Source organism: Drosophila kikkawai, chromosome X (assembly GCF_030179895.1).
Source record: "Drosophila kikkawai strain 14028-0561.14 chromosome X, DkikHiC1v2, whole genome shotgun sequence".
Classification (NCBI taxonomy): Eukaryota; Metazoa; Arthropoda; class Insecta; order Diptera; family Drosophilidae; genus Drosophila; species Drosophila kikkawai.
Window position 1 is genome coordinate 7,617,654 of NC_091733.1, and position 72,089 is coordinate 7,689,742.

The window sequence follows — 72,089 nt, forward strand, 5'->3', positions numbered from 1 at the left end:
AGGGGCTGGTAACCCCAAGGAACGCTTCGCCACTCGAATTAGCTAATAGACAGAAGACTGTCTAGCACCCGAAAGATACCACGAGGAGGTTTCGAGTCGACTTGATCTGATTGCATGGCTAACGAAATACGGAATTTCACCGCTTCTGCACACAATCAGACCCAGGAAGCTCCCAAGGGTATACACCTTGATATTAAGAGCTTCCATCTTCCATACTACTATTCGCAAACGTACATACAGCTATATGTATGTGTGTATATGTGTAAGTAACACAGAATTCTATAATTTCACAAGAATTTCACAACGTGGCGCAAACCAAAGTAATTTCATAAATCAAATAAAAATTTCACGGATCTAATTATAATAGGCGTAGCCTAGGCCCATAACCTGTTCATAACTTGAATAAAAACTCACGAAATGAAAAGGATTAATAGGATATATTTAGATTTATTGTTTTATTATTTTCAAGCGCAACACCACAACCACTCACTAGTAATACCGCAGCAAAAGATATGGAGGATATTCAAAAGAGACCAGACTATTACAAAGTCAAAAATGCTGTATAGAGATACCAGATCTTATAATAATATTGCTATAAGCTTTGGCAAAATACTTTTGTCCACAATTGATGGTTCTGATCGAACTTATAACAAAATTTTTAGTTCAACCCTTTTTTTATTTTTTGTACCCATTTTAATATTTTTCCTCGAAACCTCATTTATTTTCAAACACCATACGACAGTCTATAGAGACTAGAGCTGTAGGTTTATTTGGGAACTTACCAGGCCATCAGGTACAACAACTGACTTGCCCCCTGACCAGCTTTCTGACCCAGGAGAAGCGCTTGGAGTGGAAGTATCTGGAAATTAACACAGCTGTCCTGGAGGCAGCTCTAACAGCTCGAAGTGGCCGCAGTGGTGCACCACCAGCCCACACTGCACTGGCTATGACTGCTCCAGGGGCTCTGCTTGATGATGTTGGGGTTGGGGCTGCGGACGAAGCGCCTCCATTACAGAGCGGCGGACTGTGCGTTGTTGGTCCACCCTCTCCCGCCTATTGGGACCCTGTCTGCGTCCTCCTTCTTGGCCGCCACGACCTTCAAAATAATTATTAATCATTTTCATCTGAAAGAAATTAAATTAAATTATTTATAAGAAACTGTTTTTTTACAATATCTCTTACCTTCGCTATGAAATTATTTCATATATTGCATCTGATGATTTTCACGCGAATAAGAATAGCTCGGTGTTGCCAGACAATTACACTTGTCGATCAGCCAGGGCTGCAGAACAACTTAACAACTACTGGGCTAAACGTTTTGATATTTTTACCAAAATTTCTTTAGAATGTTGCTGTGGCTTAGTGTACAGTGTGTGTTGGTACAAGCCCAAAAAGAAGCGCTACTTGTACCTAAATAATAATCGAAAAAAAGCAAGAAAAATGGACGTTCTGCTAAACGACTGAACGGATTTTGATGACATATGGATTAAGATGTTTAGAAAAACGATGTCGTTCATAAAACAATCTTCCTTTTGCATAAGTCGTACCATAAAGATAAAATAAAATTTAATTATATATAGGCCGCCAGGGCTGCCGTATACATAAATTATTCGCTTGGTACATATATGTAAATAAATGGAAAATGGGAGTTTTCTCCTGACCTACAGAACGGAATTTGATAAAACACCAACCAAATTTCTTAGAATGGCGATGTCGTTTATTGGGCAATTAATTAATATAATATAAAGTTCCATAAATTGCTAATGTTTTTAAATCAAGTATTTCTTTAACATGGTTCCGCTGTCTGGTTCTCTGCAGGCTCACAGCTGGTTCCATTTTCAAAGTTAGCGCCTCTGTTATAAGCCCACCTACACCACCCACTGCTATTCGATTTTCTCGAAATCTGTGGATTGATATCCACTAAAATTTTTACAAAAATTTCTTTAAACTTCTGCTAACAAGCCCATACACCGTGCATGTTGGCACATCCTCTTAAACTGAAGTTATAAGACTTTAAAATTGTTCTGCCATATTTTGTATGGCGCCGACCCCGAGGTTAGTTAACTGTTATGCGATTTTCTTAAAAACTGACGGTCAAAAGAAAATAAAAATTTGCATATTAAAACTAAAATAAATATCCTTTATCCTGACATATCGGGTATTCCTGCATATCCTCTGTGAGTCGAGATATAAAGAAATCTGCGTAAGCCTTTTTTAAAGGCGTTTTTTTAATACACCCAAAGGTCTAATTCCCTCAAGCCAAGTAAAAACAATAGTAAATTAATTTTTAAGCATTTATAAACTTTATTTTGTGCGGATTAGTGCGTTTTTTAAGAAATAAATTCAATTTATTGTACTTTCACCCTGCAAAGTTTCATTAAAATCTATCCGTAAGTTTTTGAGAAAATTGCGTAACAGTAAACTAACCTCGGGTTTCGGTCCATACAAAATGGGGCAGAAAAAATTGTAACTCCTATAACTCCAGTTAACGAATTTGTGCCAATATGCACGGTATACTGGCTTATTAAGGGAAGTTTAAAGAATATTTGGTAAAAGTTTCATAAGATTCTATCCGTCAGTTTTTGAGAAAATCGCATAGCAGTGGGTGGTGTAGGTGGGCTGATAACAGAGGCGCTAACTTTGAAAATGGAACCAGCTGTGAACCTGCAGAGAACCAGTTGCCGAACCAGACAGCGGAACCATGTTAAAGAAATACTAGATTTAAGAACATTAGCAATTTTTTAAACTTAATATTAAATAAATTAACTGCCCAATAAACGACATCGCCATTTTAAGAAATTTGTTAGGTGTTTCATCAAAATTCGTCCAGTCTTTTGGGAGAAATTAGCTATTACCCGAATTTTTAATTATTGTTGTAAATACCTCGGTATTACTATGCACCCCTGGTAACAAACACCATCTAAGTTCGGCGCTAAATTTAAAAAAAAATTTAGCAATGTTCAACGAATTTGTGCCAACATGCACGGTATATCAAACGAAAGGGGACATTTTACTCTAATTTCGAATTAAGTCTTATTGAATTCTACCCGGCAGTTTTTGAGAAAATCAGGTGTTTATATTTCCGACCCCAATTAATTAACACTGGCTTCATATCGATAGGAGCGCGTCCCACTCCCTATCGATACGCCTCCCCCCAGAAAATATTTATATTGACAATTTGAACAATTTGTTACGACCTGAGTTTTTCCGATGGGGCAAGGCCGGCTAGCCAGTCTCCTCTCAGGGGGGATTTCTCCCCATTCTAGCTGATCTGGAATCCGCAAAATAATAAAAAAACAACAAGGACCGACAAGAAAGGTAAACAAACTACATTACTCTACAACAATTACTGCCGGCTTACTTCACCTCTCTCTTCTCATCTCTCGGAGCGTAGGCTTGGCTGGAATCGCCCTGGACGCCCCTCCCTTCCAGAGATCCGGACTCTCATCTTCTGCGGATCCCCCCTTGGCAGGCGGACTTCGCCGGCCTACTCCTGACTACGGTCTAGTCATCTTTTTCCCCCCCAATCGGAAACGCTTAGCAACTCATCGTTATAAACATTTTTTAATTTCCTAGATAATCATACATATTTAATTTTGATATATAACTAATTAACAAACTTTTATCTTATCTTTTCAGAACATCACATGGGCAAAACAATACCAGGAAATATGGAAATTGAACAAACGGCGATGAAAACCATAGAGCAGCGAACAACGGAGAAGACAACGATTTTTTTTGCATAGGTATAAATGTATATTAATGTATATAATTATTTAAAAGTACCCTCATTCATTTAAGCTGCATCCTACCTACTTGGAGCTCCAAATTAGGGGAAGGGACTGAGACGGGACGTTCGAAATTATTTATCTTCACAAATATACCCCTACACTACAAACCGGCCTTTCTCCCTCTCTCCTCTTGATTTAAACTTTAATTTATGTTAAATTTTCTGCAATTGTTTATGTTCACGGATGTCTATTAGTTCATGTTGGTGGATATCATTGTTAATTGTTATTTAGGTGCCTTCGGTTTAATTTTATGTGCTTTTAATTTTTTAATTTCATGTATTCGGCGTTTGGTGCTTTTTAAATATGGCGTTTTATATTGCCAAATAAGTGAATTAATGTATTCACATACAAATTTCTTACGCACCGACAAACAAATAAACAATATAAATTAGCACGGGCACTTTAGAATAAATAACGTGGATTTACATTTAATAAATAAATAAATAAATAGAAGTGAATAAATTAAATAAATAAATAAATATGGCGAAATAAATAAATAAAGCATTTAGCCTATGTTTCTTGCGTAAATAAATAAATTAACTAATCTTATCCGGACGTGGATTCTTTGGGGCTTCCGTCACCTTTGTCCCGGCTGAGACGGCGGCACCTCGGCCTTTGAGGTCCAGTATTCGGGACCCGTCCGACTTTGGGGTTGGGGCCGAATTTTTTTCCTTAGTTACTCCCGCCCAGAATTTTCCCCTCCAGAAGGCACAGGACCCTGTGAACGTGTCTTGGTTTATTTTAATTCTAGTTCCGTTTGGAACGGACTCACTTTTTTTTCCTTCCTAGCTGTATCCCTTCATCTCTTTTTTGGTTTACCGTGACCGGCTTCTGGTCACCCTCGTGGCTTTCCGGCTCCGTTTATCCTCCTTTATTTAATTCTTAGTTTTTTTATCGCACTCCCGTCCGAAATATATGTATATATATATTAATTTTGTTCACCTTCCCGTCACTACTTTTCGGTTTTCAGGTTTATTTTTCGGTTTTTGCGGTTCGAAAGGTTTGCAAGGGTTTTTGGTTGTATTTCGGCTCCGTTTTTCCTACTGGCCGCCATTAGCGGTCACCTTGCCCTATATAGGCTCGGTTCCCACCAATTCCTTCACCCACTTTTCTCGCCTCTCTCTCCCGGGGTCGAGAACCGCTTTCAAGGCCAGTACTCTTTGGTGCCTTGGTGTGGGTGCAGCTAGCCTCTCTCGCGATCGGCACATACTTCCCACACTTGCCCTTCGGTGTGGATCGCATGAGGCGCTCGAGATACGATCGACTTTCCCTCTTCCTGGCCCTGCCAACCTATCCTCGGTGCGCATCCCAGACGATATTTGTTTCGCCTGCGGCTATCGATTACCGCCCGAATGCAACAAATTGTATTAATTATGCATGCCCAATAAACGACCTTGTCATTCTAAGCAATTTGGTAGGTGTTTTATCAAATTCCCTTCAGGAGAAAACCCCTTTTTTCTATTTATTTACATATATGTACCAAGCGAATAATATATGTATACGGCAGCCCTGGCTGCCTATATATAATTAAATTTGATTTTATCTTTTGGATACGACTTATGCAAAGGGAAGATTGTTTCATAAACGACATCGTTTTTCTAATGCCCATATGATACTGTAATGCAGTTTTCATTAATTAGCTACTTTATTAGAACCTTGAAAGAGTCAATTATATTCTCATTTTGCTTGGATTATTTTGGTAATACGACTACGGTCACACCGACCGTAAAAGGTAAACAAAAAAAAACGGCCGCCATTCGCGGCGTATTATTATGAATTACAAAAAAAAATAATTTTAATTAATTTTACAGCGCAAGAACCTTGCTACCGCAAAACATATTATTTTTGCTAATTTTCTAATATATTTTCAGTTCAAAAACCAGCGAAATGATATAAAAATAAAATTCTCATTGTGAGACCATACTGTCAATGAGCTGGCTAATACATTTTTCAATTACAATTTTCTTCATTAAACCCGTATTTTGTTATCGAGTATCTAGTATATAATATGTAGATCTATCGATTATCGCGGCAATGAAGTAGCTAATGCATTATTCTAATGCATTAGAGCGCCATATAGTCGTCTTGCTCGCACTTGTGTAAAACGCTATAGCGCTGTCAAATCTTTAATGAAGTCTCTAATTAATGCGGCAGTGTCATGCCAGTATAAACATTTTAATCCATATTTCATCAAAATCCGTTCAGTCGTTTAGCAGAAAATCCATTTTTCTTGTTTTTTCGATTATTATTTAGGTACAAGTAGCGTTTTTTTTTTGCTTGTACCAACTAACACTGTACACTAAGTCACAGCGAAAATTCTGAATAAATTTTGGTAAAAATATCCAAACGTTTAGGCCAGTAGTTGTTAAGAAAATTAGTTTTTAAGATCCAATTGTATTCATATGCTTCTGCAGCCCTGGCTGATCGACAAGTGTAATCGTCGACGGTCTGGCAACACCGACCTGTCCTTATTCGCGCTGAAATCTTCAAGAGGACAACGCCACGAACAAAGTTTTTTTCAAATAACATATTAAATAAACGCAATAACACAAGTAAGTACACCACCGTAAACCAGGCGCCATTTGTTTTATTATATTTATTTGATTTATACATATTTATTCACCTATTCTTTCATTTTCAATACTTCAGCGAAATTTAAAAAGTTGTTTTATTGCCAAGAAATAAGCACAATCAAGCCACAAACGATGTGTAAGTACAACACCTGCATATGTACATATGCAATTGTTTCAAAATTCTGTATTTTTCAGCGCAACAATATATTTCAAATTCTTCAGAAACTCCACAAGTTATGTGTAAGTGAAATCGGACATACATACATACACACATATACATAGAGAAAGTGAACTTCCGTGTCGGGTCGACTACCATCGAGTCCTGCCCAGCGGTCAAGTACCTAGGCGTCCAAATCGACCACAGGCTAAACTACAAGAGCCACCTGGAGTACGTAGCGGCCAAGGCTTCCAAGGCCACTGGCGCCATCTCAAGGATGATGGCCAACACACGAGGCCCAAAGCAGCACAGTCGAAGGCTAATAGCAACCGTGGTGACGTCTACCATCCTATATGCCGCGCCGATATGGGCGGAAGCTATGTCGACCGCGAGCTACAGTCGACAATGCAAGATGGTATATAGACGCTGCGCACTGCGCATCTCCAGCTGCTTCTGCACAGTATCGGAAGAGGCTGCACTGGTTGTGGCTGGAACAATCCCAATCGACCTACTGGCAGCGGAGCGCAGGACTGGCAACTCGGGTAGTGGAACCCAGCGGAGCAGAACCATCTCCCTATGGCAAACGAGGTGGGATAGTGCGAGCACTGGACGGTGGACGTACCGACTCATCCCCGAACTGGAACCATGTCTATATAGAAGACACGGGCAGATGGATTTTACACGACGCAACTGATTACAGGCCATGGATGCTTCAAGACATACCTCCATAGATTCAAACACGAGGCTGATCCCTTCTGCGATTACTGCGGCAGCGGAGTCGTTGAGGACGCAGAGCATGCATTCTTCTCATGCTCACTATTCAGCGCGGATAGAGCTGCCCTGGAAGCAGCAACGAGCTGTCGTCTTACACCGGAAAACATAATCGGGTGTATGCTGGAGACGCCGTCCAATTGGGAGGTGGTTACGAACATGGCAGCAACCGTATTGAGAGAGCTGAGGCGCCGGGAGAAGATCCGACGCATGGACGGCGAACGCTGAGCGGCACCTGACCGCCTTTATAGCTTTGCGGCAGTCCCGCGGGAGTGGACCTTTACTTTTCCCTTCTTTCTCCTACTTTTCCTGTTTGTACATATCTATATCAATAAAAAAAAAAAAAAAAAAAAAAAAAAAAATACATATGTGTATGGCCAAGTTTACAGTTAAATGACAATTCTCTTTTTCTTTTAGCGGAACAAAAAGTAATTTTTAACTCGTGGAAGAAGGATGTAAGTAAGTGCGAGCATAGTTTTATTATATAATATCTTAAGAATATTATATCCAAGTTTTACATCGATCATATACAAAATTGATGAAGTTATGTTGCGTTGAACGGAGGTCGTTTTAAAATTTTGACTTTAACTTCTTTAAATAATTCTACAAGTACTCACCTCGAACTTTTTTTATTTAACAAAGTAACATATTTTGGATTAAAAAATCGGGTTTTTAACTTCCAATTTTGATCAAAAATCAAAAATGTACCGCAAACCGACTTTTTGTAAGGGCCTCCGGAGGTTCTCTATTACTTCTAGAGTTCTAAATATTTTTTAATACAAAAATTTTAAAAATATTGTTCAAATGTTGTGTTATTATATAGTATTAAGTTCATTAAACTAACTATAGCATAAACGTACTCAGTACGCCTTTACGTACAGTAAATTGAAAAAATCAATTTAGGAATTAACTCGTGAACATTTTTGTGCCTTAATATCTGACAACTTTAGACGTGAGGGCGACATAGCAGTGTGAAAAATTGGTTTAATGAATTAAACTGTGGCCGACAGTCATTGTGACAGAGAACAGTGATCCTGTGCGATAACTTATAATGCAAGTTTGTAATGTGACATACCGTGAGATAAAGGCATCCTTGGGCATCAGTCTACAGCATACATTCGATATTGCATGAACACCTGGCCGTAAAAAAGGTTTGTTTTCGTTGGATCCCGCACTATTTGACAATCGCTTCAAAAAGGTTGGTGTGCATTAGAGCTAAGGAATTTTGAAAATATATACCCGCGGCGTTTTAAAAGAAGTTTATAGATTCATTGGAGACGCAACATATTTATATGCTTATGGGCCCGAAACAAAACAGCAATTGACCGTATGGGTCTTCAAAGAGGAGCCAAATCCAAAAATAGTTGACGCAGTGAGCAAAAAATAGTGTATAATATTATATATAATATAAATGTGTGTTGGAATATCATTCCAACAACAAAAAATTTGAAATCAGCTTGTATTATATTAAGACTAATAACTGAAATACCTTTACCTAATTTACACCATGAAAACCCTTGTAATTAGTTAAGACAAAAACTGAAGACTTATACCTAGTTCACACCTTAGAAAGAAATGATCGTGAAATGGAAACATAACATAAATTTAACTTTTAGTATTAAGTCTTACAAATACTAGATTGTACATTCACTAACGCATAAGAATATGCGGCCACATGAAAAGCCAGCTTTTTCCGCCGGCCATTAAAACCGGCACTTTTTTGCCTATACTTGGACCGACGTATATGTGTTTCTCCTGATCTCGGCATTTTTGTTAACCTGCAATTCTGCAATCTACAATAAAGGCCAACCGCGCCTTTATACAATGTGTATAAATAAATATTGTTTTAAGAACAATAAAACCATTTTAGAAAAAAAAAAAACAAATTATTCGCAGTTTCATTATTATTACATTACAAACATATATTCATTTATACAATAACTTTTCGAAAATAGCTTTATTTTATTAGAAAATATGACATAGAAAAGAAGCCCCAATCTTGATTATTGAATATCTTTTGAACAGAGAATTGTATTAGGATTATTGAAGTGTTTTTCTGAGGCGTATTTCAAGCTAAATACAAATAACGTTGGGAAATTTTGTTTATTTTCAAAACAGTAATTTTTATACCCCTTGCAGGGTATTATAATTTCAGTCAGAAGTTTGCAACGCAGTGAAGGAGACGTTTCCGACCCTATAAAGTATACATATTCTTGATCAGCATCAACAGCCGAGTCGATCTAGCCATGTCCGTCTGTCCGTCTGTCCGTCTGTCTGTCTGTCTGTCTGTCTGTCTGTCCGTCTGTCTGTTTCTACGCAAACTAGTCCCTCAGTTTTAAAGCTATCTGAATGAAACTTTGCATATAGTCTTCTATATACTCTCACTGCTATATATGTCGGATCGGGCCGGATCGGACGACTATATCATATAGCTGCCATACAAATGTTCGATACATTTTTAGAAAAAAAATTATAACTTGGCAGTTTTTCAACATTTATGCATCATTTTTTAAATATGGCCAATAATTATTATTTCAGATTTTCGGTTTTAATTTTATAAAAATCGGACCACTATATCTTATAGCTGCCATAGGAACGATCGGGAAATTAATTGAAAAAAAATTATAACTTCGTTGTTTTTCAACGTATTTTCATCTACTTTGAAACATGAGCTTTTAGTATTATTTCAGAATTTTGGTAACAATATTATGAAAATCGGACAACTATATCATATAGCTGCCATAGAAGCGATCCGTAGATGTAGAGAAAATGTAAAGCTGGGAAAGTATAACTGTAACTGTTAAAAAGTAAACATAATAAGTATATGTAAAATGTTATGAAACTCTAGTTTAGTGTCTGTTTTCGGCAATATAATTTATAGTATAAATATGAAAACCAATCTGCAAGGGTATATAAACTTCGGCGTGCCGAAGTTAGCTTCCTTTCTTGTTTCTATTAATATATCCAGAATGGCTCAAGTCTTAGTGGCTCGATTCTTAGTGATCCAAATGCAAACTGTAAGGCTGTACAAACTTCGGGGTACCGAAGTTAGATTCCTATCTTAACTTTCACTTAATTTCTTTTGAAATAATGTATTAATTTTATTCACTAATATGAATAGTATGATTAAGTTTATTTTACAAGATACATTTAGTAAAAATATATTTAATAGAAATCGTTGTCGTTCGCTCGGATAAATAAGTCTTTCTTTAATTTTCTCTCGTCTAACTCGATGTTTTCACGCTTTTTAATCGTCTTGAGGAATGTGTATACTGCTATTCCCCAAGGAGCTTAATAATGCCTTGTAATAAAGATATACAGTCGTCTACACAAATATTTTAAATAAATAAAAATTCAAATTTTTTTTGTAATAAACTATTCTACAACTTTTGCGAGTACAGAGGGACCACGCGCTTTAATATTGCTATAAGCATTGTCAAAATACTTTTGTTCACGACTGATGGTTCTGATCGAACTTATAGAGAAATTTTTTTAGTTCAACCTTTTATTTATTTTTCGTACCCATTTTAATATTTTTTCTTTTTATAATTTTCAGGACAAAAACCCATTTATTTTCAAAAGCCATACGACAGTCTATTGAGACTGGAGTTATTGATTTATCAGGGGTCTTATCCGATAAAGACTATAATACTATTTATAGTATCTTTAAGGATATATCTAAAGTCAATAGCGTCGGGTGGTTTGAATGCAACACTGCACCCAATAAATGGCGCAAACTTATATTTCAAAGCTACAAACGCGCCCTTAATAACTGTAATTTCACATTACTATCTCCAGTTTCATCACCAAAGAATGAAATTAAAGTATGTGCTGATCTCTTCTTGCCGAATATAAAAGGCCACCTTCTGGATTCTGAAGATATACAAAATCTTTCTAGTAGTGCAGTTTCAATTTCACCACCCAACCCGATAGGCGAAAGCCTTATTGAAGCGAAATTGAAATGTCTTCGCAAGGCTTGTCGGGATGGTAATACCTCTTTAAATATTGATGTAGAAATGATTGAATGCAGTCCTAATCGGGTTCGAGTAAAAGAGCCATGCCGATTATTATTTGCAAAGCTACAAGTGCAGAACTTTAATGAAATAATTGAAAATTGCTGTTCAAAATTTTCCAAAAAACAAAGCATAGAGCATGTCTTAAGGGAGAATTTGTACTCCTTTAATAATGCATGCTCCATAAATTTTAAGTCGATACGACTTAATCAAAAATCCTTTGTAGCCTATGCCTACAGCACAGATCCATTAAGCTTGACTCACTCCATTAACTCAAAAAAGACTGCACAGTGTAGGGCCATAAATCGGTTTCTTGCCAAGCAAGAAATTAAGGGCAGCACAGCTTTTTAATTTAGAAATAGGATAATAAAGAAAGCCAGTACAAATAGGGCATTAGTTGGCAATGACCAAATGATAAATGATAATTTATCTTATTATAGAAATCTCATTTCTGAGGAAAATGCAAAAGAGGATTTTGAAAAAGATCCCTTTAAGGATGCATTTGAAATGAGGTGCAATAATTTTGCCCATTATATTCAGCATCTTTCAACTAGACTAGAGGTGCAGTTATGGAACAAAGACCACATAGGTCTGTTCCTTAATCAAATTAAAAATGATACGTTGCACATAGATGCAACAGGATGTGTTGTGCAGCCAATGAAGTTTGTAGGGAATAGAATTTATCTGTAGTCATCGGTGGCACACATTCCAGAGCATCAAATGGTGTATTCTGTGGCAGATGCTATTTTGTCAAGCCACACTGCCTATGACATTGGTCTATTTGTATGCGACCTAAATAGGTTTTGTAAACTAAATAAATTCAATATGCCAATATGCAAACGCATCATTACAGATGTCAGTTTTGCAATTATCCAAGCGGTTCTAAAAGAATTTAATGACTTGGATGTTATAGCATACAATAGCATGTGTTTTAACTTTTTGTACCAAAAAAGTGAAATATTTCCTGCAGTATGCGTTCAGTTTTGTACGAGCCATTATGCAAAAATAATGTGCTCCGACATCGACAAAACTGTTGGCTTGGCAAACGTTGCATTAAGAGATTTTCTCAGAAATGCCCAAGGACTGGCTTATAATATAATCACTGTCAGTGACTTAGAGAAGTGGTTCTTTAATGTGGTAAATATTCTTCTTTCTCAAGTCATAAACAGAAAGGTACACGATGCTATTTCATATTTATCAGGTAGTACCTCGACTGTTTTTGATTTGGCAGAGCATGAAACATATGCAAAGCCAATTAAAAAGAATGGTGATTAGTCACTTAATACCATAGCTGGTAAGAGTGAATTTAAGAAACGATTTAATATAATTACCTCTGAAGCATTAAAAATCATTTCAGAGGAATCAGCACATTCAGAAATCGGCAAAGAAAATCTATTTTATCATCCAAAAATGGTGGATGTTATTTTAGGGAAATATATAGTTTTTGCGCCATTTTGGACCAATATAATGGGAATTTATATTGATCCTAGGAATAAAAGACCCAGCAATGGTGCAATAGAGTCAATGTTTAAGACACTAAAACACAGTGTCATAAAAAATAAGCAGGGACTAAAACTTGGTAGATTCATTCGTAAAATGAATGATTTTTCAAACTCTGTGGTGCGGCAACTTGAACTTGCACATCCAGAATTTTCACGTTCCCCATTGACTCATGGTACTGTTATTAAAGCTAAACCAAAAAAGTTTACATTACAAAAAAATGAACGTACAGCCGATATGTTGTCAAATAAAAAATGGTCAACTGTTAAAGAGAGTTGGAAAAAAAAAGCACCAAAAACTAAAAATAGGGTTATTCAAAGGAGATTTTTCACGACTAAATACTGTCTGTGAATCTGAATTAAATAACCCGCAAAATATTGACCTAAATTTAAGTTCTTCAATAAATTTAGACCATTCTTACTCTAAAAAGGGTAATATGTTTAAAATGGAGGAGAACTTCAAAAATGCTCTTACAAAAATAGTTTAATCACGCACCGTTTTACCCGAAAATAAACCTTTTCACGTGCTAAATTGTAAGAGTCTGTTCGGGTCTATACATACATTAAATATGAATAAATTTGTATATCATCTTGAATTGGATGATATACTGACATTGCAGGACAAAAAGTGGCTCTCTAACCTTGTATTAGATGCAGCTTTAACTGCTTTAATTAATGATCAAAATGACCCTATATACATTAACCTTCCGTGCCAGCTTGGTGATTATGGTTTTCAGAATGAGGCTATAATTAAAACAGCTTATGAGGAATCAGCTGGTCATTTAATTATTCCTCACTGTTACCAAAATCATTTTAGTATATGCTTGTAGACATTACTAAACAAGAGTTTATGTTTTTATATCCTTTCGGTCAAACATCAACAGCTGAAATGTTTATGATATACTACAAAGATTTGTTAGACCGCATAAGTAAAATGAACAATACTTGCGTGTCTATAGAACATGACATTCAAAAAGACGAGTACATTTGTGGCATTTTTATATTGCAGTTTGCTAAATGCTACTTGGAAAATGAGCCAATGACAAATTTGCAGCCCGCGCATTTGTTTAGAAAACAAGTTTTTCACCAACTACTTAGCAATGTTGATTCCTTAGCTGATATTTGCTTGCATTGTAGCAAGTGGATACCATTCGATTCTCTAGTATCATGTAACACATGTGGACGAACTATTTGTGGTCAATGTATTTCCCAATATTATAGATCTACATCTAATTTTAATAATTGTCTAATGTGCAAAGCAACTTAGACAATAATGAAATAAAAAATATTTAAATTATTAAAAAAAAAAAAAATAAAAGATATACAAAAAATATTTATAACAAGAAAGGAAGCTAACTTCGGCACGCCGAAGTTTGTATACCCTTGCAGATTGGTTTTGATATTTATATTATAAATTTAAATGCTTAAAACACACACAAAACAGAGTTTCATTACATTTTACCTAGACTTATTACGTTTACAGTTTGACAGTTACAGTTATACATTCCCAGCCTTACATTTTCTCTACATCTACCGATCGCTTCTATGGCAGCTATATGATATAGTTGTCCGATTTTTATGAAATTTATACCATAATTCTAGAATAATAAAAAAAGCTTATATCTCAGAGTAGATAAATATACGTTGGAAAACAACGAAGCTATAATTTTTTTCCTATTTATTTCTCGATCGTTCCTATGGCAGCTATATCATATAGTCGTCCGATTTTCATAAAATTTTTACCAAAATTCTATAATAATATAGAATGGCCATATCTAAAAAAGTGTGCAAGAATATTGAAAAACAGCAAAGTTATAATTTTTTTTCTAAAAATGTATCGAACATTTGTATGGCAGCTATATGATATAGTCGTCCGATCCGGCCCGTTCCGACATATATAGCAGTGAGAGTATATAGAAGACTATATGCAAAGTTTCATTCAGATAGCTTTAAAACTGAGGGACTAGTTTGCGTAGAAACGGACAGACGGACATGGCTAGATCGACTTGGCTGTGATGCTGATCAAGAATATGTATACTTTATAGGGTCGGAAATGTCTCCTTCACTGCGTTGCAAACTCCTGACTGAAATTATAATACCCTGCAAGGGTATAAATATATAAAGAATAAAATAACTGCTTCTTTCAACATAAATTTATAAAACAAAAAAGAACTGCTTCTTTTGTATTATTATTAAAAATATTTATTTAAAAAAAAAACCAATTAAAAAAAATGCAATTAGTGGAATAGGCCTAAAGGGGATACCACTTTAAAAAAAACGCGCCATACACTATACCTCAATGGTGGTGCGGAAAGGAGTGAACACTTTATATTAAATGAATTAAATAATAATTTAATAGGTAACCGAAGACGATGCGGTCATCATTTTGGATCAGGGCAAATGCATACACCCCCACGGCGACGACTATATCGATCCTAAGAATATCAAGACAGAGATCGACATTGAGGAACAGCAGTTGGCAGGTGGGTACAGTTGGCAAAGTCCCTCTTTTACATTTCTAATCTTATGTTTTACAGTTCAACGGAGGCCAGTACGAGTTCCGCTGGTGCAGCTGCCACATCTGTAGCTGGAATGGGTCCGACTACGCTCACTGACGATTCAGCGGCCATTCAAATGCCGGCGGAGATGTCCACAAGTGGCAAGAAAAACGGCTTGGTCATAAACGACGGATCTGGAAATCTCGGAGAGGGACAAGGGTTTAGGTGGCCAACCAACGCAGTCGCAGATATATCTGGTGGATTCGCCCAACGAACCCACATCTCTGGACTACCAGCAGCACGCGCAGCTCGACTTCCAACAGGCGCAGGGGATGGAGGAAATGCAGATCAACCAGCATGACACTATTGCAAGCCAATCAGATTCAGCAGCAGCAGCAAACGCAAAACAGTGACAACGATTATGCTTGGGCTTTCTAGGAACCAAGTTTTACAGAATGTCATTTTAATTTGATTACACAAAAGTGTGAACTCCGTAAAAATGTGTGATTTTGTAATGCCTTAAGCTTAATGTTGTACTTAAAAACATATTTCAATGGGACTGTTTATTTTATTCAACGAGTTTGATTTGTATCTATCATTAGTAATCGTTGTAAGATGTTTGTGTCTTGTAAGCAAATATTTTAATTATTTAATGAAATCCACTGAAATAAAAAGTTAAGGAAGAAAATATCAATACATTGATACTGCATGTGCACTCAGAGTGCCACACACGTGAGGCAAGTCTGTGTCCTGAATATTGGTCCAGACCAGTGAGTGCCTGGTGGAAATCGGAGCTACCTTTATAGTCTCGCTCAAATACTACGTACGTCGATAGCCATAGGTATTTTGGATATACTGTCAAAATTTCAGATCGATCGGTTAAGATTTGTTCGAGTTATGTTTTCGGCCAACTCAAAAAAAGTAGTTTTGAGAAAAACGCGTTTAAAGTTTTAAAATCGTATATGATTACATGTGAGGCATCGCCGCAGACTGAAAAATTTCGACACTTAGAAACTTTTGACGGACTCTATCTTTTGATATGTTATTTTTAAGACCCTAAAGAATTTTTTAAGCAAAAAAATTTTTTTTCGATTTTTAAAAAAAGTTACTCAGATGTCCCCCCTTAAGAAAAGGAATAAAACTTCGTAGTATTTCATTATTATTGAATTTTTTTATTTATTTTATTTATTTAATTTATATTTATTCCTCCGAAGGCCTCCTCCATCTGCTCCGGTCGCTCTGGATGCTCCACAGGCTCTGCTTCCTGCCGTTCATCTTGGGCCTGCCGAGGTCGCAGAGTGTCCATTATTGCGCGGCGGATCAGTCGTTGCTGGTCCGCCGGGTAATTCCTTGCTGCCTGGTGGGCCAACGCCACCCTCTGCCGCCGATTGAGGCCCAGTCGTTCCTCCTGGTCGCCACGACCATCTTGGCCGCCACGACCATCTTGGCCGCCACGACCAGCTTGGCCGCCACGACCACGTTGGCCGCCAGGACCGCGTTGGCCGCCACGACCGCGTTGGCCGCCACGACCACGTTGGCCGCCACCACCGCGTTTGCCGCCACCAGCGCCGCCACAGCCATCAAAATAGTTATTAACTATTTGCATCTGAAATATTGAAAATGAAAGAATAGGTGAATAAATATGTATAAATCAAATAAATATAATAAAACAAATGGCGCCTGGTTTACGGTGGTGTACTTACTTGTGTTATTGCGTTTATTTAATATGTTATTTGAAAAAAACTTTGTTCGTGGCGTTGTCCTCTTGAAGATTTCAGCGCGAATAAGGACAGGTCGGTGTTGCCAGACCGTCGACGATTACACTTGTCGATCAGCCAGGGCTGCAGAAGCATATGAATACAATTGGATCTTAAAAACTAATTTTCTTAACAACTACTGGCCTAAACGTTTGGATATTTTTACCAAAATTTATTCAGAATTTTCGCTGTGACTTAGTGTACAGTGTTTGTTGGTACAAGCAAAAAAAAAACGCTACTTGTACCTAAATAATAATCGAAAAAACAAGAAAAATGGATTTTCTGCTAAACGACTGAACGGATTTTGATGAAATATGGATTAAAATGTTTAGAAAAACGATGTCGTTTATGAAACAATCTTCCCTTTGCATAAGTCGTATCCAAAAGATAAAATCAAATTTAATTATATATAGGCAGCCAGGGCTGCCGTATACATATATTATTCGCTTGGTACATATATGTAAATAAATAGAAAAAAGGGGTTTTCTCCTGAAGGGAATTTGATAAAACACCTACCAAATTGCTTAGAATGACAAGGTCGTTTATTGGGCATGCATAATTAATACAATTGTTCAAATTGTCAATATAAATATTTTCTGGGGGAGGCGTATCGATAGGGAGTGGGACGCGCTCCTATCGATATGAAGCCAGTGTTAATTAATTGGGGTCGGAAATATAAACACCTGATTTTCTCAAAATCTGCCAAGTAGAATTCAATAAGACTTAATTCGAAATTAGAGTAAAATGTCCCCTTTCGTTTGATATACCGTGCATGTTGGCACAAATTCGTTGAGGACTGCAAAATATTTTTAAAAGTTAGCGTCGAAAATATCGTATGGGGCACTCCACGCGGTGTGAGGGACGATATGAGCCAGTGTTAATTAATTGGGGTCGGAAATATAAACACCTGATTTTCTCAAAATCTGCCAAGTAGAATTCAATAAGACTTAATTCGAAATTAGAGTAAAATGTCCCCTTTCGTTTGATATACCGTGCATGTTGGCACAAATTCGTTGAACATTACTAAATTTTTTTTTAAATTTAGCGCCGAACTTAGATGGTGTTTGTTACCAGGGGTGCATAGTAATACCGAGGTATTTACAACAATAATTAAAAATTCGGGTAATAGCTAATTTCTCCCAAAAGACTGGACGAATTTTGATGAAACACCTAACAAATTTCTTAAAATGGCGATGTCGTTTATTGGGCAGTTAATTTATTTAATATTAAGTTTAAAAAATTGCTAATGTTCTTAAATCTAGTATTTCTTTAACATGGTTCCGCTGTCTGGTTCGGCAACTGGTTCTCTGCAGGTTCACAGCTGGTTCCATTTTCAAAGTTAGCGCCTCTGTTATCAGCCCACCTACACCACCCACTGCTATGCGATTTTCTCAAAAACTGACGGATAGAATCTTATGAAACTTTTACCAAATATTCTTTAAACTTCCCTTAATAAGCCAGTATACCGTGCATATTGGCACAAATTCGTTAACTGGAGTTATAGGAGTTACAATTTTTTCTGCCCCATTTTGTATGGAGCGAAACCCGAGGTTAGTTTACTGTTACGCAATTTTCTCAAAAACTTACGGATAGATTTTAATGAAACTTTGCAGGGTGAAAGTACAATAAATGTCCTTTATCCTGGCATACCGGGTATATCTGCACAAATTCGTTGAGCCGAGATATAAACAAAATTGCGAAAACACGATTTTTCGAATGCTTTTTTTAATAGACCGAAGGGTCAAATCCCCTCAAACCCAGTAAAAATCATTAGTAAATTCATTTTTAAGCATTTATAAACTTTATTTTGTTCAAATTAGTGCCTTATTAACGAAATAAATTAAAAATAAAAAATCCCTCAGTGTTTCATTTTCCCACCGTTCCATTTCGATGCTAACTCACCGACGCTAATTTGACGGACATTTTAAAATGAATGTGCGCGCCCGCCACAGATCGCGAGTAGAGGGTCACACTGGACCGAACGGAGGCTGGCCACACTAATTCGAGCAAATCCAGCATAGGTGACGGGCACACTAGACCACGCCAGGCCCTATATAAAGCGGGCCGCAGCTCGTAGAAAATCACTTAGCAGCCGATTGCGATCGGGTACGGAGCTAATCTCGCCAGTAATTAGCAGCGAAGTCAACCTTTTGGGACCAGGTAAATCAGGTTCTTTCAAATAAATTATAGTCACGAAAACTCTCCTAAATTTCCCTGCTGACTTCTAAGTCCAACAGCAACTGGGTCTGTTGACTTTCGAGTCTGAACACATTCTGTGTTAAGTCAATAAACGTTAAGTTAATTTTACGACATAATCCGCTGGCGTACTACTCTTCCTGGGTACACATTATTTCTTTTAAGCATCCTTTTTTAGGTTTAGCTTTTAAAATAGTTTTGTTTAGTCTTCCCAGTTTAAGTCCCTGCTTATTTTTGATAACACTATGTTCTTATATTGGTCCAAAATGGCGCAAAAACCATATATTTTCCTAAAATAACATCCACCATTTTTTGATGATAAAACCGGTTTTTTTCGCCGATTTTTGATTCCTCTGAAATTAGTTTCAATACTTTAGAGGTAATTATCGTAAATCGTTGCTTAAATTCACTCTTAACAGTAATGGTATTAAGTGAATAATCACTATTATTTTTAATGGGCTTGGCATATGCTTCATGCTATGCCAAATCAAAAGCAGTCGAGGTTTTATCTAATAAATATTAGGTAGCCTCGTGTACCTTTCTGTTTATGACTTGAGAAAGAAGTACGGTTACCACAATGAACCTATGGCATTTCTTAGAAAATCTCTTAATGCAACGTTTTCCAATCCAACAGTTTTGTCGATGTCGGAGCACATTATTTTTGCATAATGGCTGGTACAAAACTGAACGCATACTGCAGGAAATATTTCACTTTTTTGGTACAAAAAGTTAAAACACATGCTATTGTATGCTATAACATCCAAGTCATTAAATTCTTTTAGAACCGCTTGGATAATTGCAAAACTGACATCTGTAATGATGCGTTTGCATATTGGCATATTGAATTTATTTAGTTTACAAAACCTATTTAGGTCGCAAAGAAATAGACCAATATCATAGGCAGTGTGGTTCGACAAAATAGCATGTGCCACAGGATACACCATTTGATGCTCTGGAATATGCGCCACCAATGAGTAGAGATAAATTCTTTTGTCTATAAACTTCATTGGCTGCACAACACATCCTGTTGCATCTACATATGTGCAACGTATCATTTTTAATTTGATTGAGGAACAGATCTATGTGGTCTTTGTTCCATAACTGCACCTCTAGTCTAGTTGAAAGATGCTGAATATAATGGGCAACATTTTTGCACCTCATTTCAAATGCATCCTTAAAGGGATCTTTTTCAAAATCCTCTTTTGCATTTTCCTCAGAAATGAGATTTCTATAATAAGATAAATTATCATTTATCATTTGGTCATTGCCAACTAATGCCCTATTTGTACTGGCTTTCTTTATTATCCTATTTCTAAATTAAAAAGCTGTGCTGCCCTTAATTTCTTGCTTGGCAAGAAACCGATTTATGGCCCTACACTGTGTAGTCTTTTTTGAGTTAATGGAGTGAGTCAAGCTTAATTTATTTGAAAAAACTTGAACTGATCCATTATAAGACCCTTTAAACATGTACAAATTACAGGATAGATCTGTGCAGTAGACATAAGCTACAAACAATTTCTGATTAAGTCGTAGCGACTTAAAATTTATAGAGCATACACTATTAAAGGAGTACAAATTCTCCCTTATAACATGCTCAATGCTTTGATTTTCGGTTTTTTATTGTTTCCTCAAAGCCCTGTATCTGTAGCTTTGCAAATAATAATAGGCTGACTCTTTTACTTTAACCAGATTAGGACTGCATTCTATCATTTGTACATCAATATTTATATATTATATTTGTCGGATGCAGATACTAATGGGAATGACACACAAAGCAAACTTTAGTCATAGGGAAAAGGTTGAAAATTTTGATTCGGTGATCTAATAGGAGTATTTTGATTGATATTTTCAACTTGATTAATTGTGTTTTTTATGAATATATTATTTTTGCTTCTCGCAACTCTTCCACTATCGAGTAAATCTCATTAGAATGATTATTGTTGCCAGCAGCTTTTGAACTCATTAAGAGGTGCAACCTTTCTACAAGTTCATTGACGTCATTCCAATATACATAATTGGGTTTCATTTGTTGAAGTTTCATATACGCTGACCCAGTATATTTTCGGGCGGGTGAGAGAGCTGATGTCACAAGAGGTCTAATAATTGATGAATATTTGTTCGAACGATTTCCTTTTAATTGTCCGTCGGGATCATAGTTTCTTTTGTGAGCACTTGTCTCAATTAAAATTTGTTTATATATTTTTAAATCATCTTTAGTTTAGTCACCAGGCGCGTTATAAAAAATTAACGAGTATAGACCTTGTGTTAGGGTCCATGAGTTTCCACTTTCCAATTCCATTTTATTTTTTTAATTTTAAGTGTACTGTTCCCCAACATTAAAATATTATTTTCTTTTCTGGGACCATAACTGTTATCCAACATCTTTTCTTTCCTTAAGGGGTTATATACAGTTGTACCGCGCAAAAATATGAAGTTTTGTCGATTTTTTTTTGACACCATAAAGAATATTTATTAAAAATGTTTTACCGGCGTTGTTTAGTACATCTTTCTGGGTACTTATTAAAATTTTTTTATAAAAAAATATTAACTAATAAAAAAGTTATGGCCGAATTCAAATACCCTCTTTTTCCGATAGTGACTTGCGGTGGACATCATATCCCGAGAACGATTCATCAGAAATCAAAAATTCAAAAACATTTCGTTAGTATATTGAATTGTCTAGACCGTGAACGAAGGGTTTGTAAAAATTTTGATTAAAAAAAAAAGGCGACGATTTTAACAAAAAATGTCCTTTTTAAGGGGTAAATTTTTCGGTTTTTATGCTCTAAAAAAGGAAGTTTTCAAAAAAATTGAAAATCCTTCGTTCACGGACTAGTTTTTGTGATAATAAATAAGTGGTCAAAATTTGGTGTCGATCGGATTAATAGTTTTTTAGTAATCGTGTCCACCGCAAAGGTAATTTCGAAAAAAAAAAAAACGATTCTGAGATAATCGCGTTTAAAGTTTCAAGTTTGTTCCGGCCGACGTGCAGGTCGTGCGATATAAATAGCTACAACTTCGGTTCTAATGCTCCGATCGTTATGAATTTTTGTGAGAGTACATGTAAAGGTGCTGTAATTGGTTTAAAAGTAGCAGTACTCTCATTTTTTATTTGTTTTAATTCATTGAACTTTCTTTTTAAAATATTTCTACTCTCTGTCAACTGTTTTAAGACTTGACGTTTCATTGCTCTAGTTTTCTCAGACACTCACTTGATACTGTGAGAAATGTAAATGTAATTAAATATTTATAACAATTTATTTGTGTTTTGAAGAAATTTTATTTTTATTATTGCAAATATATAGCTTAAAAGTATTAAAAATGTATAAATTTTCATGATTTCACAACTTTATTCAATTCCAAGTACAAATTATTATCATCCTTTTTTAAAATATAAAAACGGTTATCCTTTATAATGTTGATAGTTGCATCATCTACGGTTGAGTAGCGCTCCGGTAAGTATAAAATATACTCCTCAAGTTCAAGAGCAAGGGAAGTTTCATAGAATAGGCCTTTATATATTTGAGTTTCATCTTTATTTTGTTAAACACCAAAAGTTGCGAACTTCTCTTGCCAAAAAACGCCGATCATTACTAACTATCGATATGCATACATTACTTACAATCGATATAATACATTGCTTACACTTATTTTACATGGTGCTTCTTCTATGTTCCTACAATAGCTAGTTTTTTACGTTGAGCAATTATAATCGGATAAAAACAATTTGTTTTCATCTTGCTTTTTGTGAGTAGAGGTTTGGCCATCTTTCCATTGAAGTCCTTAATGACTTTCATTACCATTTCCGGGTTGGTCATATTGCAGATGATTCTTGTTTTTTGTTATGACCCAACAAGGTCCTGCATGTGCAGCCATCGGCTTGGGCCATGCCTCGGCTAGCTCTCTCTCAGGCATTGGTTCTTGGCCCGGCCCACTGACACACGTAACAGATAAAATTTATTCTTTTAAACATACCGCCCTAGACTAAGACGAGACGTTGCACAACACTAACACTTGCACAACAATAACACTTGCACAACTTCGAAACTGGACGAAACATTCATTAACGCCACATACTTTTTAAAGGGTCAGACTCCTTTCAGACTCCTGGATGTTGTGGAGCTCATCTGCCTTGCCCACCCTTGCATTGCAAACTGCCAGCAGAAATTCTTCATGCAGCTGCCCCTATTATGATTCCACACAATCACCTCACGCCATAGATCCCTTCTTCCTTCCCAGAAAAAAAGGACTATTCCATATTCATCATTTTAAACCTTACTTTTAATTACAATCATAATTTTTACAAAAAGTACAATTGGGTAGTTTGGTCTCCGTTGAACCGCCAAACTCCTTTTTTCCAGTGTTGTATCTTTCCGCAATAAGAATAGTACGTTACATTTTCCTCGACATCAACAAAATACTCGACCTACCCGTTTGAGCGCTCAGAAGGGGGACGAATTTTCGAGGGGAAGCCGATACACAAACCAAAGAACAAAAAATTATAAATTCACAAGGAAAAATAAGTTGGGGCACAACAAGAAAATTTAACCAAAAAATGAATAAAATATATAAAATAAATGAGGAATAAATATGAATAAATGAATAAATAAACAAATAAATAAATAAATAAATAAATAATAAAAAAAATTAAAATACCAAATGCATAAATAAGGAGACTAAATAGATGAACAAATCAATATAAAACAAACATAATAAATAAACAAAAAAACTCAGACTGAAGCCTTAGGTGCCTCCCGTTGCCGCCCCTTCTGGGCGTGTCGGTCCAACGTCGGACGCACTATATAACCGCCGATCTTCGGACATACAGTGGCGGGAATAAGTTTAGTGCGGTTTCGGTAGCCGGCAAAAAAAAAACCCAAAGGGCTTGGTAAGGAAACTCGGCGATGTAGCGCAGTCCAAAAGAAAATTTAGTTTTTCAGTGCAACTCTGATTTCTTCTTCTGTGAAAATTTGACCAACATTACGAAAATAAACAAACATGTGGCGCAAAAGCTACAAGAATGCCCACAACAGCTGTTGGCGTTTTTTTTTTTTTATTTAAAATAAAACACCTACCTCTACTTTATTTTATAGATTTGGGAATTTGCTCTTTGTTAGACAAAAACCATTAGAGAAACTCAAATTCAACTCAAATTCTGATTCATTTTAAGTTAGTGCAGATAAAATCTGACGCAATCTGTGCCTTTGCTGTTGTAAAACAGCCAAAATAGTTGGTAAATGCTCCATTTCAATTTTGCAACTGCCAATTCGACAGACTTTGTTTACGTTTTCATGGGTGGACCCTTCATATGGAGTGCCTGCTCATCAATGTATGGCAGGAAAATATTGAGCAGTTGCGGGGATCTCGAAAAAATAGCCATGTGTATATGGAGATGGCCCAGACCTTGAGGGAGGCTGGGTATGATGTATCTTCGAAGGATATTAAGACGAAGCTGGAGAACATGACAAGGAAATACAAGTAAATATGAGTACCAGAATATATTGGATTAATTAATTCCGCGAAATTATTATTATTTGCAGGCAGGAAAAAAACAAAATGGGGCCAAGCGGTGGGGCTCCATCTGGGTGGCAGAATTTTGAGGCGCTGCAAGCGTTCCTCGGCTCGTTCCGTGTCCACAATATGGAGCAGGATACGGTGGACAACGAGAGTATGTTCCCTCCCAGATAGTTTTTATGTACACTAAATAATTAACATGTTTTTATTGCAGATACGACGGAGTATTTTTCAGAGGACGTTCTGGAGGACCCGGAGGAATCAAATCTGAGCGGAGTCGACGTTCCGGCAGTTTGCCTCCAGCAAAAAGTGAGCTGCTCGAAATTGCTCGAGAGAGGCTGGAGGAGCAGAAAGCGCAGACTGAAATTGTGCAAAGAATGGCGGACAGCCAAGAGAAGTTCCAGATGGAACTTCTCCAATTTCTGAGGGAGTCCAAAAACTGATAGGCTTTAAATAAAAAAATTAATTAAAAAACTTAATAAAACCACTATTTATTTAAAAATTGTTGTTTCTATTAAGACAATATTGAGCAATTGCTGCTCTAACTTTTTCAGCAGGCTGGCTAAAATCTGCACACATGTTGGTTCGATTGGCTTGTTCCCGAAGGTCACTGGCAGCCAGTTGCCAATTATCATTAATAACGCTGTTGTGCTCATTTAAAATGTTATGCAAAATACAACCGGTTAGAACAATTGCATTATTGTTTTTGTAGAGGCTGCCAAGTCCCTTTCCAACAAATCGAAACCTGGCCTTTAAATGCCCAAAAGCATTTTCTACAACTCGCCTAGCTTTGGACAAATTGTAGTTAAATGTGCGCTCTTCTATGCTCGCGGTCGTCGAAAATGGGTATGGTTTCATCAGCGTTTGGGAAAATCGGAAAGCCGAGTCTCCAATAAGCAGCAACGGAACTTGTACGCCACAGATTTCCTTTGATTTTTCCCGAATTAATGTAGACGACCCCAATTTCCTTGCAAGGCTAGACTTTTGAAAAATAGTCGAGTCGTTGCAACGCCCTGCAGAGCCGATGTTTACGTAGGTGAATCTGTAACTATAGTTAATATACAATTTAATACAATTAGCAGATTATAAAACATCTAAAGAGCAGGTAACTTGCCTGTAATCCACAAGAGCGAATAGTACGATTGAGTACCAACCTTTATAGTTGTGATGATCGACTGCATCTGCTGCCGATGGTTTTATTTCAATATGACAACCATCTAGAATATAGATATATATATTTTATATATATACGTGAACTGATTAATGAATTGATTTATTACCAATTGCTCCTAGACATTGGGGAAATCCAATTTGTTCAAACCCCCTGACACACTCCTCAACTTTTTCGAGAGTTAAATAGTCAGGGGACATGAATTCATCGGCAAACTCGGCAATGAAAGCCCGGAAAAATTCATGGAGTATTTTGCACACAGTGTTTTGAGCCACACCGAATAGCCTTCCAATGGAACGATACTCCGAGGATGATCCCAAGGTGTAGTTCGCCAGTTAGGATCATTCTTTCGGAGAACTTCTAGGCGATCCACCAAAAAGGAACGCTTCTCCATCCGAAAGCTCTCTTTAAAGAACTCATCGTTGTTTTCCGGTACATCCCACTCTTCGTGGCATTTGCTCTTTGGTAAAGTAAAGTTCAAGAAGAGCTTCCAAGTCGTCGTCGTCATTTACATTTAGCGACATAAAAACCTGTCGCAATCTAAGATTTTGCTGCTGTACAACAGCCAAAATAGTTGGTAACTGCTCCATTTTAATTTTGCGAAAACCAATTCGACAGCTTTTGTTTACGTTTTCATGAGCCACGGCTGATCGATCAGCTGTTCGGATGCCAGATGTACTTTGACGCTCTGTGGGAACACGAGTTTCGTATCGGCAAAAAATCACAACCGTTCCTCACAGATGCGCTGTGTGGGAAGACCGTATTAGGCGACTCTACCAATATGATTCCCCTCCAAACTTGGGACTGGCAGCTGACGCTGTTTTGGGAAAGCAAAATTAGCACTCCGGCGATCGGTCGAACACGAAAGCTTACCAATATATGATGGAGCACTAAATTTACTTATTATTGGTCGGATTCGCTTTAACAATTAACTGTCGGATCGACACGATTGAAAGATCATCTAAATAAGAACTCTTCATCGTGAGTTTTTGTAAGAAACTGATTTTGTTTTGTTCAAACCCTAGCTTAAATAGCTAACATGAGAATGTACATTTTTGATCTTAGTTTTAGACCCACGCATCGGACAGTTCCCGATCGTGGGAAATATTCTAAGTGCGATAAGGGTGCACACAGTCACCCCGATAGCACATATTTTATACAAACCCAGATCGCTCATAGGAGGTCATATTTCGGGTTGCTTGTATTTCCATAGGTCCAAGTGGCGGCTGTTCTTATAGATAGACAAGTGTAGTGCTGCAGGGACTTAATCGCTAACACATGCTTCTTATCTACGTGTTCATGTGTGAACACTTTATTAAATTTGCTTTCGCATATCTCAGACTCGATATCATTCCCGTCTTCCTCTTCAACCTCCCAATATCGATCTAAATCTTTTATCTCGATTGTCGTTGCTACAATTGTTTTGCTATTTTGTTTTGGTTTGGATTTTTTACATCCAGAAACAATCAACCCGAAACGAGTTTTTTGCCCAAGGAGCCCGTCTTTTTTTATAACTCCATTCTGTATAACGTGAGTATATAAGTCTGCTCCAATGATTATGTCAATACGACCTGGTTTATCAAATTCGGGGTCAGCTAACTTACATTTCTTCCATAATTCTTTGTCAACTTTAACTACATTGACTGGAAGAGCTTCGTTGAGGTTGGCCATTTTAAGATCTACTTAATAACAAAACAAGAAAGGAAGCTAACTTCGGGCCGCCGAAGTTTGTATACCCTTGCAGATTGGTTTCGATGTTTATATTATAGATTTAAATGCTGAAAACACTCACAAAGCAGAGTTCCATTACATTTTCCCTATACTTATTATGTTTACAGTTTGACAGTTACAGTTTTACATTCCCTGCCTTACATTTTCTCTACATCTACCGATCGTTTATATGGCAGCTATATGATATAGTTGTCCGATTATCATAAAATTTTTACCAAAATTCTGAAATAATAAAAGAAGCTTATATCTAAGTATAATAATAAATATAATATATATATAATAATAAACTAGTCCTTTCAGTCGAAGAATACAACCATTTCCTATGATGATGATGTGCCAGGGGTTTCGAGCAAACCGGTTGTATTCTTGACTGACCCCGGGGCTCCAGAAGGTTAATGTTGTTAGATCCCACATAATTTTGGGCTATATTTACGATGGTCAAATTGGTGCGGGTCTTCACAGCAACGATAACCGGAAATCTCTTCTACCGAAACAGAAAGCTGCGCCACATTAACCGCTTCGTTATCCTTCCTCTTAAACGTGGTGAACAACACAGCGCGCTGGCCCGGCCTTAGGCCATCGATCAGCCTGGGGATGGAGCGTTTGTTTTCGAATACATAGTACAGCACCAGCTCCAGGTTGATGAAGTCCGCCTAGTTGACGTACTCAGTCCCCTTGGTGCAGAGATAACGCTCCGGCCGGCTTTCGCGATCCACTGTGCTTCTTGGCAAATGCCATCGTAATTAACTTGTCGTCCTCGGGGCCGTTGTACTTGAAGGAGATACGATGGATATTTATGTCCCTGAAATACTCCATCGCCTCCTTGGACGTGAAGGTACCCAGACACCTATAATACTTTATATTGTAGATGTCATTATTGGCCGTATTTTTTTTTTCCACTTCTTGAACTCGAGCAGCAAGTAAAACGACCTCTCTCTGTTTTCCGAGGAGGCCTTAACAATTGGCATTATAAACTGGTCAAGGAACGGCAGGCGCAGCAGCTCCGACCAGTTGGTGTGAATAAAATTTATGAAGAGGGCCTTGAGGTGGAAACCATCCTCATGTTGATCACTCATGATCATCACCTTGCCATAGCGTAAGGTCTTTAGATCTTCCTCGGTCAGGTACTTTTTCTTGTACTGCAGTCCGAGGATCTTGACAAAATTGCTTATATCAGCGCTTTTTGACAGCGTACTGAAGTTGGCCTCTCGCACGTTCAGCAGCTTGCAACGAAGCGGAAACAGGCCGTAATAGTTTCCACCAATAACAGCCAGACCGGAGTGAAGGAGTTCTCGCCACCCGCCTCGTTGGCATCATGCAGCTTGGGAATGCCTTTGACATTGCCCCTCTCGACAATGTCATTCTGAATGCCATTGATCATGCCCGTCTCGGCAATGTCATTCTGCACAGACTCAACGATGCCCAATTTGGAAAATTTGGCAATAAACTTCTTGGACAACTGGCACTGGGAGTCAAAGCCATCGGCCTTGATCATGCGCTCCTTGGTCTGCGAGTCGAATTTTGGGTTCTCAATCAAGCAGTTGACAAAGACCCACAGATGGTCGCGCACATGGGAGGGTTGAATGTTGATGCCACCTGTAAGTGCAAAAGAAAATCATAGTCATTCCAAGTCCATTTCTCTGGAGGAATCACAAATAAACAAATAAACAATGAATCCCAACCTGTGCATCCAATTTGCCTCTTGGGGTAACCCAAGGGGATTTGGATGCATTAATTCGAGATATAGAGGAGGATCCTCTGATGCTCGCATTTCACTCGTGCACAAAAATCCAATTTTCTCAACTCCCAACTAATGTTGGGTTTGATATCATTTCAGCAAAACAAGTCCAGGGTAAATTTGGACCAAATGTGAAATTGGAGTTGCCAAATAATTATGTTTACCTCCCAGAGAGGTATAATAAAATAGATGAAAGCATATTAGAGTATTTCAGTGTTAGGAAATATATATTAACTAGATTAGAAGACGGAAATGCGGATATCCAACCAAAATTATAATAAACAAAAAATAGTAATAAATAAATACATAAAAAGGAACATTAAATTATTAAATTTTTTATTTGGGAGTGGGAGAAAAATTTGTTTTCAGCATTTTATTTTAAGGTAAAAAAAAAATATAAATAAATAAATTTTTTTTCACAATAAATAAACACTCATTAGCAGGTATAATTATCTGATCAGGTTACCTGGTCGATCTAACTGATCAGCTACCAGGTCTGCTTAACTGATCAGGTATCAGGTCTGATTATCTGATCAACTACCGAGTCTAATAAGGTTTTCTAATGTTACTATACATTTTATCGAAACGTGCTTTATTTATCTGTTTATTTTTCAAGTGAAGTGGATATCACTTCAAAAATGTTTAATTCGAATTATTTATGATGATAAATAAAAATATTTTAAGTCAATTGACAAAAAGTCGAAATGCTCTTAAGAACCATTTTCAGAATTAAAACAACATCAATCTCAAAATACTATGGGTATGGAAGAAACATTTAAACCTATAACTGAGCCATTACATGAACTTGTTAATAATAATAAACAGTTACAACATATAATATATTTCCAATGATTTTTCAAATGATATTACTGAAATAAAAAGTAAACAAAACAATTCATCATTAGACATTGATACCCCACATATGAATAGGATGAGAAAACTCATATTTTACACTACGAATAAACAAAAATCAACACCTAAACATAATGTTGATTACAACACAAATAATTTGAAATGAATCGGTATCCATATAATTAAGTTTTAATTTATTTTCAAATTTTGGTTTCATATACGTGTGGTTTATCACAAACTTTCGTAATTTCTTTAGTTGAATACATAGCATTCAGTTTGTCAGTAAACCTTGTTGCGCTATGGAAATTGGGTCGACTTATTAACTCCCTAGCGCATAGCCGTGGAAATTCGCCTTGTGGACCACTGGGTGGAGCTTCCCATTCAGTGACTAAACGTACATCTTCTTTTTTTTCAGTTGACTCAAGGCATATTCTATAAATTGAATTATTTAGGAGCTTGTAAAAGTCTTTTTTAAAGGTAGTGTCTGCCCTGGTTCTATGCTCAGTATTTATATCAATATAAATTTTTATCCAGGGCTTCTGTTTAAATTCAAGGATAGAGTGAATTTTTTTAAGCTTCAATCCATTCTTCATACACTGCTTTAGGGTTTTGATATGAATAATATAACTCTCCTTGTCTTGGAGATCTGCTATTAACTTTTTTGCTTTTGAATTTACTGTGGGGAGCTTGTTGGCTGGACAGAAAGGGAGATCATTATGTAAATCGTGAAGCGAGTATGGATATTCTAAGTCAACCTCTAATATATATCCATACTCGCCGTCATCACTAATATTTTCTACATTAAATTTTTCTACTTCTTCTACTTCTAACAACTTAAACTTTGCATAAGGTAGGGGCTCAGACATGGCCCAACCATACAAATTATTTGCATCCACATACATTAGGTATTCAGACTCCTTAGTAGAATCAAAATCTTTAAGGTATTTATGGTTTGCCTTGGTATACCTATGACTACATTGTACTAAGCCCCCTCGAATCCCACACTGTATAAATCGAATCATGTCGATATTCGTGAGTAATTCGAGGGTAATTTGTGTAGTTTTCAGCATAGCATCCCAAGACAAACTCGGGATTGTAAAATAATGAGCAGGATCAAGCTCATGAACTTGTAAACAAATTCCTCTAAAATTTTGAAAAATGTCGGTCAACAACAAAACATCAGTTTTTAAATATAATTCTAAGTAGTCTTTAAGTGATTGACACTTGAAATGACTCCATACTTTACATGCGTGTGCGTAATCATCCTCAGAACATTCTGTCTCTGTCAAATTGCTATAAAACTTTTCCCTTGGCGGAAGAGAAATATCTTCAAGTTTTTGAGACGAATCTAAATATTCGTATGGGAAAACACCTTTCCTACGAAGAAGGGTGAAATCTTCTCTATTTGGATATTGTTGGCTTAAAACATTTAAATCTTCATCATTTAAATTATTCGCAAGAGTTTCTAGACTAGAGGACATGAATCTGAATGAGTCTAAGAATCTAATTTCCAATGTATTTTTTCCTACTGGGACATATTTTGAAATGGCTATATATAATTCCTTGTTCGTAGGAATTACACGAATTTCTCCTTCTGTTTCACCGAGATCTTTCACAAATAAATGGGCGTCATATTTGGAAAAGTTGTGGAAGAAAACGGGAATAAAATTACCTGTTTTAAATTTGAGATTGCAATCATTATGAGCTGCACCTCGAAATCTGCCTGTAAAATAATTTTCCCTTACAAATATGACAATTAAGAGCTGCATTAAAGTGTAGATTGTCCTTTTGAGACATTTGAAGTGGAATTATTTTTGACATATGATTTTGATATATCTCAGACAAATCGGACGTTAAATTTTCAATGAAAGTGCGACTAACATTTCCACCTGTTTTTAAAACTAACTTATCTAAATTAGAATTATATACACACTTTATGTAGTATGCAAATGATATTGGAACATGCCTATTAATTAACTTTGTTTTCTCACTTACTGCTACTGACATCGGTTCCAGTATACATATTATTCGTTGAATAACCAAACACTTGTTGCAGAAGAGTCGCGCCTTCTGATGCTTACCCATTTGGGCTGAGAGTAGTCTGGAAAAGTAATTTTTTGACTTTAATTAGCATATTAATTATATTACAATATTTATAATTTTATTTATTTATTTATTTATTTATTTATTTATTTATTTATGTTCAGGTCAGGAGCTTATGTTCCCCCCCCCCCCCCCCCCCTCAGCTCGCGCTCTCGCTCTCAGTTTGCGCTCCCGCTCTTCTAGCGGATGCTTCGGCTCTGGCCGATCGTCGCATCGCTGAGCGGCCGCTCCCGCTCTCCTAGTTTTGATCTCCCACTCCCGCTTGTATTTTAATTCCTTTTATGAAGCCCAATAAAGCGGACCAAGTCCACTCCTTTAATATTGAAAATAACCACGCCCCCCCGGCCTACTACTCTTTTCCTTGGTGGTGATTTTTCTTTGGTGTTTTACGACTGCGGCGCGGGAGTGTTTTAATAGTGTGTGCTTTCGGAAGTGAGAAGTTTCCCCCCAGCCGAACAATTTATTTTTTTTATTATTTATTTATTTTCTAACTTTATTGTTACTTACCGTGACATATTTTTGAACGTTGGCTGTTGCTCATTTTACAAACATCAACTTTATATGCTTATTTTTTTCCAATCCATCTGAATAAAGTGTTATGTCGGTAGCACAAGCACATTGATGCTTATGTGAGGATTTTGTGCAGTGAACTCCTTCACATCGTCCAGCACCACTGGGAAATTTAATCCAGTAAAATCTAGTTTTACACCTCCTTCAGCGTATATTACATGTGATGAAATGCTCACCCTATATATTGTTGAAAAGCTCGAAAGAATCGCCCACTTAAAACAAAATATTCATCATTGTTATTCACATTTATTACGGCGTTTTTGCGTTGTAGTATTTCAGGGAGCTTGAAATGAGCTGATCCTTTCATTGGATAACATTTCATCATATTCATTTCCATTCTGATGATGCGAATTAGGGTCCAACCACTGTCTCCCATTCTCCCATTTGTATTTCCAGTTCCTATTTATGAAAATTCATGTAGGCTGGTAAATTTGATGCTTAAGTAATAAATGTCATTTTAGTTTGGAATGACTTTATCTCAACACGAGTATCATGCTCCTTTACTAACATATACTCTCCAAAGAACTCAACATTAATTTTGGAGCAAAGGTTGGTGGTCAATAAATGGGGAAGAAATGCTACACCCGCTTCATCGAAGAATTCAATGGGATTCCTGACTGCAGGCCCCTCATTGACAAACATGTATTGCAGAATTCGTCCCTTGAATCCATCCAAAATCTGCTTCACACTTCCAGTTATATGTTGTGTGGCGAAGACTTTATGGGCTTCAGTGCGGATATGATTTTTCCATTGCACTCCCATCGGAAAATATATTTTGCAATATTTGCAGTAAATTCCACTGGTTACCCCAAGAGGGGGAATGGAAGCAGCATTACTTGTGGAGGTGGAGCTGGTGCTGATGATGTTGCTGTTGTTGTTGTTTGTCGAATTCATCTTGATGTTAATTTTGATTTTGTTTGTTGAAATAAAATAAATTTATTTATTTTTTTTAATGTTTTTTATTTTGTTTTGTTTATTTGTTTTTGCACTTTTGTCTTTTCTTTAAGACGAAGGGAAGACCGGCGTGTTGAAATCACTTGGAATGTAAACTAAAAGTTTTTGCTTTTGATTTTAAATGTTTTTATTTTTTTTATTTTGGTTAAAATGTTTAAATTTGATTTTTCTTCAATTTTCACTAGCACTTTTGATTTTCTTCAAATTGAAGGGAAGACCGGCGTGATGAAGTCGCTTGGAACGCAAACTAAAAGTGAAACTCTAGAATTCTGCGTTAAGGCTCTATCGGGTTTTTGCTTTCGTCACGATTGAATAGAAAAAAGACCCTTTTTCTTGTGTGGCGCCCCATACCATTGCAGAGTTAGAATGGATGGAGGAGTTACTTTCCTTTTTCGAAGTTCAGACATTTTTATCAGAGAAATGGATTCAAGAACATTTTCCCATACCGCCCCACCCTTATGCGAAAGTCGACTCTTCTAAGTTGAACACCTGAGCCTTCATGCATATCACAGCACGTTGCAAATAATAAGGGAGAATGAAACGGAAGAATGCAGTTTATGGCCTTTACACCCTCCATCCCTTTTTCGTTTGCTTCGTCAGAGACTGTCCTTTGGTCCGTGGGCACAACGAACTCATTTGGCAGCCCTCGGACCCGTGCTGCCCATTCCTCACCTATCGACTATCGACACGACTATCGCGACTATCGATACGACGGACACAACACCCTTTTGATTGGCTCTGCGATAAAATAAACAAAATGTTGCATTTTCAATCGGAATGGGCTGGAGGATTATCGATAGAGGCAGGATCTTTAGGACCAGGGGGGGCAGGGATTTGAAAGAGCGAACCGGGAATAAGTAACGGGCTTTGGTTAAGGGAATTAAGAGAAAGGGTTTTTACCCTTGGCCTCGGCCGTTGCACCGAAGAAAGAACGGTTCCTAGGTCTGAACTCGGGTGACAGGCCGAAGCCTATATAGGGAGGGATAGGCAACATGGAAGCCGGCAGTAGCAACGAAAAGTCAATGCGAAAAGCAGCTAATCTCCTGGGCGGCTAGGAATTACCTGAAGAACGTGGGTGAAAGTGAAAAGATTTAAGGCGTGGTATTAAATAAACGTTTAATTTCAGCGTGGCAGTGAATCAATAGCTGGCCACGCCGATTTTTTATTGAAAAATTGTGGAGTTATATGTAGAAGCTTACCCGCCGCCGACGTTCTGGGAGGATATATTCGGAAGAAGAGAGAGGAAAAAGGTTTCCAACGAGCCTATTAGCAGCCGGGAACCGAGCCATCATCAAGCCAACCGGTGAGTCCGTTCCGTGAAACGCCGTCTGGAACCGGCAGGTTTTCGTACCCATATTTGGGGACATCGATTGGCTCTGCCCCTTCTCCGAAACGACGTGGCCGTGGCTGCGTCCTACTGCCCCTACTTTCCTCGGGCTAGCCGTCGCCATCAGTCGTCACGATTTCTGGCCACTCATGCCACCGAAGCCAGTTGCGGGTCGCCAATAGTGCCTTCTAGTTGCTAAGATATAATTCATAATTTAGTGTGCTGTTGTTTTCGTTAGGTTAATTTATTTGTCTTACTGTAATTGGTTCCGTGTGCTTGCTTCTCCGCGTCTCTTAACTTGGGTCAGGGATTTGTGCAACACGAGTTCTGCAAAATTAAGGAACGGCTTAGAAGAAGTGGATATTCACTGAAGACATATTTACCCATCCCCTTTATTTCTCTTGGAGCTCCAGCAGGGATAATAGGTAGAAAAGAAAAGGGAATCTAGAGTACTTCTCCAGCCAGTTTGTGGCTTTTTCCTTAAGCGGACCGCCGCTTCTTCTCCGCTGCCGCAGTCTTGGCGCGAGCGCATCCCGGGCTAGGGTGACGTTTCGCCGGGAATGAGTCCATTAGGAACTCAAGTGTACTCTGCCAATGTTAGCCTTAAGTTCCTGAAATTTATAACGTATTAAAAGCAAACATGATGAACAGTGAGTAAAAAGTATTTACCTGGGGAGATGGACCGGCCGTCAGGCCGCCTGGATTAGACTCCGGTCCGCCGGAGATGGGTGGTGCCCCTAGACCAGTGCTCGGCACCATCACAATTAACCAAAAAGCGCATTTGTGTGAGTGAGGTACGGAGCAAAAATGACGTGAGTGTGTTCCGTGTGTGTGAAGTTTACGCTAACCGTGTGCTGGCAGCGCTGCCGGCAGAGCATTTGCCTATCCCATGGGCTTGGGACGTGCCGACTACTGCCCTAGACACACCGGAGGCACCACAGGTTGGGCGGGAGCGTCGTGGCGACTCCATCTATGCCACCATTCCGCAAATGTCGTCAATTTTGGTTTGTTTACTTTTTTTTGTTAGAGATGTGTTATTTGTTAGTGAGGAGTTTTGTGTGACGTCCGATTAATCGGTGTTTCGTTGTGCGGACTGCGGGCATAGGTTCCTACCCCCCTCTGGGCATCCACTGAGCTAGTCCGGCATTGCCCAGGGAATATGCAGTTCCTTAACAAAAAATTGCTATTCTGCATAAGCTTTTACACAGTGTTTGTCTATTTTTCAGCATATTTTAAAAAGTTTTAATTATTTCAGAATTTTGGTATAAATTTTATGTAAATCGGACGACTATATCTTATAGCTATCATAGGAACGATCGGAAAATAAGGAGAAAAAAATTATAACTCAACATAGTTTTTGGGTGTCTTGAATTATAATTGATGATTCGTCCTGAAGCAGTTGTTTTCCTATACCATTTTAATTTTATTTCGTTTTCTCGTCTGTTAATTATTATGTCTACATAAGGCAATTTTTCGTCTACTTCTTGTTCTATTGTGAATTAAATGTTGCTGTGGTACGAATTTAGTGTGTCAATGGTTTTTTGAATTTCCGTGTCTTTTACAATCGCGCATAGGTCGTCTACGTATTTTGTCAGTATCCTTGGTCGTATGTCGAGCTTATTAATTGTTTTGTCTAGTAATTCTTCCATTACAATGTCAGCGATGATTGGTGATGCAGGGGATCCCATGGGATCCTTTTAGTTGTGTGAAAATAGTGCCATTATAAATTTAAAATATAGTTCTTTTATATGATTTAACATTTTTTTAAATTTTATTTAACAAAATTTTAAATTTTATTTTAAAACAAGAAAGGAAGCTAACTTCGGCACGCCGAAGTTTGTATACCCTTGCAGATATTATTTCATTACATTTCACCTATACTTATTATGTTTACAGTTTGACAGTTACAGTTTTACATTCACACCTTTACATTTTCTCTACATCTACCGATCGCTCCTATGGCCGCTATATGATATACTTGTCCGATTTTCATGAAATATATACCAAAGTTCTAGAATAATAAAATAAGCTTTCATCTCAGAGTAGATGAAAATACGTTGAAAAACAACGAAGTTATAATTTGTTTCCTATTAATTTCCCGATCGTTTCTATGGCAGCTATAAGATATAGTCGTCCGATTTTCATAAAATTTTTACCAAAATTCAAAAATAATATAAAACAGCCATATCTAAAAAATGGTGCAAAAATCTTAAAAAACAGCAAAGTTATAATTTTTTTTCTAAAAATTCATCGAACATTTGTATGGCAGCTATATGATATAGTCGTCCGATCCGGCCCGTTCCGACATATATAGCAGTGAGAGTATATAGAAGACTATATGCAAAGTTTCATTCAGATAGCTTTAAAACTGAGGGACTAGTTTGCGTAGAAACAGACAGACGGACAGACGGACATGGCTAGATCGACTCGGCTGTTTATGCTGATCAAGAATATATATACTTTATAGGGTCGGAAACGTCTCCTTCACTGCGTTGCAAACTTCTGACTGAAATTATAATACCCTGCAAGGGTATAAAAACACCTTTATTGTAATGATAATATATTAATAGTAATACAAATGGAAAAAACAATAATATCTACCAAATTCCGTGTAACGGTGGGGAAAACAGGCCAAGCAACAAAAAATATATAGGAACGACAAACTCAAAATTAACGAAATTTGCCTTGCAGCTGGCAATTGGATGAATCGATCCATTCTGGTCACATTCATAGAAAAAATTAAAAGGAAATATATAAACGTTGTTTTTTAATAAAATTTTAAAAATAATGATTTTAAAAGTAAATGTTTTCCCGGAACGCAGCAAAATTAAAAGATGGCCGACATAGGTGGCATGGTTGACGATTGCAGTCGACCATCTTGATAAACGCGTCACCAAAAAATGTGTAAGGGGAAGAATATATAAATAAGAACGTGCAGAAAGAAGAATGCTAAGATCGCGTGATGTTCTAATACATATAAAAATAAGCTGCATTTTCGGCTAAGTAAGCTTTTATATTGTAAACAATACAGCGATGAGCATGAAGCTATGTGCGATTGTATGAAAATAATAAACCACTAAGAAAGCAATTACTCTAATGATAATAATATCGAAATTCAATTAAATAACCGGTCAATATGAAGCAAATATAAACATTTTTGAATATTTTTATGGGCTTACACTATTAATGTAGACGAAAATTATACAATGTTTTCAATTTAAAAATTTTAAAACATAATATGCAGATTTATCAGTCTAATACAAATAAGAAGGTAACATATAGAAATAATAAATTAAACTTGTTACATCAAGTACTTTTAGATTTTTTTGTAACATTCTAGAAAATTCAGAGGTGTTCGATTAATGTGACATGGCTGACTTCCGCAGTCGGCCATTTTGCCAGGCAACAGCAGTGGCAAACGCTTAGCCAATCAAAACGGAGTATGAGAGGTAGGAACAAAATGGCGAAACTCCAATGGGTAGAAATAATTACGCATTATGCTTGCCCTAGAAAAGTAAAGATTACTTAATTTAAATGTAATATTTTGCCAATAACTTTCATTTTTAAATATATGACAAATTTAAATTTTAATAATCCAAATATATATTATATATATTTGTTATAATATATATTTGTTTTTATAATAATAATTTATAATTTGTTTTTATAAAATTTATTGGTGTTATATTTGCTTTAGTGGAAAAAACACGTCCGGTAGGTTGAGTAAACAAGAAAAGGAATGAAGTTTTTATTCGATACTTCTGGAGACTGCAAACTAAAACTATCGATACATATTATAGGATTAGAGATTACATTGTTCCAATAGCTTTAATACCCTTCCTCAATGTAAGCTTACATATCATAATTTTAATACAAACTTAACTTTTTAGTAAGCTCACAATGCTTTTGTTTCTGAAGGTTCTTCGTTAATATGTCTGCAATCATCTGGTTGGCTGATAGATACTTTAACATAATTTGCCCTTCCTTAATTACATCTCTTACAAAGTGGTATCTGATGTCAATGTGTTTCGACCTCGAGTGATGTACAGGATTCTTAGCCAATTGTTGAGCGCTTAAATTGTCGGTATGCATAACTGTTGATGTTTCAGACTCGCCGCAACCGATTTCCAATATAAGTCTTCTTATTGAAATCGCCTCCTTGCATGCGGATGATAACGCCATGTATTCCGCTTCCGTACTACTGAGGGCTACGCTGCGTTGCTTTTCAGATTTGCAGGATATCGGTCCTGCAGCTAGATAGAAAAGGTATCCTGTGTATGACTTCCTATCTGTTTTGTCGCCTCCCCAGTCAGCATCCACATATCCACTTAGAGGCTCATTGCAAATCTTGTAAAGCAATTTTAGGTCTTTTGTCGATGCCAAATATCTGAGTATGTGTTTTACTCCTGTCCAATGCTCAGTGTGGGGATTCTTGTTGCGCTGCGCCAGTTTAGATACAGAATGTAGAATGTCTGGCCTTGATGAAAGCGCCAACCACATCAGTTCACCTATGACCGCTTGATATGCCTTCTCGTTGACCATTTCGCATCCCTCTTTGTCGCATGTGATCTGGAATCCTGCATCCAGTGGAGTTGCAGCTGCTCTACACTCCTTAATGCCGTGCCGCTGAAGCAGATTCTCAATATATTGGCTTTGACTCAGCATTATCTCGCCTAGTTCACCTTCTCGTTGAACTTCCATACCAAGAAACAGGTGCAACTGTCCGTGATCAACACATTCGAAAGATTGAGCTATTTTGCTTTTGATGCTCATGAGATCACTTTTATCTTGGCAAGCTATGATCAGGTCGTCGACGTATACAAGAAAAAGTGCGAGATGCGGTCCACTTCTGTTCATGTATAGACAAGGCTCGCTTTAACATGGATTAAAGCCAATGCTACGCAGAACTCCATCCAATTTAGAGTTCCATTCTCTGCCAGACTGTTTAAGGCCATATATTGCCTTCTTTAGCAAGAGCACGCCGTCCGCATGATCTTTTGCTAGAAATCCGCTTGGCTGTTTCATGTAAACAACGACAGACAGGTGAAAAAGTGTCAAAGTAATTAATACCATACTGCTGCGAGCAACCCTTGGCTACTAGTCGTGCCTTATATCGCTGTACTTGTCCGTTGGCATCCCTCTTCACAGTGAAAACCCATTTGCAGCCAATAACGCGTTCTGTCTTAGGAAGATCTACTATCTGCCATGTATGGTTGTTCATAAGAGCCTCGTACTCTCGATTCTTTGCCTCCAACCATAATTCTGAATCTGGACATCTAATTGCTTCGTCGTAGCTCACCGGAATATACACGTCGCTGTTGATTGCTGCTCCTAAGACATTGTATTGCTTCCGTGGGCGTCCAGGTTTGCCCGTGCGGATTAGTTTAGGTCTGCCAGGACCCACTTTGGTTCCATCCTGCGCATTGTCCCTCTCTCCGGTGTTCTCGTCCTCTCCGGTGTTCTCGTCCTCTCCGGTGTTGTCATCTTCTCCGCTGTCCACGTCGTCTGCACTGATGAACTCGTCGCTGCTGTGATTATTTTTTATGCCGACCTTGTCTTGGTCGTATGAGCTTTCATCTTCGGAATTACCGTATCCGTACAAATTGGGGTTGACTTCGCCATCTGAGCTTCCATCGTTGCTGCAGTTGTTCCCTCTCATCCTCCAATTGGCCGTCTGAAACACCACCGCCTTGTGGTAGGTCAAACAACACGTATCCGCCATCCTTCGACACGTAATCAGCTCTCTCATCGAAAAGCACATCTCTCTTTTCGATAACTTGTCCAGTGCTAGGGTCGTAGAGCCTGTAGCCTTTGGCTGTTCGAGAATATCCGACCATTCGATATTCTTTTCCTTTTTGTTGGAATTTGCTCCTTGTGTGACCCTTATCCAGTGCAACTGCGAACGAACCAAAAACTTTAAAATGAGAAATTGATGGTTTTTTACCGTTCCACGCTTCCATCGGCGTCATATCTCTCAGCGCGTTCGTAGGCGCTCTGTTCCGCAAATACACGGCTGTGTATATAGCTTCTCCCCATAAGGACTCCACTAGGCCAGATTGCGTTAGCAAGCATCGGGCCATCTCGACCAACGTACGGTTAGCTCGCTCAGCTACTCCGTTTTGTTGTGGGGTGTACGGGATTGTCAACTGCCGCCTGATCCCATTCGCCTTCAGGAAATTGTCAAAGGTTGCGTTTACAAATTCCTTTCCGTTGTCGCTGCGTATGCACTTGAGAAGCTTTCCAGTTTGCCTCTCAACGAGTTCCTTAAATTCCACAAACTTTGAGAATACTTCGTCTTTGCCTTTCAGAAAGTAAACAAAGATGCGTCGTGACTTGTCATCGATGAACGTGAGAAAGTATCGATTCCCACCAATTGATCTTGTACTAAAAGGTCCGCATACATCGGTATGTACTAGTTCCAAAATCTCACTAGCTCTGCTTTCAGTTTTGTGTGGAAATGGCTGAACATGTATTTTGCTCAACATACAGGTTTTACAGGATGTATTCTTTGGTAGATTGCAACTCTCTATTCCACGAACCATTTTCGTTTTAACGATATCAGCCAGGCTTCGATAATTTATGTGACCGTATCGCATATGCCACAAAATCCCATCGGCACTGGAAGCAGCAAAACACTGATTCGACTTTCCTACGAATGTATATAGATTTCCAGTTTTGTTTACTTGAAATATGCACTCTCCTTTCTGGATAATCTTTGCATGCCTTTCGTTAAAGTGCACCAAATTGCCTTTCGAAACGGTTTGACTTACGGACATGAAGTTTCCCTTCATCGTGGGAACAAATAGTACGTCGCTCAGCACAAGGGTGATTAGCTTGACCACTCCTTTTCCATCCGCCTGCAGAAATCCGTCTCCTGCCAATCCAATTGACTCGGTGTGCTTCTCCAGTGTTGAAAACATATTTTCATCACAGCACATGTGGCTTGTAGCTCCGCTATCCAAGCACCATTTTGTGCGTCCAAAACCGTCTGCGTCTAGGGCTCCCAATAAGCTGCACTACTTTTGAACAATTGGAGTCTGCTTATTCTTCTGAGATCCATCTGACCGACATTCGGCCTTTACACGTCCACGCTTGCCACAGTTATAACATATGACATTCTTCCAATTCTTTTTGGAAATTTGCTTTGTGTTGCTTGCCACAAAAGCCTGTGCGCGCATGTCGCTCGATCCAGATTGAGATCTTCTCTCTCCCTCTTCTTTGACCTTGATTCGCAGTACCTCGAACTCCGGCAGTGTGTCGCGCGTGTCGATGGCAACCACGAAATTCTCGTACTCCTTGGGTAGACTCGATAGGAGGATTATAGCTCGAAGCTCCTCGCCTATGTCAATTCCCACCGACGATAGCTGATCCAACACTTCGCTGAACGCATTTAGGTGACTGGGAACATTTTGGCCGTCCTCCATTTTTAAACTCAGCAACGTCTTGTAGAGCGATACTTTCCTGACTGGCCCACTCGGTCGATGTGTCTCCTTCAACTTTGTCCAAGCCTCAAACGATGTCTCGCACGTTTTTATGTACATAACTCAACTGCGAAGTTTTAACGCTGAGGGCAATCATGGCAAGAGCCTTACTGTCTCGGCTTGCCCAATTCGAGTTTTCGCCAGCATCTTCCTGCTTTAACTCGCCTGACGCCACGTCCCATAGCTCCGCGTGTACCAGTACGCTCCGCATCTGTATATGCCAAGAATCATAATTCTTTTCTTCCAGTTTGTCAATCTGGTATAGCGCACTCATGCTGAAACTTTTGTATGTAGCGATCCGATTCCAATTACACTGCTTGCACTCGTAATGCAAGAGCCTATTTCGCAACTTCTCGAAATTTCTTTACTCAAAAACGCGTGGCCCATACATGTGTATGTGTGTGTGACCTGGGCCCATAACCTATTGGTGTTATATTTCCCTGCAGTTCCAGAATTCCTGGCCCGTCCGATTCTTCGCGGCACGTTCGAAAAACAAAACAAATTACATGGGCCTGGTTAAGCGAAGTTCGAAACAAAATAGCCGAACAAAACTCTGCCTGCGTTCGGCTACTGCCGAGTGTTTCGCGAAGTTGGCTCTTCAAAGTTGTTGTTTTTTTTCGAACTAATTCGGAGCAGCGCGATGTAGCGGTTTGCTACTGTTCGCACATTAGAGAGAGATGGTGATGGAGGGAAGGGAGGGAAAAAAATATGAATAAAAAACAAATTGTATTGTAGCGACATAAGAATAATCTTCTAAAATAAGTTGGGATATTAATATATATTTAAGATTTTATTGATTGAGATTTTACTTATTTATTTGAATGATATATTGGCACATATTAAAAATTGGGTTGTGACATAGCCAAAATGTTCATATTTGATTTTTTGTCTTACGTTGTGCAAATTACAAGGCATTACTTCGGTCGGGTATACCCTGGCACGCGTCAGAGTTTCGCCATCAGTTTTCGGTTTCGTCTTTCTTCTCCCCTTTTTCTTTGCATTTAAGTTGAAGTGCCTTGGCAGAGTGCAAGTGATTTGTGATTAAAATTTATTAAATCCATTTAAATTGTCATTAAAGTTGACTTAATTTTGCATTTAAATCAGGTAAGTGCAGTGATTTGTTTTTTTTTTTTATTATGTGAACAAAATAATAAAAACATTGGATTCCGTTGACCGCGCATAACTGCATTCGCGGCATAATAAATAATAACATAAATTTGTTGTTTTAATGACGCTTGTTTCCGCGCGGTAAATATGTACGCACAATTTAAATGCAAGTGCGGCCGGTAATTATCATTAACAAATAAAACGCCTTAAATCAAGGTTAAAATATAAAGCGCCTTAAAACGGAATCCAATGGTACAAGTATGTAAATGTAAACATAACGGGACAAGAATGTGCAAAACAAAGTCCGTTAAACTGACTGCACTGAAAAAAAAAATTACAAAAAATAAAAATAATAAAATAAATTAAATATTTAAATTAATACAAAGTGTTCGTTTTTAAAAAAAATAATTTTTCATGAAAATAAATATAAATATAAATATTTTTAATATAATTGAAAATTTAATGTCAACTAATAAGAGAAATATTAAATCTCATTAATTAAAATTATTAATTAATTCTAAAAATAAATAAACAAAAAAATAAATAAAAATAAATAATAAATATTATTTATATTAATTATTATTAAAATTAATAATTTTTAATATTATTTATATTAATTATTATTAAAATTAATAATTTTTAATACTAATATTATGTATTTAATTTTACAATTAATTAATAATTTTAATTAATGATATTTAATATTTCTCTTATTAGTTTACATTAAATTTTCAATTATATTAAAAATATTTATATTTATATTTATTTTCATGAAAAATTATTTTTTTTAAAAACGAACACTTTGTATTAATTTAAATATTTAATTTATTTTATTATTTTTATTTTTTGTAATTATATCTTCTCAACGCAGTGAAGGAGACATTTCCGACCCTATAAAGTATATATATTCTGGATCAGCATCAACAGCCGAGTCGATCTAGCCATGTCCGTCTGTCCGTCTGTCCACCTGTCCGTTTGTACGCAAACTAGTCCCTCAGTTTTAAAGCTATCTGAATGAAACTTTGCATATAGTCTTCTATATACTCTCACTGCTATATATGTCGGATCGGACGACTATATCATATAGCTGCCATACAAATGTTCGATAAATTTTTAGAAAAAAAATGATAACTTAGCTGTTTTTCAACATATGTGCACTATTTTTTACAGATGACCATTTTATATTATTTCTGAATTTTGGTAAAAATTTTATGAAAATCGGACGACTATATCATATAGCTGCCATAGGAACGATCAGGAAATTAATAGAAAAAAATTATAGCTTCGTTGTTTTTCAAACTATTTTTATCTACTCTGAGATATAGGCTTTTTTTTTATTGTTCTAGAATTTTTGTATAAATTTCATAAAAATTGGACAAATATATCATATAGCTGCCATAGAAGCGATCGGTAAATGTATAAAATATGTAAAGCTGGGAATGTAAAACTAACTGTCAAACTATAAACATAATAAGTATAGGTAAAATGTAATGAAACTCTGTTTTGTGAGTGTTTTCAGCATTTAAATCTATAATATAAACATCAAAACCAATCTGCAAGGGTATACAAACTTTGGCGTGCCGAAGTTAGCTTCCTTTCTTGTTATTTTATATTTTACTGACTTCTTAATTTTTAATTATTATAAATATAAATAAATAAATATTATTATAAATATAAATATAAAATAAAATAAATAAATTAATAAAATAAAATACGCTTTTAAAGAATTTTACCTGCCATTAATAAAATTAGCAAAGGAAGGATGTACGGCTCAAAATATATTAGGAATTTGTCTGCAAATATTAGGAAGAAAATGTTGAGGCGTGCTCATGGAAGGCCTAGCGAAATAGGTAGCGAGATAGGAAGAGATGTAGAAGCTGGGCCTAGCACTAGTCAGAACAGGGAACCATTGGAGCCAACTATGGATAGGGATGAAATAGGAGATTTTAGCGATTTTGATGTAGGTAGCATAGACGCACATGCCCGTGATGGTTGTGACTTAAATACCCAATTGAAAAATTGGTATTTAAAGCATAAGCCAACACGAGCATGTGCCACAGAACTTGTAGGGATTTTAAATTCGCAGGGCTTAAAAGTAAAGCCGTTTTATAAATTTAATTGTTTAGAAAAACCCGATATTAGTCAAATAGCGGGCGGCTCCTATTTGCATATCGGGTTATCTAAGCAGTTACAAAAATTATCAGTGTTTCCTCTATTGCCAGATGTACTTAACATCGATTTAAACATTGATGGACTTCCACTTTTTAAAAGTTCTCGGGCACAGTTATGGCCCATATTAATACGTATTAACAATCTTCAAGGCCGCCCCGTATTGCCAATAGGTGTTTTTCTGGGCTATAATAAGCCTTCTGATTGCGACGATTTCTTATTAAAATTTTCGTCCGAGTTGTCCGAAATTATGGAAAACGGTTTAACCATTTGTAGTAAATTAATAGGTTTGGAAATTAGGGCCATCGTTTGCGATGCTCCTGCTCGTGCATTTATCACAGGCACACCTGGACATACGTCCAGCCATGGGTGTAGCAAATGCACTCAAGTAGGAAGAAAAGTTGACTCTGTTTTGACATACAGCACTGAACGTGGTGTATTGATAACGGATGAAAACTTTTATGACAGGGTTTACCCTGATCATCATAAGGCAGAATTTATTAGTGTTCAGTCCGCTGTAGAAAAACTTGGAGTTAAAATGGTAACTGCACCTAATTGAGTTAGGTGTCATGCGAAAATTTTTAAATAAAATTAGTTCCAATAAAATGGAAAGAGAATTTAGGATTTCCAAACCAAGTAAGAACAAAATATCAGAATGCTTAAAATCGTTGAAAAGTTACGTCGCGCAAGAGTTTGCTCGAAAGCCAAGAACATTGGATGATCTACCTCATTGGAAGCAACAGAATTTAGGCAATTCTTGTTGTATACAGGTATTGACCAGTATTTTCAATTTCTGTTGCTTCACTGTGCATACAGGATGTTGTCCTTTCATTCACAACGAGAGTCCAACATCTCTACTGCCCAAAAAATGTTGGATTTATTCGTGCAGAATTTTCCAGTAATTTTTGGAGAAAACAGTGTATCATACAATGTTCATGGCTTGCTTCATGTAAAAGAGTCGATTCAGCAAATCGGTGACCCGGTTTCAGGCTCTTCATACTCATTCGAGAACCATTTACAGACTCTGAAGAGGTTTGTCCGAAAGCCCACCAAAATCTTAGAACAGATTAATAGAAAGATAGTTGAGGATAGGGATATTCGGGTGGAATTAGGAAATGTAGAGTTGGTAGGTAGTATCTTAAAATTAAAGGGATGTATACTTAAAAATAAAAGGCCAGATAGTTTTTGTTTTGTAAGAGAAAACATCCCAATTGAGGTAGATAGTTTTGAAGAGGATGAGGAAGGAATTTTCATTTTAGGCAGATTTTTAGATTTCGGTAGTTTTTTTGAAATTCCAGTTTCCTCTTTAGAATTAGGTATTTGTTTGTGTAGATTAAATATGGCATCAGAAATAGAAAGATTTAGAGTTATAGATAAGGTTAGGAAAGCTGTAGCGATGCCATATAAGGGGGAATTAGTGTTAGTTCCATTTCTACATTTTTCGTAGGGTTTTCCTCCCTTTGTTAATTTTATCCTTTTTTTTCGGAGGTGTTTAGTCCGTAGGCGTATTTTTCAATATGAATCGGGAATACCTTAAGTGACGGCATTTAAGGTATCTTTAGAAGATTCACCTTCCATGGTTCGATAACCAAAAAAAAAAAAAAAATCGTATTTTATTCAATTAAAAAAAAGAAATTAATTAATAAATAGAATAAATAAAATAAAAAAAATAAATAAAATAAATGAAATAAATGAAATAAATAAAATAAATAAAATAAATAAAATAAATAAAATAAATAAAATAAATAAAATAAATAAAATAAATAAAATAAATAAAATAAATAAAATAAATAAAATAAATAAAATAAATAAAATAAATAAAATAAATAAAATAAATAAAATAAATAAAATAAATAAAATAAATAAAATAAATAAAATAAATAAAATAAATAAAATAAATAAAATAAATAAAATAAATAAAATAAATAAAATAAATAAAATAAATTGTTTACGCCTGGAGGCCCCTGCTCCCCCTCTGCCCACCGAGCGTCCAAAAGCTCAAGCGTTCCCAGCTTGGCAACGCTCGCCCGCTCTCCGCTCCTCTGTATTCCCGTTCGCCCGCTCTCATGTTCCCGATCGTCGCTCGCTTCTAGACGAGCTTAGGGACGGCTACGCCGCTCAAATTCACGGTTCTCCCGCTCTCACGCTGTTAAGCTGGGCTTCTCGGCCGGCAGCGGGCCCTTAGGCTAAGCTAAGTTTAGTTCCAATACGAATGTCAATAAATGCATGCAAAGGGCGCTCCATGCCAAAGTCATTTTTCGACCCCCGAATTTCTGGACTTCTTTTTTCTACGTTTTGCTACTTCGTGGGATAAACTTTTATTGATCCTTTTGCGGAGGATTTAGCAGCCACCCCACTCCTAAACATGGTCCTTCGAGCCGGATAAGGATATCGTCCTGGAATCCTTTTCTCCCAGCAGCTTTGGTGGTGCCGCCGCAGAAAAGATAAGTAAAAAGTGTCCTCCCGTCTCTAAGTGCCGGTCGTTAATAGTTGTTCGAAATTTAAATTTCGGTCAACCTACGTACGATTTTTTGTGTCAACTCCCGATCCGAGTTTTCCGACACAACGGCAGTTTGAAGGAAAAATCCATTTCTCCCTAATTCCATCGCCCAGTTTTTTCAATCCGTCTCCGTTTTGTGTGATCGCCATATTGCCTGCCGTTTTTTTTGTTCTTTCGCTTCTCCGCTCCACTCGCCAACGGTCAAGGCATATGTACATCAACATACATACCTACATACGTGTGATAACTTATGCACATACATTTTCCGTGCAAGTCCGTCTCCGCCGAAATACAGTGAAATTGTGTGGTGAAATAAATAACTCAAATTAAATAAATAAAGCAAAAGGGCTCAATTAATATACGCCGGTGTCAACATATATATTTTTGTTGTGTGCCATTTGTTTTTTTTTCTCCACGCAAGGTTCAGAGGCCGTCGCAGATTTATCTGCCAAACTCCAAAATACAGTCCACTCTTCGTGTTCCCACTGTACCATAAGGCGAAACATCCAACACATACCCCCACACAAACCCGTTCTGATTGCCCATATGTAAATATTTTCTGCCTCAAATATATATTTTTGTACGTCGCTGCAGTTCCCGATATCGGTGTTCCACTGTGCAAATAACCATACATATATTTTTGCAGGCGTATCCAACTCCATACATATGTCATTATATTTTTCTGCCCGCCCATACAGGAATTAAATTACAATAAAACCAACAAACGAAAATAACCGAAATAAGAAACTCAAGTGCAAGTGTTTATTTCTCCAAGATCCGCACAACCGCCGCAGCAGACGTGTTGTTGTTGTGTTTTTTTGTGTTCCGCCTTGTTCTCGCTGCTGAACTCTTCGCTTATACGGTGTTTTTCCGACGGCAAAACCAAACTGCGATTTACGGTTAGTTTCGGATTCCCGCGCTGACCGCCGCATCAGCCGCGCTGGTGTTGTTGTTGTTTCGGTTTTCTGTGCCTTTATCTCTCGTAAGCGCCTAGCTTATGCACTGCTTTGCCGACGGCATAATACAGTGAGGTTTCCACGTCATCGCCAAGGGTTATTTTTTTTAATTCAGCCTTTTCGGCGCCGTGGTAATTACGTGTCGATAATTAAATACTTCTTATCCATTATTTCCGACACTAAAAATTAATTTTTTTTTTCTCTTTATTACGGAATATAATTAATAAAGAAAGTTTCCAATTCATACATACAAGCTCCACGTCCGAACCACGGAATATACATATATAAATATACAATTGGCTCCTAATATCCAGAGCCCGGGTCCGACATTCAGCACTAATTCGGCCAGCAGCAGCAATCGCTGCAATCGCTTCCCATCCATCATTTGTGTTTCGTGGCCGAACTTCTCCGCTGAGGATTTGCTCCTGTTTTCTCTTCGCTTGCCGCTGACATTTTTTTGTCGCTGGTGCTGTGTCCACTGGCGTTACGCGAACCAGAGTTGAGTCGTCTTTCCTTCGCAATTCGTGTGTATTTCTTGGGCGACAAGTAACGTTGTTAGCGACCCAGATTGTGCCGAGCGCATTAATTTGAGCGTCTGTGAGTCCGAGAATGCCCACAGGTGACGACAAGAAGCTCCGTGTGCTCCCGTCAATCCGTTTGGAGAGATCCCGATCCGCATCTCCGCGCCCGTCTCCGCGCTCAACTCCTCTAAGGTTGAAGGCAGCCATTGCCATCCCAAGGGCAAAAAGCGACAATTCAGTGAACCTTTGCCCCGGTCCAGCGCCAAAGGTTACGCGATCCGTGTCCAACATGGCTCAAAAGGCGATAGATATCGCCCTCAAAAAATCCATTGCCGCAACAGACCGTGTTACCCAATTCGAGGCTAACCTGCACACTCCGGCTGCCCCTGACACGGACAGATTGCCCCCTGGCATGTGCCAAATCCATCGGGACCAAATTAGGGCCCTGTGGGAAAAGGTGGAGAAAAGCTATGAAAGCTGCTCCGACCTCCTTGCCGAAGCCGACGATCCTCCGACCATTGCATCAGAGCTAGAATCGAAGTATAGTTACTGCTATTCTGTGTTTTCGAAGTGTGTGTTTCAGCTGCAGGCGTAATTGACAGGGCCGCCTTCCAACCCACACAGGCTTCCGCCAGTAGTCAACCACCCCCTTCTACGGGTTGTCGTCTGCCACCAGTGGACACAGAAGTCTTCACTGGGGACTATATTCGGTGGCCAACGTTCCGAGACCTTTTTACGGCGATCTATATCCAGAGTTCGCGTCTCACACCGGTGGAAAAGCTGTTCCACCTGTTGTCAAAGACATGTGGCGATGCACATGCCATTGTGTCGAAGGCCCCTCTTACAAACGAAGGGTTTATCTCCGCATGGCAGAGCCTCACCGAACGGTTCGAAAATCGGCGGTTGCTCGTCAACAGCCAGTTGAAGATCCTATTCAACCTTCCAGCAGTCCCCCAAGAGTCAGGAGCCGCTCTGAAAGAGCTGCAAGGCACTATCCAGAGTTGCCTAACAGCCTTATCTATGTCCTCCATCCAAGTCAAAGCCTGGGATTGTCTCCTGGTATACATGGTTTCCACAAAACTTCCCAAAACCACACTGTCCATGTGGGAGCAATCCGTCCACAACAAGGCCGAAATTCCGACCTGGAACGAGCTGAACTCGTTTTTGACCGAGCGTCACCGTACTCTAGAGGCGATCGATGATATCAGGCCTAGCAGTTCTGGGCAGTTTCCCCCCCGATCGACCCCTGCAAGCGCCCCTGCGCGCCGGCTCAACTCGTATGAGGCCCGAGAGACTCCAGCCCCAAGAGGGTGCGATCTTTGCTCCAGGGAAAACCACCCTATCCGTATATGTCCGCGTTTCCTAGACATGAATGTCAATGAGCGGACAGACTTCATCCGAAGAAAGCAACTCTGCTTGAGTTGTTTTTCGCGAGGGCACCAGCAACGGGACTGTACTAGTGCCCATTCCTGCTTTACGTGCCACAGCCGGCATCATACTCTGCTGCACCGCGACAACCCTGCGGCTACCGTTTCAAGACCCTCCGCTCCATCTAGTCCACGACCCGCACCCATTGTGAGAAGCGCTGCAGCCTCCGACGACCACTCTAATGTGCAAGTCTGCTTTGCGTCAGGATCAAAGGCTGTCCTGCTCGGTACGGCGATTATTGACATCTGCCATCTTGGCCGCACCTTCCAAGCGCGAGCCCTGATCGATTCAGGTTCTGAAGCGACTTTTATTACTGAGAGGCTTCTCAATATCGTAAAACTTCCATCCCAGCCAACGCAGACCCAAGTTTCCGGTCTCAACGATACAGTTGCCGCTCAAGCCACAAAGCTCTGCAAATTTTCAATTCGCGCTCCCTCCAGACCCGGGCTGCAGTTACAAACGACAGCTTATGTTCTTCCTCAACTCGCTGGAAAACTTCCCTCATATCCAGTTCCGAGAGATTTCCTAAAGCAGCTTCCTGATCTCCCCTTAGCGGATCCAGCGTTCTTCGAGAGTTCTGATATCGACGTCCTAATTGGAGCTGACATACTTCCGTCTGTGCTTCTGGGCGGCTCCAAAAATAACATCTTCGGCTCTCTCCTGGCCCAAGAGACGATATTCGGGTGGGTTCTCACAGGCCCAGTGTCTACAACCGCTACAGGCGGCGTGTCTGTCTTCTCGACACGAATTTCCGTTTCGTCAAAAAGTTCACCGGGAAAATTCCTTGCCGCTCGCAGTGCTGCTGGCCTGGAGAGCAGACGTACCCGAGGTACGCAGTCCTACCGTTGCCGAGTCTGCAGCGGATTCCACCCGCTCCGGAAATGCCAACAGTTCCTGAAATTCTGCGCTGTGAAGAGGCTCCGTGCGGTTCTCGACCACCGCTATTGTTCTAACTGTTTGGCCCACGAACATTCCGAGGGAACCTGCCGCAGCGGTGACCGATGCAAGACGTGCAATCAGCACCACCACACTCTCCTGCATCCGCATGACCGTCCAGAGCATCCACTCCGCTCGCAGCGTCGGTCACCCCCATACTTCTAGTTCGCACATTATTGACCATTACTCATCTCCATGTCATCCCTTTTCATCCAGGTCACTTACGAGGGATTGACTTCCACACACCGCGATCGCTCTGGAAGGCAGACGTCCTCGAGGTTCTTAGTCCTACCATTGCCGAGTCTGCCAACGTTCGTCCGCTACGGACCGTTCGACGTCTTCTAGCGCACAGTGATGCGTCCTGGTCACGGCATTCGACGCCTCCACCTTGTTCAGCAAGCTCCTTGCGACAAGCTCCCGCCTCTCCATGGCAATCAGCCGCCTCTCCTTGGCACTCATCCGTCCTTCATCGCTACTCGTCGCTCCAGGATCAACGATCTACGCAGCGCTCTGACGCCCCTCCATACCATCGTCCTGTACGGGTTTATTGCAACCCGAGTGATTGCAAGGGGGGGGGAGAATGTTTACGCCAGGAGGCCCCTGCTCCCCCTCTGCCCACCGAGCGTCCAAAAGCTCAAGCGTTCCCAGCTTGGCAACGCTCGCCCGCTCTCCGCTCCTCTGTATTCCCGATCGCCCGCTCTCATGTTCCCGATCGTCGCTCGCTTCTAGACGAGCTTAGGGACGGCTACGCCGCTCAAATTCACGGTTCTCCCGCTCTCACGCTGTTAAGCTGGGCTTCTCGGCCGGCAGCGGGCCCTTAGGCTAAGCTAAGTTTAGTTCCAATACGAATGTCAATAAATGCATGCAAAGGGCGCTCCATGCCAAAGTCATTTTTCGACCCCCGAATTTCTGGACTTCTTTTTTCTACGTTTTGCTACTTCGTGGGATAAACTTTTATTGATCCTTTTGCGGAGGATTTAGCAGCCACCCCACTCCTAAACATAAATAAAATAAATAAAATAAATAAAATAAATAAAATAAATAAAATAAATAAAATAAATAAAATAAATAAAATAAATAAAATAAATAAAATAAATAAAATAAATAAAATAAATAAAATAAATAAAATAAATAAAATAAATAAAATAAATAAAATAAATACAATAAATACAATAAATAAAATAAATAAAATAAATAAATAAATAAAAATAATAAATAAATGAATCACAAAATCACAAATATATATTTTTAGATTCCGTTTTAAATAGACAGGATGTCGGAGCCACCTCGTAAATTTCAAAAGTTGGTTTACTCAATCGAACGTAAGTTAATTAAAATCTAATAAAATATAATTTTTTAATTGTCACATAAATTTCTTTGTTAGGAGATGACTTTTTGGATGCCTCAATCGAAGCCACCGCAGAGCCCCCGCAGAGCCAGAGCCAAACCAATGAGCAGCTGACACAGAGGGTCCGGGCCCTGGAAGATAAGCTTGAAGCCAACTCTTCAATTTTGGAGACCAAAACCAAGGTGTTGGAATCCACACGTAAAGAGGTAGCTGAATGCACCTTCCAGGTGTCGAAGTTGTCTGCCATGCTAGAGGTTTTTCTAAAGGGAAAGGCTAAAGGCATGTCAGTCAATTTTGATTTCCCGGTCCAAGGTGACGAAGGGTTGGCTGCTCTAGAGCTGGAGGTACGCCCGGAGACTAAGGCCACGTTTGTAAGTATAATATTTATAAATCAAAATAAAATATTTATAAAACATATCTTTTTTCCAGACCGAACATGTTACTAGTCTTTTAAAGAGGACCGCCCTTTCGAAATCGATCAGAGGCGTTCTACCAGACTCCATTTTAATGGAATACAATATCGACGGTGTAAATGGAAAGAAGAGATTAAAATCTTTCCCTGCTATGTATTCCATTTTAATCGGTATGTAATTTTGATAGTAATCTATTATGTAATTTAACTAATTTTTATTTATTTTCTTTACAGACAGTATTTCGCAACTGGAAGAGGAGACGCTACCCCCAGAAAAGGCACTGGCTCACGCAATTGCCTGTGTAAAAAACAACCTACATAAAAAAAAAAAAATAAAAGTAATTAAGAATTAATAAAATGCTGTTAGACTTTTTTTTGTATAATTGCGGGGGATTCCAGCAATTCACGCGGGATTCGTCGACGATTCCCCCCAGCGATTCCCGTGCGATTCGTCGACGATTCCGCCCAGCGATTCCCGCAAGATTCGTCGACGATTCCGCCCAGCGATTCGTCGACGATTCGCCCCAGCAATTCCCGTGCGATTCCTCGACGATTACCACCAGCGATTCCCGTGCGATTCCTCGACGATTGCCGCCAGCGATTCCCGCAAGATTCGTCCACGATTCCCCCTAGTGATTCACGCGCGATTCGTCGACGATTCGCCCCAGCGATTCCTTGACGATTCGTGCAAGATTATCTTTCGAAATTCCTGTGGACCTTCCCGTGCGATTCGTGATGGATTCTTGGGCGATTTCGAATTACAGGCTGGGAGCACTCGTTGTATGGAAATTCCTAGCCGAGTTGTATGAACGTTCCATGGCGAATCCTCATGGAATTATTTCGGTTCCATGGCGAATCGTAGGGGAATCGTTGACGAATGGAACTGAAGGGTTGCTTTAGTGGAAAAAACACGTCCGGTAGGTTGAGTAAACAAGAAAAGGAATGAAGTTTTTATTCGATACTTCTGGAGACTGCAAACTAAAACTATCGATACATATTATAGGATTAGAGATTACATTGTTCCAATAGTTTTAATAAAATTAAACAAGTTTTCATTGAATTTTCCCTCTACTTATTATATATACAGTTTGTCAGCTACAGTTTTACACTCGCACATAATAACAAGTCAAGTTTGTTTTTGTTGACTCTGTTTGCTTGATAGAATAAAACCAGTAGAAATTGAATAAATGCTGATCCTTTTTAAACATAAATGTATTCCCGGAACACAACAAAACAGTTTTAAAAAAATTCTATAAAATGAAAAGATGGCCGAGGTACATGAGGGAAATGGTTGACGTTCGCAGTCGGCCATTTTGGTAAACACATCATACAAGAAATGAAGCTAACTTCGGCACGCCGAAGTTTGTATACCCTTGCAGTTTGCAATGGGGTCGTTAAGAATAGATCTATTCTGGCCACAGTAATAAAAAAAATTAAAGGAAAAATATAAAAGTTGTATATTTATACATAGCGTATAATAATTTGTGTTTAATAACTTTAACAAAAAAAGTTTAAGCATATGAAAAACTATATATTAGATTTAAATATTTAATGTACTAAACATTATAAATTTAAATGCTGAAAACACACACAACCCAAAGTTTCACTACTTCTTACCTATACTTATTATATTTACAGTTTGTCAGCTACAGTTTTACACTCGCAGCTTAACATTTTGCTGCACATCCACTGATCATTTCTTTGGTAGCTATAAGATATATTCGTCTGATTTTCATAAAAATTCAATAAATACCTTAAGTTATTTTTGATCAGTTAGGTACCCATATAATAATTATCATACAGTAGAAATTATAAATCAGTTGAAGGAATTAAATGATTTAATAACACATAAGTTAAAAATAAATGAATTAGATTTTCATTACATTACTCGCCATACATCTTTAAAATTGGCAAATATTATTATAATTGTATTGATTGATTGTATATTTTGCAAGGAGAACAAAAATACGAAGGCAATTGCAATCCATAGCTAAAGCTAAATGTAGAAGATAAATAAATGATTAGTTTAAAATAGTAAGACAAATTGTAAAAAATATATCTGTGCAGTTAGCGAAATAACTTCAAGGGTATACTACATAATAATTAGTATAATATAAATATATATAATATATATTTGGATTATTAAAATTTCAATTTGTCATATATTTAAAAATGAAAGTTATTGGCAATATATAACATTTAAATTAAGTAATCTTTACTTTTCTAGGGCAAGCATAATGCGTAATTATTTCTACCCATTGGAGTTTCGCCATTTTGTTCCTACCTCTCATACTCCGTTTTGATTGGCTAAGCGTTTGCCACTGCTGTTGCCTGGCAAAATGGCCGACGCACAGTAGCGCCTCTCGAACAAAAGCCGTTGCAAAAATCGAAAAAGTCATAGTCGCAAAATCGATTTAAACCATAAGAAATCGACAGAGAATTTCCCAAGGATTCCGAATCTGTAACCAAAAAAATTTGCAGGTTTTTTTGAGAAAGATATGAGCATTCAAAGTCGAAATTGTTTTCCGTGTATGCGTCATACAACCAAAAATTGGTAAATTAGTCGACTTTCAGGTAATATTACACAAAAACTACATAACCAATGGTCTTGATTTTTTTTAAATGACAGGTATATTCATTACCTCTTATTCAAATTAAAAAAAAGGTAGTTTTGCGAGGGCTTGTACAGGTAAATCGCTACCTGTCAGGTGTCCATTTTTTTCACCTTTTTCTGGCTAAAGTAGTCTATAACTTCTGAAGCTGCCCAGAGCCGGCAACTACACTATGACTACGCACTGCGTGTATCTTTCCTGAATCAGAATCCGTTTAGATATTCTGCGTCCAGCTGCGACTCCGGCATTGCGAAGTAAAAAACCGAAACAACTCAGGGTAAAATATACCAAAATACCGACACAATTTCATACAAAACAACAAAAAAATACTAATTGTAGCGCTCACGGTTCTGTGGCGGCTAAACTTCGAATAAAAAAAAAATTATTTTTTTTTTTCAGTTTTCAAATTATTTTTATTTAAGCAAATACATTAAAATAAAGATAAAAAATTAAATAAAAAGTATTTTTAAAAATTGTCTTCTTTGAGAAAAAAATATTTCTTTACTTTGATAACCTTTCAAAAGGTGAATGAGTGGGCGTGGCAGATTTTCCAATACATATGTTAATTTTACAACAATTACCAGTCAAATGGCGCTTAAATTATTTAGTTATCTTGTTTTGTTCAAAAGTTATGATTTTTGCAACGTTAAATGAGAAAAGGCGCTACTGTGCGACGGCACACGAAGGCTTACGATAGAAGCTGGTGGACGGCGGTGATCTGTGCGAGCTAGGGTTATGATTATGCTTTTTGTGTAAATTTAGTTCTGAATTGGCAGCCGTACAATAAAGGCATATTTCATTAATCAACGGTAACCGAGGCGAGTACCAAGTGACTGGTCGTTGTGGGCAGCAACTAGCCGCAGCACCCATCCCGGAACCAACAACTCCGTGAGCACCACGTGCCACGGTGACAACCCCCTGCAGAAAGCGTGCAGGCGGTGGACATTGCGGGCAACTACCTTGCCGCATTATCTCAACAGTGACGTAATCACTGATCGTGGCCACCACCCGGTCTCGATCTGCATTCGGCATCACTCTACGGACTCCGAGGCGATCATAAGGCGACTGGTCGTTGTGGGCAGCAACTTGCCACAACACCCACCTTTAAACTAACAACCCCGTGAGCACCACGTGCCACGGTGACGTCCTCCTGCAGGAAATGTGCAGGCGGAGAATATCGCGGGCAACTACCTTGCCGCGGTTACTAAAAACCTTATCTTATACATAGATAAGATGCATATGTTTGGTACTAAATCTTTGCAGCAATGTACTGTATTTATCTATCTATAAGTACAACCGCCACTTGGTCCTACGTAAATACGAGCAACCCGAAATATGACCTCCTGCGAGCGGTCAGGGTTTGTTTAAGATACCATATGTGCTATCAGGGTGACTGTGCGCTCCCTTATCGCACTTAGAGTATTTCCCACGATCGGGAACTGTCCGATGCGTGGGTCTAGATTCTAGAACTAAGATCAATAATGTACATTCTCATGTTAGCTATTTATGCTAGGATTTTAAGAAATAAATTTAGTTTGAAATATCAACTCAACAACGTCAGACGCTCGTTTCATTTACAGCCTTTCTCGACAACAATAGCAAACTCATCAACAACGAGCATATGAACACCATAAACACCTATATTGCCTTCAACGAAATCAACAAAAACATCATCATGAACAATTACAACAATTACAATAACTACAACCACTACAGCAACTACAACAATATGAATAGCATTTACTGCCAATCCTGCCAAATGATTTTGAGTTGTTTGCTGAGTATATGCTTGTAAAGGAGCATGTAACTCAAGTGGAGATAAAGTCATTCCAAAGTAAAATGACATTGGTTTCATCAACCTCCAATTTGATAATGCTGTTCAATTTCCACAAAGATGAAATTGAATCAAAAATGAGTGAGTTCCAGGAAAGGGACAGCGGATGTACTCTAACCCTCATAACTAGAGTCGAGTTAAATATGTTAAAATGTGACCCATTGAAAGGAAGCGGACCCATTAAACTACCAGAAAAACTACAAAGCAAAAAGGCTGTGATTAACGTCCAAAACAAAGACGAATATTGCTTTAAGTGGGCAATATTATCCAGCTTTTCGAAAAGCAAAAAGTCACAAAGATGTTCAACATATAAAGTGAACATTTCATCACGCGTGATTTTTGTAGGACCATCAACGAAATTAGATTTCACTGGCTTAAATTTCCCAATGGAAATACGTGAAGTTTGCAAGTTCACTGCTCAAAACCCACACATTAGCATAAATGTGTTTGGGTATGATGAGAAACTGGCTAAAGTGTTTGGACCACTTTTTTCGGATGCTGTGGAAAAGGAATTCCACATCAATTTATTATTTGTGGATGGACCAACTGCCAACATTCCAGGACATTTCGTCTGGATAAAATATATGTCAAAGTAAGTAAAATTAAAAAAAAAAAAAAAAAAAAAAATAAAAATAAATTTAAAAAAATAAACAATGAATAAATAAAAAAAAAAAATATATATATATATATATATATATATATATATACATTCTAATTTGTATACTAATTAAATTTATATTTTTATTTATAGACTACTTACATCACAAATTGGGAGTCAAAGAATTCAACGTATGTTCTGTAACAGATGTTTAAGCTACTCAACAAGCGATGAGAGGTTTGAAAAGCATCACGAAGTCTGCAGCAAAGTGGTCACCACAGGACCTCATGTGAAAGCCACAACGCTGGAGTTTTCAAATTATCATCGTCAACTGGAGGTCCCTTTTACAGTTTACGCTGACTTTGAGTGTATCCTGGAGCCTGTCTCAATATCAGTAAGTGAGAAATCACAAATTGTAAATAAGCATATTCCTATATCATTTGCATACTATATAAAGTGTGCATTTGATTCTAGTTTAGATAAGTTAGTTTTAAGGACAGGTGGGAATGTGAGTCGCACTTTCTTCGATTCTTTAATTTCCGATTGGTCCGAGCTATACCATCATCATATGGTAAACATAATACCATTATCAATGAGTCAACAGGATGAGATAAAATTTGCGTCCGCTATCAATTGTCATATATGTAAGGGTGAATTAGGAAATGATAGAGTGAGAGATCACTGCCATTTCACAGGCCAATTTCGAGGTGCAGCTCATAACGAGTGTAATCTAAAATATAAAACAGGTAATTTCATCCCCGTGTTCTTTCACAACCTTTCCAAGTATGATGCGCATTTGTTTGTGAAAGAGTTCGGGGAAACAGAAGGAGAAATACGTGTAATTCCATACAATAAGGAATTATATGTATCAATATCTAAATATATACCTGTAGGAAATAAAACCCTAGAAATTAGATTTTTAGACTCTTTCCGATTCATGTCCTCTAGTCTAGACACACTGGCAAGTAATTTAAATGATAATGAGCTGAATGTATCAAAATCTCAATACCCAAATAGTGAAGACTTTACCCTTCTTCGTCGGAAAGGTGTTTTCCCTTACGAGTATTTAGACTCTAGTGATCGATTAAAAGAAGTTTCTCTGCCACCTCGAGAAAAGTTTTATAGTAGTTTGTGTGAAACAGAATGTTCTGAGGCTGATTACGCGCACGCACATAAAGTATGGACACATTTCAAGTGTGAGACCCTTAAAGATTACTAAGAATTATACTTAAAAACTGATGTTTTATTGTTGTCCGATATTTTCCAAAATTTCAGAGGAATTTGTATGCAAATTCATGGGCTCGATCCTGCTCATTATTACACAATTCGGAGTTTGTCTTGGGATGCCATGCTTAAAACTACGCAAATTAGCCTCGAATTACTGCAGGATATAGACATGATACGAGAGGGGTTAGTACAAAGTACGCATAGGTATACCAAGGCAAACCACAAATACCTTAAAGATTTTGATTCTAGTAAAGAATCGGAATATTTAATGTATGTGGATGCGAATAATTTGTATGGTTGGGCCATGTCCGAGTCCTTACCTTATGGGGAGTTTAAGTGGGTAGATCCGGAAGAAGTGGTTTTGTTAATTGTTGAAAACATTAGTGAGGATAGCGAGTATGGGTATATTCTAGAAGTTGACTTAGAATATCCATACTCGCTTCATGATGTACATAACGATCTCCCTTTCTGTCCAGCCAATAAACTCCCCTCGGTAAATTCAAAAGTTACAAAATTGATTGCAGATTTACATAACAAGAAAAAATACATTATTCACTATAAGACGTTACAACAGTGTATGAAGAATGGATTGAAACTTAAAAAGATTCACTCCATTATTCAATTTAAGCAGAAGCCCTGGTTTAAAATATATATTGATATAAATACAGAACATAGAACCAGGGCTACAACTCCGTTTGAAAAAGAATTTTTCAAGCTCCTAAATAATTCAATTTATGGAAACCCCGAACAAAACAACAACCAATAACGACACGATCACCAAACCTCCAAAGCCCGACAACGTAAACAACACGTCCACTTCTACGACCATGCCAACCACATCGCTCCCAATTTCAAAGCTCGCATCATTGCCCACCATACCCGACACAAAAGACCCGAAGTCAATTACCAAATCAACCGATCTCCCCCGCTCAACAGTAATCAAAGCTCTTATCGAAGAAGCAAACCAAATTATTGTACCTGAATCTCAACCTTTTTCTAACGAAACAATTTATATTAGCGACCCTTGCTCAAATAGCGCATCCGATTCAGACTCACCAATGGAAACACTTGACTAATCAAGTCTTTTCATTGAAAAAATATCTCAAACTAAATACACTTTAAATATTATTTATATTAACCCATGCCAATAAAAATCTTACAATGGAATATTAACGGAATTTTCAACAATTACAACGAACTTACTCTTCTCATAAAGGAACAATCTCCCGACATTTTATGTCTGCGAGAAACTAACTTGCCATTCAACTTTAAAAATTTTATATGCCCAAAAGGCTATATCGGATATTTCCACAATTTACCACAGAACATCGGTGCCAAGCAAGGTGTCGGTTTCCTTATTAAACAGAACATTCCACACACTCACCGCAACTTAAACTCCAATATACTTTGCTCTGTTTTGGAGCTTAATTTAAGTATAGTTTTCCAGATTTTCATATTTACATCCCCCCTAATCAAGGTTTTAGAACAGCTGAATTATCTAGCCGTACATAGTGCTAGGGGACTTTAATTCGTGGAGTCCTCTTTGGGGATCCCCTCAAACAAACACAAGAGGTAGAAAAATTGAGAGTGTAATAGCTGAACTTGATTTGATAGTCCTTAACAATGGATCTCCCACACACTTATCCACCCACAACTCCCTTACCCACGTAGACCTCTCATTGATAATACCACAAATAGCGCATAGGTGTAGTTGGTCTATCTTGGCCAATCTTCATGGAAGTGACCACTTCCCCATATCCATAGCTTTCTCAATAAATCTTAATTTGGATACTACCCTACCTCTACCAAAATATAAGTTAGATCTAGCCAATTGGGACGCGTACAAATCGAAGTGCGAAAAAACAGCTGCAAACTGGAAGACAGGTTGTTTAAGCTACCAAGTCGCACAAATCACAAAAGGGATCAGAACTGCGGCAAACTGCAGTATACCACACACCAAACGAGTCGTGCGAAAAGCAGCAGTTCCCTGGTGGAATAACACCCTTCAAAAACTCCGAAATGAAAAGCAACAGCTTTTCGCAGTTTATAAGTCCAGTATGTCCGATATTAACCTGATAAATTACAAAAAAGCTAACGCAGTTTTCAAAAAATCGGTACTTCGTGCTAAGCGTGAGTGCTTGGAAAATTTTACCTCCACCTACAAGTATGGTCTGATGTTAAGAGGCTGGCGGGTGTGCCACCTCAGCCATTTCGATTTTTGTCATGCGATTCAGGTATCGTAACAGGTGCTCAGAGGATTGCCGAAGAGTTCGGGCATCTCTGGTCAAACTATTCTGCAAATAGTAACTTTTCAGCCGAATACGTTCGGCAAAAAGAAGCTTATTTAGCCCAATCCCACAATCCTACTCGTCTGTCAACGCATAGCATAAGTTTAGAGGCAAATTTCACCCTAACCGAAATAGAAACAGCTTTGGCAGCAGCTAAGGGTAAAACCCCTGGTGCAGATAGGATATCATATCCTATGCTTAAACTCCCTCAAACTTAAACTGTTGAACATATATAATTTAATGTTTGATTCCGGAACATATCCACACACTTGGAGATCAGCCACGGTCATCCCAATACCCAAACCCAATAAACCTAATGCCGAAATAAACAGCTTCCGCCCCATCTCCCTCCTATCCTGTTTAGGGAAAACAATAGAAAAAATTATAGCCCGTCGACTTATGTGGTACGTAACACGGAATAACCTAATCTCTCAAAACCAAGTTGCATTTAAACAAAAACACAGCACTATGGACGCCTTATTGCGTATTCAACACTTCGCGTCGAACGCTCTTTCATCTAAAAATCACGTCCATATTGGCGACGGATTTTGAAAGAGCCTTCGACCGCGTGGGGACTCATGCCGTGCTTTGTCAGCTTGAGCGCTGGGGCGTTGGTCCAAGGCTTTATAACCTTATAAAGGCCTTCATGACCAATCGGTCTTTCAGAGTTCGGGTCAATAACAACACCTCCAACACCCACAGCCTCTACAATGGCATTCCACAAGGCTCCCCCCCCACTCTCAGTAGTGCTTTTCATTATAGCTTTTGATAAAATTAATGATATTGTAAAAAGACATAAGGATATACATGTATCAATATATGCAGATGACGCTATCTTTTTCACTAAACTAAAAAATGTAAACACTGTTAAAGATAAATTTTTAGATATGTTAAGTGATATAGATTTCTGGGGAGCTGTTGTCGTAAGCAACGACATACCTCCGCGCGGAGTTATGTCACTTTAAAACGACATAGCTCCGCGCGGAGATATGTCGTTTCTAGTTCGGCGGAGATATGTCGCTTTAGAGCGACATAACTCCGCGCGGAGATATGTCGTTTCTAGTTTGGCGGAGATATGTCGTTTTAAAGCGACATAACTCCGCGCGGAGATACAGTGACGAACTTAATTTTTGGCACAGTTGGCATGTCTGACTTTGGCACCCTTTTTCTTCATTAAACATAGCAATATTTACGTTAAACAAATTTTATTTAAATATATTGATCAATTTCCAACTAAATGAACTTAATTTTATCCTTGTATATCATTCCAATAATTTATAAAAATTAAAAAACTAAAAAAACTGCCACATTTCCCTGAACAAAATTATTGGCACACCGAACTAGTGATGCTGAAAACAGCGATGCATCGAGCATCAAGGTTTTTTATAGCGATGTTTCCGATGTTTTCGATGTTTTTGTTGATATCGATGTTAACCGATGCATCGATGTTTGACGAAACATCGGTCTCTGATTCAACAATATTTAATATTTATTTATGAGTCTATGGATAAATGGATATGGCCTATGGATAACATCTTACTAATTGAAAGACTGCTATAAAAGATTTGTTATATATTTTTTTGCCTATTTCATAATTTCAAATAAAATGAAAGAGTCCTATGAAAGCATCAATATTGATATCATTTTTAATTAAGAACAAAATATATAATTACTACGGTAGCTTGTTTGCAGTTTTTACTCACAAAAAAGATAATCAGGCCTGCTCCGGTAATCGTAAAATTTTTTCGATTTCGTTTTGGGCGAAAACGAACCGTTTTCGTTTTTAGCTGCTCCGGTTTTCGGCAAATTTCTGCTATCGGAGTGTTTCGTTTTCTCATCGTTTCTCACTGCTCAAGCAGCTAGCTTGTGTTTTTGGTAATAAGCAAACAACGTAAAGTACTGCCTTTTATATGTACAATTGCCCTTTTTCTAAGCCAGAAAAAGTCAAAAAATTGTAGTGTTAAGCAAATCTAGGCACCTAAGATGCTGCCACACTTTTCACAGTTTTAATTCCGGTGATCTCAAATAATTATTTGGTTTATTTGGACCATTTAAGTAATTACAATAAATAGCATTAATTATAAACAACCATTTTGGCGGTCCTTTAAAGTTATTAATGTATTCATTTAAATTTTATAAGTATTTTTAACTGGCTGTTTCGTTCCACCAACAATATGGCAACCTCGGCGATAACTTTTTGCGGTAAACTTATCGGCCTATCGCCAAAACGAGAAAACTGGTTGAACACGGCAAAAATTTTGTTGTCAAATCTGAGGTGGGGTCAGAAATAAATTTTTTATAAAATAACTACCTGCCAGAATGATCTTGTGGTGGTGTGGAATAAACATTAATAGACCACTGAGTAAACTATTTTTTTCCTTTTGTAAATAAGATCTGATTTCATATAAAAAAAGGCATTTACTTTTCATTCCGGTCAGAAAAAGGTGCCCGTTTTTCAAATCGAAAAAATCTTTCGTTTTCGATTACCGGAGCACCAATTTCTCGTTTTCAAAAACGAAAACGAAAAAATCTTGCCGTTTTCGATTACCGGAGCAGGCCTGATTAGAAATAAGCCCTTTGTAATTTATTACAAAGTTCATCGGTGCATCGAACATCGATGTTATTTTTAGCGCTATTTTCCGATGTTTTTCGATGATTTTTTTGATACCGATGCTAAGTTATACATCGATGGTCTATTTTGAAAACATCGACGGGCATTGACATCGATGTTTTTTGTCGAACTTGCAACCGAACCAAAAATTTTTTAAAAATTCAAAATGGAACGGTTTTTAGTATAAATCATTTTAGTAAAATGAGCTACTTTGGCTTAAAAAGTAGACACTTCGACGATTTTAAGTTAAAATGTTATCAACAAACATATTCTAAATAAAGATAACAAAGCTTTCCAGAAGAAAAAAGTTGACAGGTCGATAAAATTTTTAGAAAATAATTCACTATTTGCCATGTGTGCCAATAATTTTGTTCAGTGAAATGTAGCGATTATTTTAGTTTTTTAATTTTTATAAATTAATGGAATGATATACAAGAATAAAATTAAGTTCATTTAGTTGGAAATTGATCAAAATATTTAAATCAAATTTGATTTAAGTAAATATTTCTATGTTAAATGAAGAAAAACGGTGCCAAAAATTAAGTTCGCCACTGTATGTCGTTAGTAGTTTGGCGGAGATATGTCGCTTACAAACGACATAACTCCGCGCGGAGATATGTCGCTTACAAACGACATAACTCCGCGCGGAGATATGACGCTTTTTTTCTGGCGGAGATGTGTCGCATGAAAACGACATAACTCCGCGCGGAGATATGTCGCTTTTTTCCGGCGGAGCTATGTCGTTTTAAAGCGACATAACTCCGCGCGGAGATATGTCGTTATAAAACGACATAGCTCCGCCGGAAAAAAAGCGACATACATAAGTCCGCCCGAAAAATGTACCGGGCGGAGATATGTCGTCGGACTTATGTCGCTATGCCGTCCACTATATATGTACCCAAACTGTCCGAAAGATTGTCAAAATCAAACTGCTACAACAAAGACGGAATAATATTAGCCCACAAACCAACAAACACGTTAAAAGACTTTTTTAATAAAACGAAATCAACATTATTGACAACGGAAAAAAAACAATGTCATCTACAAAATTCCGTGCAACGGTACCGACAACAAGCCATGCAACAACATATACATAGGCACAACAAAATTAAAATTAAAAACAAGAATAGCCCAACACAGATCTGACTACAAACTACGACACCATACTAACATCAAAAAAACAGCGCTCATGACCCACTGTGCGGCAAGCGGTCACTCTCCGAACTTAGAGGAGACAACGATACTGCAACAAGAACAACACTACAAGAAGCGGTATACTCTGGAGATGCTACACATAATCAACACTCCGACAAACATACGACTGAATTACAAGACTGACACTGAAAACTGCGCTCACATATACAGACACTTAATTAGAAAGAAACTAGTACAAAACTCCACGTCGAACAGAGCGGACGTGTAAAATAATGTCGATTGAAAAAGTTATGTTTTTTATTGTAAACTTTTATGTATATTAATTGTTTAACATTGTTATAGTTGCCCTGAAGACGGTTGACGTTAGTTCAACCGAAATATATCGGACCAAACTGAATAAAATCTTTTTTTTTATGTTGATACTCCACCCCCTCAATGACCTCAAGCCGGCTCAACACATATAAACCAAGGAAAGGTCGCCAAAAACCACAAATGTATATTTATATTATAATAATTATTATGTATTATACCCTTGTAGTTTTTTCGCTTACTACTCAGATACAAAGATTCTTTAAAAATTGTTTTTAAGGACTCAAAATTAAATTTTAATTTAAAAATCTTGTTTCAATTATTGAGATTCTTAAAATGATTTATTTGTGGTTCAGAGCAAGAAAGTTTACGTTCCCGGAACTTGAGTTTGATTTGATATTGATAAAATTATGGAATATATATATATTTATAAATATTATATTTTAAGCAAAAATTACCTTAATAAATTTTTTTTTTTAATTTTTTTGGTTTTTTTTATACATTTTTCTTTAGCTTTTTATTGGATTTTTTTGATTATTTTTTTAAGCTTTTTTTTTTAATTTTCCCGTCAAAAACAGTTTTTTTTCTGGGCAAAAGTTGGCAGCAGTGCTGCCGGGGAATCTATCCTCTTCGGAAATGCAAGGGCTTCCAAAAGCTGAGCGCCGAGAAGTGCCTGTGATAAGTGCTTATTAATAAGAACTGCTCTAATTGCCTCGCACACCAACACTCCGAGGGAACCTGCCGCAGCGATATCGGCTGCAAGAAGTGTGGTGGGAACCACCACATCCTGCTGCACATGCACGAGGAGCTGCCGTCGTCACCACCACGCCCTTCACGCAAGTCGCGCCAACCCGCCAGGTCGCATCCTCGCCAGCCCGGCAGGTCCGTCTCCCGGTCTCAATCGCCAACCCGCCAATGCACAGTGGTTGATTCCATAGGCCAAAAATAAAAAAACGAAATTCTGAATATGGTCACTTTTTCTGTTAAATTTAGTACTTAACAGAGCAATAAAACGAACTGTAAAATTATTATTGCTCTATCTCTTTCGTACGCGCTACGAATAGAGAGAGAAGACAGACATAGAAATAGAGGTGGAGAAACATCGATGTTCACTCACATCGATGTTTTCGATGTTTTTTGCGAAAAACATCGATGTTTCATCGATGTTTTAAATAAAAAAATATTAGGAATTTTTTAAAATTAAAATGTTCAACAAAAATATCAAAGTTTAATATCAAAGTTTCATTCATGGTTCAATAACAAATAATAGTTCTTACTTCTTTTTTTCTATCCTTAAACTATCAAGCCTAGTACTCTGACGAGAAAAACCCGCTGTCTAAATTAGACAGCGGAATCATGATACAATCATAGTTGATTGTATAGCCTAGTACTCTGACGAGAAAAACCCGCTGTATAAATTAGACAGCGAAATCGCTGTTTATTTCGCTACCGAGCTAGTGTGACCAAAAAAATTAAGGAAATTCCATGAAAATGTACTTTTTATGGCGTTTAAGGATTTTCCTTGGTCACACTGGACAGCTGTTTGTAAACAAATATTCAAAAAATATATTAAAAATATTAATAAATATGGCATTAAAATGCCCTTTGTGGGTTAAATTCCATATTATGGGCTTCCCCTTGACAGCCCCTATCAATGTCACCTTTTTCCTTCAACTTTCCCTCCATTAGGGGTGTCTAAATAAATCAAATGAATTATTTAGACAGCGCGATATCAGCTGTTTACTATCTTGATCTGGCAACGCCATTCAATTTTCGCAGGCTTCATTTTCGTCGTCAGAGTACCGAAAAAAACTAGGTGTCTAAAAGTTCTTCTTCTTTTTTTTTCGACACCGTTTTTTTTATATGGAGTTTGGCCGCTGTCTAAATTTATACAGCGGTTTTTTCTCGTCAGAGTACTAGGCTTCAAAGTTTAATATCAAAGTTTCATTCATGGTTCAATAACAAATAATAGTTCTTACTCCTTCTTGTTTTCTATCCTTAAACTATCGAGGTTTAACATCATGGTTCAATAACAAATAATAGTTCTTACTCCTTCTTGTTTTCTATCCTTAAACTATCAAAGTTTAATATCAAAGTTTCATTCATGGTTCAATAACAAATAATAGTTCTTACTCCTTCTTGTTTTCTATCCTTAAACTATCGAAGTTTAACATCATGGTTCAATAACAAATAATAGTTCTTACTCCTTCTTGTTTTCTATCCTTAAAATATCAGTTTAACATCAAAGTTTCATTCATGGTCCAATAACAAATAATAGTTCTTACTTCTTCTTACTCTCTATCCTTACTACTTTTACATACTACTATTTATATTTTTACATTTTATGTACATTTTTGTTTTTGTTTAAAAACAGAAGTTTGTCGACAACTGTCGATGAAAGCCGCGTGCGTCGCTCACTGATGATTTGTCCAGTTTTACTGAACACTCTTTCCGCTTCGCACGAGGAGGCGGGAACGCAGAAGTATTTTCTTACTAAAGTTTTAAACGCCTCGCTATCTGTAGAATTCTGAAATATAATTAATACAATAAATTGGAAAACATGCTATTGCATAATTTCTTACCTGCCAGTACGCAAGAGGGTCACATTCTTCCGGTTGGTTCTCCTTCTCAAAATGTTGTCTCATCAGGATAATTGCATCTGCCCAGGAAGAGTGCACCTTGTTTTGGCTTTTCGCTTGCAGAAATGAAAATCGGCTTGGTTCCTGTGTTGGTGGTGTTGGCGGATGTAGTGGGTTTGCAGATATTTTTGCAAAAAGTTCATGCTGCACAGCTTTGGCACCTTCTTCCGCATTAAAGGGAATCAACAATCCCTGTTTCTTAAAGCGGGGATCCAATACGGTAGCCATTCGAGGTATTGTGCGTGTCTCATAGCTTGCGAGCCTCTTGGTAAGACCTAGCTTGATGTTCGTCAATATGTTTTTCCCTTTTTCTGTGTTGACTTTAATTTTATTGATTTTATGATGAAGTTCGCATATTACGGGGATTATTATGGACGCCGAAACTTTTGTATTTGTAGAAACAGAAAGCGTCGCCTCTTCGAAAGGGGATAGCAACTCGCATATATCATTCAATATATCCACTTCTGCTGCTGAAAAGGGCGATGGAGCGCCACGAGAAGATGCCAAAGCTATTGTAATGAACTCCATTGTCTTCAGTATGCGCTTTATCATCTCATATGCGCTGTTCCAGCGAGTTGGCATTTTTTGCAGCAGACAATGCGGATTATCACCCTGGGCTTCCTTAAATTTGGAATAAGCGATCTGGCTTCTCTTAAAAAAGGATACTACTGACTTACATTTTGTTAGAATTACGTCGAAATCGGGCAATTTCAGAATAACTTGCACAAGAAGGTTTATTGTGTGCGCTACACAAGGCAAGTGCTTATACTCAAGCAACTCACATGCCTTTAGCATCGTCGCATCATTGTCTGTCACAACACAAACAACCTTATTTGTGACACCCCAATCATTGAGCACGTCCTTTAATGTTTCAGAAATATTAGTGGCATTGTGATTGGTAGTGTCAAGAAGCTGCCTTGTCGCTAAAATTGCCGACTCCAACGTAAAACTGTTTAAAACAAAATGACAAGTAACAGTAATATACCCTTCGTTTGCTTTAGATGTCCATAAGTCCGTCGTTATGGCCACAAAATCAATATCACAAAGTACTGACAGTAGTTTCTTCCTAAGAGACTCGTATTGAGACGGAAGCACTACGTTGCGCAGGTGCGACCTACTGGGTAACTTATAGCGGGGGTCCATTTCCTTCATTAGCTCTTGGAAACCTTCGTCCTCAACACACGAAAAAGGTTGAACATCGACAGCAATCATGTTCATAACCTTACTGTCTAGCAGACGTTTTCGGTTTGAGTCATTTTCATAATATGAAATAGATTTTCCAACGAACTTTTCCAAAAGGTTTGGTTTTTCTGCAGGTCCCCCAACTTTAAGCCGATCAGGGTGAACGTGCTTTAAGTGGTCCATCAAATTTGTGGTATTGCCACACGTCTTTATCGGCTTACCAGAGTAGTTACAAATCCCATGCGTTGTTTCTGTGTTTCTTTTGAAGTGGTCCCAAGCTACAGAGACATCACGCCTCTCTTCTTTTGATTCTCATCCTGTTCTGGCTGTTCGCTTGCTGTTCCTATAAGAAATAAACTGTATCAATGCCTATTCAATGCAAAAGCAAAAATGCATGCAAATGTGCATGTGTTTTTCGGCAGAAATGCGTATGTGTATGTGTATGTATGTACATACAAACATACGGAAGATAAATTCGGATATTTAGTACTTACTTTTCAAAAACCTGTCCATGCTAAAGTACCACCACACTCCCGCCAACACCACCAACAAGTATAACTAAAATAACAATATTCTGTTAATAATTTATAATGAGATTAAATGATAAATGTACTTACAATTGGCCTGGTCTTCCTCTTTGTGCCTTAGAGATGGAAAAACATCGATGTCGCCCAGCTAAGCATCGATGTTGCCGATGTTTCGAAAACATCGATGTCATCGATGTTCGCATCGATGTTTCTCCACCTCTACAAAGAAAGCAAGTGGTCGTAGCAGTGAACGAAGCATAAAAATTAGCCTGTACAAACAAATTAATTGAATATATTAAATCGCGTCCAATCTTAATCAAATAAAATGCATTTTGAAAGTGAACGTATTTAGCATAAAACTGAGTAATTTTTATGTCATAATATGTTGTGTTTTTGTTTTAAATTAAGTGTTTCATCAGTGCACTGCCGAGTGGTGTACTTTTTTGTATACATAGATTTAACATAGAGAAATAGTTGTATTGCCCGTCTCACCCCTTAATGAAACCTTTTTATTAATAATTGTGTATGTTTTCTTAGTATATGTTTTAAATTTCAGCTGCAACTTTTTGCAACTTTCCGACTTATGCGCGTTTATGTACTAACGCATACTTTGCGTTTTGTTGTGTTCGTCATATTCGTTGATGCTTTGAAGTCTCAATTGCTCAATTGTGAATTTTTAAATTTCATTTTTTAATTTTAAAACTTATTTCTTAATATATAGGTAATTCATATCGGTGCAAGTTGCAACGTCTATATATTTTTGAGATGTGGTGCTCAGTTACAGGTTCAATTCCTGATAAGGCTAAAAAAACCTTTGATGACCTACAACATAGAGTTGAATCTCATGGTTATAAAATCATTGAAAACGATTCTAAGAAACTATTGGATTATTTATTCAAAAAGTTTGCTGCACTATGGAATAAATGCTATCGAATTAAGAAAAAAGTTATTGAACAAAATTTCGACTGGTTGTCACAATTTGAATATGTGTCTGTTAGTCAATTCGGTGCTTCATCTGATCGAGGACGTCCAAA

At 37.8% G+C, this 72,089-nt stretch overlaps 3 protein-coding genes and 1 long non-coding RNA gene across 4 annotated transcripts; 1 reads left to right on the forward strand and 3 right to left on the reverse strand.

The window, feature by feature from the left end:
- Positions 1–16,491: 16,491 nt before the first annotated feature.
- On the reverse strand, positions 16,492–23,073 carry LOC121502094 (octapeptide-repeat protein T2-like). Its single transcript, XM_041774860.1, has 2 exons — positions 23,056–23,073; positions 16,492–16,908 (listed from the first exon to the last, which is right to left on the reverse strand). Exons 1-2 carry the CDS (start codon positions 23,071–23,073, stop codon positions 16,492–16,494), a joined length of 435 nt encoding a protein of 144 aa, XP_041630794.1.
- A 4,972-nt stretch (positions 23,074–28,045) lies between these two features.
- On the reverse strand, positions 28,046–36,261 carry LOC138929137 (DNA topoisomerase 2-like). The gene is made up of 5 exons (XM_070288298.1): positions 35,885–36,261; positions 35,599–35,826; positions 35,473–35,542; positions 35,088–35,410; positions 28,046–29,267 (listed from the first exon to the last, which is right to left on the reverse strand). Exon 5 carries the CDS (start codon positions 29,164–29,166, stop codon positions 28,888–28,890), a length of 279 nt encoding a protein of 92 aa, XP_070144399.1. The 5' UTR covers positions 29,167–29,267; positions 35,088–35,410; positions 35,473–35,542; positions 35,599–35,826; positions 35,885–36,261; the 3' UTR covers positions 28,046–28,887.
- Positions 36,262–50,037: 13,776 nt separating this feature from the next.
- Positions 50,038–52,658, forward strand: LOC138929224 (uncharacterized). The gene is made up of 4 exons (XM_070288544.1): positions 50,038–50,489; positions 50,552–51,259; positions 51,437–52,286; positions 52,530–52,658. Exons 1-4 carry the CDS (start codon positions 50,038–50,040, stop codon positions 52,656–52,658), a joined length of 2,139 nt encoding a protein of 712 aa, XP_070144645.1.
- A 17,886-nt stretch (positions 52,659–70,544) lies between these two features.
- LOC138929278 (uncharacterized) lies at positions 70,545–71,248 on the reverse strand. The gene is made up of 3 exons (XR_011445694.1): positions 71,146–71,248; positions 71,023–71,086; positions 70,545–70,871 (listed from the first exon to the last, which is right to left on the reverse strand). It is a non-coding gene; the product is annotated as an uncharacterized lncRNA (long non-coding RNA).
- Positions 71,249–72,089: the final 841 nt, after the last annotated feature.

Bases quoted from the DNA above. Each gene is read 5' to 3' on its own strand.
- LOC138929224 (XM_070288544.1), top strand. From the start codon at position 50,038: ATGCCCACAGGTGACGACAAGAAGCTCCGTGTGCTCCCGTCAATCCGT. The intron at 51,260-51,436 runs GTGCGATCTTTG...TACGTGCCACAG, and splicing joins GAGACTCCAGCCCCAAGAGG to CCGGCATCATACTCTGCTGC. The intron at 52,287-52,529 runs GTGAAGAGGCTC...CTTTTCATCCAG, and splicing joins AGTTCCTGAAATTCTGCGCT to GTCACTTACGAGGGATTGAC.
- LOC138929137 (XM_070288298.1), bottom strand. From the start codon at position 29,166: ATGATCAAGGCCGATGGCTTTGACTCCCAGTGCCAGTTGTCCAAGAAG.